Genomic DNA, 72089 nt, shown 5'->3' with positions numbered 1-72089 from the left:
GGCTCAACGTAAAATATGTAAGAAGCAATATTTACTGATATGTATATGACAATTTGAGCTTGAGGTCTTTCACTTAATGAGATATAAAGCATCGGTAAAAGTTTTCAGTTAATGTTCCTTAAAACTTAAAACTCGAAGTTGATCTGGGGCCCCTCAAATAGGAATCTTGCCCTGGGTGTAGCGATACTATTAAACACCCCTGCTGGTCACTTTATGACAATGACGAACTGTCCTTGGAAAAAGGCTGGTAATTAAACGGGGAACTAAATAAACTGTAAGCTAAAAATACAACTTGTTACTGTATTTAACGTCACATTGACGTCTGCACATGTAAACGTTTCCATGGAGTTTTATAAAAATATATATGTGTTCCAAAACACCTGGCTCCTTTTACTTCTTATGCACAGTGAGGGTAGATATTTTCCATAATCAGCTACAATAAAGAAATAATATGCTGAGACAATAGACTGCATTTGACTAACATGTGTATCCATACTGTTTAATTGTACCAACTGCCCCTTTTTAGCCAGAGTTGCCCCAAACTGAGGCATTAAAAGTGTTGTGCTGATGGAAAGTGGGTGGAGCTCGGGGCAGTTGAGGGCTAACATGGGATGGGAACAGGGCATTTACTTAGCAGGTAAAGGCGTGGCCTAAAATGACCAAAGTTTTAAATCAGAGACATTGGGCAATATACATCTGATTGGATGTGAAGCACCTGGCGTCACTGACTCACACTTTGCAGTATTAATATTAAAGACACATTGATTCCACATGAGGAAAGAATCAATTGTGTCAGAGAATAGCTTTGTGAAAAATGGCTCACCATTGCATAAAATATATATATATATATATATATATATATATATATATATATATATATATATATATATATATATATATATATATATATATATACACTGTATATGTATAATATATATATATATATATATATATATATATATATATATATATATATATATATATATATATATATATATATATATATAGCAAAACTTTCCAGACCAGCACTCCCTTTTGGTGAAAAATCAACAATCTTTTATTGTGACATGGTATCTTATTCCAACGTTTCGATCCCAATAGGGATCTTTTTCAAGGAAGATCCACAGTGCTAACAAACAAAATCTTAAATACCCAAGTGCTACACAACAGACCAATCCATATCCTGGTGTCTCTTAATTGGTTAATTGATTAAAATTTAAATCTGTGATAACATTTAAAATCATTTGTATATGTGCAAAAAATCATCTTTTAAAACATATATGCGTAATTTACACTTTAATCGTGTGTTTCATATAAATATATAAAAATATAAATATATAAAATCTTACTGTTTAAATCTTTTCGTGTCAGTGTGAATTTTTTATCAACATATAAAACTGTAAAACCTTAGTGTCTCCACAAGGTGTCATCAGTGCATTCTATTAGAGTTCGTGTTACAGTGTCCAAAAGTGTCCATTAGTCATAAATCCTAAAAAGAGAAAAATAAATTTGTAACAATTAAAAACATTACTGTAACTACCACATCGGAATCTAGGCATCATTTTTGTATCCACTGAAAAGGTTTCCAACTGCAATAATGTTATTTTGTAAAGTTTCCATTTGCATTACAACAAACAACTAGGAAAAAACTGCTACCTGATCAAGTCAAAAAACAACTCAAATTCACTTGCCCATTCATGCCATTCGGGGACATACAATTTAATTCATGAATCCAAAATGCTTCCCGTTTTAGAAGCATTTTTTCAGTGTCACCACCCCTAGGGTGTGCTTTAACGTGCTCTATTGGCATGCACCTAAAGGAGGAGGCATCATGTCTGGCTTCAGCCCAATGCTTCGCAACTGGCTGTTGGGCAATATCTTGTTTTCCCTCTCTTGCTATCCTTTCTGGATTCAAAGCTGCCCTAATGCTAGATCGGTGCATGCCAATTCTCTCTTTTAATTGCCTCACCGTTTTTCCACAGTACAACAACCCACAGGGGCATTTTATAATATATACCACCATTGTGGTTTCACAACTCATCCGCTGTCTAATGCTATACTTTTTGCCAGTGTGTGGGTGTGTGAAACCTGTGCCTAGGATCAATGTCCCACACATAACGCACCCTTTGCATTTGAACACACCTGGCTGAATTGGGATCATAGAGATATTACTTTTCTTGCTATACTTGTCCCTAGGGTCAGACGGACTAAGTTGTTCTTTTAAATTCATAGCACGTGAATAGCTGAATTTAGGCCTTCTGCATAGCTTTCCCTTTAATTGCTCGTCAGTGTGCACAAAATCCCAATGTTTGAGTATTATGTCCTTCACTTCTCTGCTTTTTGTGCCAAATTGGCTTACATAGTAGATCTCACCCTTATGCTGACTTCTACTCGATCCTACAACCTTATCCATCTCTTTTAACAATTGCCCTCTATCTAAGCCTTCTGCCCATTTCAATGTTGTATCGACCAATTGTCTCGGGTAGCCACGTGAAACAAATTTTTCACCCATAATTTGCAGATCCTGTCTCCTCTTGGAGATCTCGCTGTCTATTCGGGCTACTCGTAACATTTGTGATTTGGGCATTGAGTTTAGAAGGTGTCTAGGGTGATGGCTGTTGTAGTGCAAGATGGTGTTTCTATCCGTAGGTTTCGTATAAATACAGGTTTGAAATTTGCCTTCATTTTTATACACAGTCACATCCAAGAAATTTTCCTTTTCTTTACTGTAGCTCATCTTGAATTTAACCGGACTCTCCAATTGGTTCAAATTATCAACGAACTCCACTAACTCACCAATGGGCCCCAACCACATAAAGAAGATATCGTCGATATAGCGCCTATAAAAGGCGCCATATCTTCGAAATTTATCATTTGTAAAAATGTGTTGGGTTTCATACTCCCACATATATGCGTTAGCATATGCGGGAGCGACTCGTGAGCCCATGGCGGTACCTGTGCGTTGGAGATAATATTGATTTTCAAATTTAAAATAATTTTTATACAAGATGAACTCCAATAACAACAATGTGAATTCGATTGGGGGACCCACATAATCTGCATTTTCCGTAATCAAATGTCTCACAGCATTCAAACCCTCTTGATGCGGTATACACGTGTACAAGCTTTGTACGTCTAGCGTCACAAGTACTACATCAGCTGAACTCAATTCTACACTCTGTATTATCTTTAAGAACTCATTGGTATCACGCAAATAGCTCCCAATTTTTGTAACACAAGGCTGTAAAAAATAATCAACAAAGTGGGCAATATTTTCATTGAGGGAACCCCTGGATGCAATAATCGGTCGTCCAGGTGGATTTGTGTTATCCTTATGCACCTTAGGCAACGTATAAATCACAGGTATAATCGGATGCTCTGGCACTAAATACTCATGAGTACTGTTGGTTATCCACCCTTGCAACACCGCCATCTGTAATATATTATTCAATTCTCTTTTAAATTTATCAGTGGGGTTAAAGAGTAATTTGCCGTAATTTGCAGTATCTGATAACTGTGACAATAATTCGTTGCGATAATATGCATAGTCCATTATCACTATCCCACCCCCCTTGTCTGCATTCCGAATAATGATATCCTTGTTGCCCTGTAATGATTTCACAGCCTGCTTTTCCACTGGGGTCAAATTGCCTCGCTTTTTACTTCTATCCAAATGTAATTTCATCATATCATTATTAAGCAGTCGATGAAAGGTTTTAATAGAGGCATTATTACTGGTAGGGTCAAACTCACTCTTCTTTTTAAACCGTTTATCTATATCAACTTTATATGGGTCTCCCACAACCGTACTCCTCCGCGTGGCACCCCTTAATTGTCCAGTTGAACCCTCTCCCAGTTCTATGTCCTCAGTCCCTTTGCCAAAATGTTCTCGCAATTTTATCTGCCTGGTCAGCTTAAAATTGTCTATTACATGCGTGAATTTGGAGGTACTCACCGCCGATGGAACAAAACCCAATCCCTTGGTGAGTAAAGCCTCCTCCGCTTCGCTGAGTTGATATGATGATAGGTTGAAGATTACATCCTGCGGAACCGCTTCTGCTGCTGCCTCTGCGGTCGATGCTGTATGGACGTGCCGCTTTCCCCCACGGCGGGGGGCCTTCCTGGATCGCTCTCCTCCCTGGTGCCGACCTCTAAAAAAGGCTTTGCTGGCGCTGCTGCTTGAGACGTGCTGGCTTCCACTTCGCTGTCCGTCCCCACGCTGCTGGACGCATAGCCGGCTGGACGTTGTGCGCGTCGTGCAGGGAACCTCCTCTTAAAGTGATCGCCGCCTCCTGATAGCCACCGGTAAACCCGATTATCTTTGTAATCTTGCGCCACTCTAAGACGCTTAGAATTCTTGAAGGCCAGGATCTCAGCTCTGTACTTGCCGACCTGGTCCTGCAGCTTGCGCTCCCAATCTACTTCTCTGCTTGACGCCAATGCAGTGCAATGTGTGCTTTCAAATGCCTCTAGATCGCTCCGGACCAACTTCAACTCTCTGCCTACTTCCTCCACGACTAAGAGAATCAAATCCAAGGAGCACCTGTCCAGGATTTGGCACCACCTTCGGCAGAAATCAGTATTCGGTCTCCCAATGGTAGGAACATTATTGATCCTAAATCCCTTAGGGATCTTCTTCTCTCTATAGTACTCAGAGAGGGACACTCCATGCAAATGTAATTCTGTTTCTTTCTTTTTCAACCTCAATAGCTCGTGGTAGATTTCTTTTGCTCCGAGCTTACCAAAGGTTTCCTCATATGTTTCAGCAAACAAAATGTTGCCAATTTCCTCTGTGGTAAAGAACTCCTTTCTTTCCAGGTTTAAAAGATGATGTTTTGCACATATACAAATGATTTTAAATGTTATCACAGATTTAAATTTTAATCAATTAACCAATTAAGAGACACCAGGATATGGATTGGTCTGTTGTGTAGCACTTGGGTATTTAAGATTTTGTTTGTTAGCACTGTGGATCTTCCTTGAAAAAGATCCCTATTGGGATCGAAACGTTGGAATAAGATACCATGTCACAATAAAAGATTGTTGATTTTTCACCAAAAGGGAGTGCTGGTCTGGAAAGTTTTGCTGTATGTTAATATTACCGTGCACCCCTATTTATCCATTGCCTTGGAGTGCGGATACTCATCAAAGAAGTATATTGTTGCAGTTATAAACTGCTATATTTAGTATCCAGCACCGGCGGAGTTTGCGAAAAGCAAGAGCTACAATGGAACAAGCTAACCTGGAAAGAAAGGAGTTCTTTACCACAGAGGAAATTGGCAACATTTTGTTTGCTGAAACATATGAGGAAACCTTTGGTAAGCTCGGAGCAAAAGAAATCTACCACGAGCTATTGAGGTTGAAAAAGAAAGAAACAGAATTACATTTGCATGGAGTGTCCCTCTCTGAGTACTATAGAGAGAAGAAGATCCCTAAGGGATTTAGGATCAATAATGTTCCTACCATTGGGAGACCGAATACTGATTTCTGCCGAAGGTGGTGCCAAATCCTGGACAGGTGCTCCTTGGATTTGATTCTCTTAGTCGTGGAGGAAGTAGGCAGAGAGTTGAAGTTGGTCCGGAGCGATCTAGAGGCATTTGAAAGCACACATTGCACTGCATTGGCGTCAAGCAGAGAAGTAGATTGGGAGCGCAAGCTGCAGGACCAGGTCGGCAAGTACAGAGCTGAGATCCTGGCCTTCAAGAATTCTAAGCGTCTTAGAGTGGCGCAAGATTACAAAGATAATCGGGTTTACCGGTGGCTATCAGGAGGCGGCGATCACTTTAAGAGGAGGTTCCCTGCACGACGCGCACAACGTCCAGCCGGCTATGCGTCCAGCAGCGTGGGGACGGACAGCGAAGTGGAAGCCAGCACGTCTCAAGCAGCAGCGCCAGCAAAGCCTTTTTTAGAGGTCGGCACCAGGGAGGAGAGCGATCCAGGAAGGCCCCCCGCCGTGGGGGAAAGCGGCACGTCCATACAGCATCGACCGCAGAGGCAGCAGCAGAAGCGGTTCCGCAGGATGTAATCTTCAACCTATCATCATATCAACTCAGCGAAGCGGAGGAGGCTTTACTCACCAAGGGATTGGGTTTTGTTCCATCGGCGGTGAGTACCTCCAAATTCACGCATGTAATAGACAATTTTAAGCTGACCAGGCAGATAAAATTGCGAGAACATTTTGGCAAAGGGACTGAGGACATAGAACTGGGAGAGGGTTCAACTGGACAATTAAGGGGTGCCACGCGGAGGAGTACGGTTGTGGGAGACCCATATAAAGTTGATATAGATAAACGGTTTAAAAAGAAGAGTGAGTTTGACCCTACCAGTAATAATGCCTCTATTAAAACCTTTCATCGACTGCTTAATAATGATATGATGAAATTACATTTGGATAGAAGTAAAAAGCGAGGCAATTTGACCCCAGTGGAAAAGCAGGCTGTGAAATCATTACAGGGCAACAAGGATATCATTATTCGGAATGCAGACAAGGGGGGTGGGATAGTGATAATGGACTATGCATATTATCGCAACGAATTATTGTCACAGTTATCAGATACTGCAAATTACGGCAAATTACTCTTTAACCCCACTGATAAATTTAAAAGAGAATTGAATAATATATTACAGATGGCGGTGTTGCAAGGGTGGATAACCAACAGTACTCATGAGTATTTAGTGCCAGAGCATCCGATTATACCTGTGATTTATACGTTGCCTAAGGTGCATAAGGATAACACAAATCCACCTGGACGACCGATTATTGCATCCAGGGGTTCCCTCAATGAAAATATTGCCCACTTTGTTGATTATTTTTTACAGCCTTGTGTTACAAAAATTGGGAGCTATTTGCGTGATACCAATGAGTTCTTAAAGATAATACAGAGTGTAGAATTGAGTTCAGCTGATGTAGTACTTGTGACGCTAGACGTACAAAGCTTGTACACGTGTATACCGCATCAAGAGGGTTTGAATGCTGTGAGACATTTGATTACGGAAAATGCAGATTATGTGGGTCCCCCAATCGAATTCACATTGTTGTTATTGGAGTTCATCTTGTATAAAAATTATTTTAAATTTGAAAATCAATATTATCTCCAACGCACAGGTACCGCCATGGGCTCACGAGTCGCTCCCGCATATGCTAACGCATATATGTGGGAGTATGAAACCCAACACATTTTTACAAATGATAAATTTCGAAGATATGGCGCCTTTTATAGGCGCTATATCGACGATATCTTCTTTATGTGGTTGGGGCCCATTGGTGAGTTAGTGGAGTTCGTTGATAATTTGAACCAATTGGAGAGTCCGGTTAAATTCAAGATGAGCTACAGTAAAGAAAAGGAAAATTTCTTGGATGTGACTGTGTATAAAAATGAAGGCAAATTTCAAACCTGTATTTATACGAAACCTACGGATAGAAACACCATCTTGCACTACAACAGCCATCACCCTAGACACCTTCTAAACTCAATGCCCAAATCACAAATGTTACGAGTAGCCCGAATAGACAGCGAGATCTCCAAGAGGAGACAGGATCTGCAAATTATGGGTGAAAAATTTGTTTCACGTGGCTACCCGAGACAATTGGTCGATACAACATTGAAATGGGCAGAAGGCTTAGATAGAGGGCAATTGTTAAAAGAGATGGATAAGGTTGTAGGATCGAGTAGAAGTCAGCATAAGGGTGAGATCTACTATGTAAGCCAATTTGGCACAAAAAGCAGAGAAGTGAAGGACATAATACTCAAACATTGGGATTTTGTGCACACTGACGAGCAATTAAAGGGAAAGCTATGCAGAAGGCCTAAATTCAGCTATTCACGTGCTATGAATTTAAAAGAACAACTTAGTCCGTCTGACCCTAGGGACAAGTATAGCAAGAAAAGTAATATCTCTATGATCCCAATTCAGCCAGGTGTGTTCAAATGCAAAGGGTGCGTTATGTGTGGGACATTGATCCTAGGCACAGGTTTCACACACCCACACACTGGCAAAAAGTATAGCATTAGACAGCGGATGAGTTGTGAAACCACAATGGTGGTATATATTATAAAATGCCCCTGTGGGTTGTTGTACTGTGGAAAAACGGTGAGGCAATTAAAAGAGAGAATTGGCATGCACCGATCTAGCATTAGGGCAGCTTTGAATCCAGAAAGGATAGCAAGAGAGGGAAAACAAGATATTGCCCAACAGCCAGTTGCGAAGCATTGGGCTGAAGCCAGACATGATGCCTCCTCCTTTAGGTGCATGCCAATAGAGCACGTTAAAGCACACCCTAGGGGTGGTGACACTGAAAAAATGCTTCTAAAACGGGAAGCATTTTGGATTCATGAATTAAATTGTATGTCCCCGAATGGCATGAATGGGCAAGTGAATTTGAGTTGTTTTTTGACTTGATCAGGTAGCAGTTTTTTCCTAGTTGTTTGTTGTAATGCAAATGGAAACTTTACAAAATAACATTATTGCAGTTGGAAACCTTTTCAGTGGATACAAAAATGATGCCTAGATTCCGATGTGGTAGTTACAGTAATGTTTTTAATTGTTACAAATTTATTTTTCTCTTTTTAGGATTTATGACTAATGGACACTTTTGGACACTGTAACACGAACTCTAATAGAATGCACTGATGACACCTTGTGGAGACACTAAGGTTTTACAGTTTTATATGTTGATAAAAAATTCACACTGACACGAAAAGATTTAAACAGTAAGATTTTATATATTTATATTTTTATATATTTATATGAAACACACGATTAAAGTGTAAATTACGCATATATGTTTTAAAAGATGATGTTTTGCACATATACAAATGATTTTAAATGTTATCACAGATTTAAATTTTAATCAATTAACCAATTAAGAGACACCAGGATATGGATTGGTCTGTTGTGTAGCACTTGGGTATTTAAGATTTTGTTTGTTAGCACTGTGGATCTTCCTTGAAAAAGATCCCTATTGGGATCGAAACGTTGGAATAAGATACCATGTCACAATAAAAGATTGTTGATTTTTCACCAAAAGGGAGTGCTGGTCTGGAAAGTTTTGCTGTATGTTAATATTACCGTGCACCCCTATTTATCCATTGCCTTGGAGTGCGGATACTCATCAAAGAAGTATATATATATATATATATATATATATATAAATAAAGCAAACAAAAAACCGCACACACAGGACTTATGAAGTGCAAAAAAAAATAAAAAAATTTTATTGCAACATTTCGGCTCCTGTACTCGAGCCTTCTTCAGGTGGTGTGAAGAAGAAGGCTCGAGTACAGGAGCCGAAACGTTGCAATAAATTTTTTTATGTTTTTTGCACTTCATAAGTCCTGTGTGTGCGGTTTTTTGTTTGCTTTATGTATGATTGATTATAACCTGCACCCGGGCATTTGCCTAATGGATTAAGAGTGCTCCAGCTGCAAGAATGAGTATATATATATAAATATATATATATATATATATATATATATATATATATATATATATATCCAAAAATAGGCAAGCACTCACAGGTCTTATGTGGAAAAAGATATCGTGTTTATTCAGCAAAAATCTGCTAACGTTTTGGCTAGCACTCTAGCCTTTCTCAAAGTGCATAACACAACTAGCAATCAAACATTTAAACACAATATGCTGGGAAGGGGAAGGTTATACTATGTATACATCTTTTATCAGTTAGATAAGAAAAGTTACATGTTTGTTCATACACGTTTGTGCTTTTCAGGCACATTGTATACATTTGTAAATATAACTACTACAATAGAGTGCTAGCCGAAACGTTAGCAGATTTTTGCTGAATAAACTCTGATATCTCCTAGGCACGCTGCCTAGGAGTTAAGGGCTATTCCACACGGGGAGATAGCCTTGCGTTTGCGGTCGCGGCGACAAAGCGCCGCGCCAGTCGCCGCGACCGGCGCAGGCGACAGTTTTGTATGGGCGCCTATGTAAAAACGCCTGTGCTAACCACACGAGGCGATGCGCTTTTCAACAGTCGCCTGAAAATGCCTCGCCAGGCTTTTTCAGGCGACTGTTGAAAAGCGCATCGCCTCGTGTGGTTAGCACAGGCGTTTTTACATAGGCGCCCATACAAAACTGTCGCCTGCGCCGGTCGCGGCGACTGGCGCGGCGCTTTGTCGCCGCGACCGCAAACGCAGGGTTATCTCCCCGTGTGGACTAGCCCTAACCTAGACTCGCATCTGTCTTTTACACCACACATCTAAACACTTGCAAAATCTTGTCGTATTCAACTGCGCAACATTGCCCGAATAAGACCGTATATCAGTTCGGAATAAACCAAAACACTTATTCATTCTCTTATCATCTCCCACCTTGATTACTGCAACCTACTCCTCACTGGTATTCCAACAAGTCTCCTTTCACAACTCCAATCTGTTCTAAATGCGGCTCCTAGAGTCATTCATTTATCTCACCGCTCAGCATCAGCTGCTCCCATATGTATGTCCCTGGCTCCCAATCTTCATCACTCCTTCAGGCAACCTTTGCTCTGCTTCTGACCTTCGCCTCGCTTTTTCTCTCATCACTTCTGCCCATTCTCCTCAACAATACATCTCTCTGGCTTCTGCTTTTCTCTGGCACTCTCGAGCTGTCAGACTTTCTCCTTCTTTTCAAACTTTAAAATGCTCCTTAAAGATCCACCTGTTTACAGAAGCTCAATCATTGCTGTATCATAAATCACATAATTGTTTATATAATCCTAATGTCTCAATTGTACCCTAACCTTTAGTTTGTAAGATCTAATTTGCAGGACCCTCTAATCCTACTGTACTCTTGTAAACCCTTGTTTGTTATTCACCATTTATTCCCCGTTTGTTATAACTACGGTAAAACACTCCGTAACTAGTCAGTGATATATAAATACATGATGATGATGATCAGGGTCGGACTGGGCTGGCCCAGACCCGCTCCCTGCACTACCTCCTTACCTCCCGGCAGGTCTGGACTGAGAATTAAAATAGGCCCTGGCATTTCAGGTTCACAGAGGCCCAATCAGCCCACACAGAGGCCCAAACAGCCCCCACCAGCCCACTAAATACTTACTTTCTATAGAACTTTATAGCAGCCCCTTTATAGCAGCCCCACAGATTGCCAGTTCGGGCCTGCATCCCGGATGTGCTGGCAAAAGGTAATCGTGCGCGCATACGCGCAAACCCAATCCCTGCACTTCTTCCTTAGCTCCCGGACCCCGGTCGCGCCGGCAAAATGTATGCGCAGGGAAGGTGGTTTACTGGCAGATTGGACTTTGCGGCTAGGGGGGGGCTGAGGCTGGTGAGGTTTCAGCCCGGTGGGCCCTGGGCCCCCCAGTTTGACGCTGATGATAATACTTATGCTTTAGGGTAGGGACACACTGGGCGATTTGGGGAGATTTAGTCACCTGGCGACTAATCGCAGCGACTTTTCTCCCCGAATGCCTCCCCTCACTCTGCGCCTGGATAAAATGAAAAGTCGCCGGCGCTAATCACACACGGCGATTCGTTTTCCGAAGTTGCCTCACGAGGAAACTTCGGGCGACTTCGGAAAACAAATCGCCGCGTGTGATTAGCGCAGGCGATTTTTCATTTTATTCAGGCGCAGAGTGAGGGGAGGCATTCGGGGAAGATTGGTTGTGGAAAGTCGCGGCGATTAGTCGCCAGGCGACTAAATCTCCCCAAATCGCCCAGTGTGTCCCTACCCTAACTGTCTAGATTTTTTTTAACTTACTTTTGATTTATTTCTGAGTTTTATTTTCAGGTCCAAGGTGCCAGTATGGCAGTATTTTGGTATAGTATTACTATAGTAGTAGTATTATTATTATCTGGATGCACAGATCTCTCTCAATAACATCGCATTTATCACTGATCTGTACACAAAACCCATGGATAGAAATAATGTGTCAAGACAGGTCAGTTTTGATCCACTAGGTGTCACTAAGGGACTACTCAAAAATCACTTTCTAAGGGTTAGAAGATCACATCAGATAAGGTGCATGGAAAGCTACTGACAAGTTTCTGTAACAAGGATATAAAAAAACAACTTGGAAATGTCAATAATGATCAAGAGACTTAACCAATAAGATGTTTGCTTTTAAACAGGTGACCAGCAAATGCTGCCTGTTGATTGGTTGCTATGGGTTACTGCTCCTAGACAAACTTTGTGCCTTTTATTACATAACCCCTTGTAGTACTAACCAAAGAAAAGGTCCCACGTGTCACTAGTTTTGGTCCCTGTGCAGACTTTTTGCAGGGAATATTAAAAGGGTGGTTCCCCTTTAACCTTTAACTTTTAGTATGACTAAATATAGAATGACGAATTCTAAGCAACTTTTCAGTGGGTCTCTCCCATTCCCATCATTTTTTTAATCTTCTGCTGACTCTTTCCAGCTTTCAAATACAGGTCACTGACCCCACCTAAAAAGCAAATGCTCCGTAAAGCTATTGTTATTGTTACTTATTATCATTCATCTTTCTATTCAGACTCTCTCCTATTCATGCTCCATGTGTTATTCAAATCAACACTTGTTTGTTCAGGTTTTTTGGACCCTAGCAACCAGATTGCTGAAATTGCAAACTGAAGAGCTGCTGAATGAAAACCTAAATTACTAGGGCCCACGATTGGATCAGCACGATATCGTCCACTTCAATGTGGGCATTTCGGGGAGAGATCCGCTCGTTTGGCGACATCGCGAAATGAGCAGATCTCTGCGTCTATGGCCACCTTCAGGCTAACCAATGTGGTCCTCAATCTGATGGGAATTTTAAGCCTGGCCGATCAAGATCTGGCCGATATCAATTGAAGAAGCAGTCCGTATGAGGGCCCCATACACTGCCCAATAAGCTGCTAACTTAATCTGAAGCTTATATCTGCTGTGTATGGGGCCTTAAGATGTGAAGGCTATTGGAGTTGGAAGCTACAATCTTTATATTTGAAACAAGGTCTGAATAAAAGATGGAGCTTTCTTATTCTTGTAATATTTTTTTTATTATCAAGTATTAATTTTTCTTCTCTTAGATAATCCTTGCTTGCTGGGGTTAAAAAGAGTATTAAAGTAAAGCTACCGGTAAGTATTATCTCATTATCTAACTTTGTTCTGCTAACTGACCATATATGCACCGTATTAATGTATCAGATCAATAAAAGGAAAAACGTGCAGTTCCTTTATTTGGTCTCATAGCTCTCCCACATGCCATGCATCTCTGTGTCTGTGACACCCAATGTTTGGTGATATGTGTGACATTTCTACTAGCTGTTCTGGATTCAGGCATGATAAATTACTTCCGAGAATTTGCAGAAAGCAGGTTAACCATAGGACAGGGTACCTCACTTGTTGCCAAGGAAATGGTTAAATTCACAAAAACAGAAAAACAGGGAAGGGTGTTGGCATATGTATATAATAGGTCTGGACATAAGGTGGAACTCACTAAAGCTTCCATGATGGAATTACGATCTGCAAACAAATTACAAACTCATTTTCCTTTAGTTGAGGAGTCCAGACTGAAATTCTACTTAAAAGGCAAGTTTAATGGTCTGACTAAATATAGAAGATTCCAACAATATTTTACTTAGAATGGTATAACTATCCAGCGCTAATAATGCAAGGGGGATGCTGCCACTGATTCTGTCCTTCTACAATTCAACATATATACCTTACATGGTGCTTTCATTCAGTAGCAACAGTGGTAAAACTGTGTATATTGCAATGCAATTTATTTTTAGCCAATTGATAAATATAAGGAGCTTTATGCAGGTATAGGATCTATCACCTGGAAACCTGTTATCCAGAAATCTCTGAATTATGAAAAGGCCATCTCCCATTATAATCAAATAATTGTTGTTTTTTAAAAAAATATTTCCTTTTTCTCTGTAGTAATAAAACAGTTCTTTGTACCTGATCCCAACAAGATGTAATACATCCTAATTGGATGCAAAACAATCCTATTAGGTTTAATTCATGTTTAAATTATTTTTTAGAAGACTTAAGTATTATGTAAATTACGTAAAGATCCCTTATCTGGAAAACCACAGGTCCCGAGCATTCTGAATAACAGGTCTCATACCTGTACAGCTAAACAGGGCCAATGGCTCAGCTTCTCTCTCTCTGGGCTGCTGAACTTATGATCTCAGACTTAAAGTGACAGTAACACACAAAACTGAAAGTGTCTTAAAGTAATGAAAACATAATGTACTGTTGTGCTGCACTGGTAAAACTGGCATGTTTGTTCAGAAATACAACCAGGGGTGCAGCGCCGATTCAGACCTAAGCGCCGCCTGAGGCGGCTCCTGCAATGCCGCCCCCCCTCGCTGACTTACTTGTCGGGAGGGGAGGCAGGAACACTAATGCGGAGAGCGCAATTGCGCTCTCTCGCATTAGTAAAGCCGAATTTCCGGTTTAAAAACCGGAAATTCGGTTCTTAAAGGTGCAGGAGCGGCTTTTTGCCGCCCCTGGAAACCGCTTCGGCGTTGCCGCCTGAGGCGAGCGTCTCAGCTCGCCTCATTGGCGGCGCGCCCCTGCAGGGGTGTAACTACAGAGGAAGTAGACCATGCAGCTGCAGGGGGGCCCAGGAGGTATAGGGGCCCCATGAGGCCCTAATTCATATACCATTGCAATGAATATTGGAGAAACAAGTCAACTCTAAACATTTTGGGGGCCTGAAAAATAATTTGCTGTGGGGCCCAGTAATATCTAGTTATTCCACTGCAAACAACTATAGTTTATATAAACAAGCTGCTATGTAGCCATGGGGGCAGCCATTCAAAGCTGAAAAAGGAGAAAAGGCACAGGATACACAGCAGATAACAGAGAAGCTCTGTAGTATACGACAGGGTTCTTCAGTCATTATATGTTATCTACTGTATATCCTGTGCTTGAATGGCTGATGTGGTTACAGTATCTTAATTACATAAACTGTAGTCGTGTTTCTGAAGCAAACATACCATTTTTAACATTGCAGCTCAACAGTACATTATATTTTAATAATTTTTAGACACTTTCATTTTTTGGTGTTACTGTTCCCTTAACTGAATATACAGGTGGTAACTCCAATGAGACGCCACTCTACATGTCTTTCTTTAAAGCTGTTCTGACATCTGGGGGAAAGAAGCCACTTCCGTTGAGCCAACACAGTGTTCTAGCTCCTCTACCAAACTATTATTTGGTTCCAGATGGAACTGGAAATTGCTTTTTCCTGGGCTAAGGACATGACATGCCCATCATATTATACGGAACCCTACAAAGAACTACAGGGGTACAGGAGGCTTGCAGCATCTTTCCTCCCAAGGGACAAAAAAAAAGAGCAGCACGTAGAGTGCATAGTCAGCTGCAGTTGTGGAGCCAGAAACACTGCGATTGCTGCTGAGCTGCCAGTGCCATTTACTGTAGCAGTATAAGGGTGGTGGCACACGTAGCGTTCCAGGGAGATTAGTCGCCCAGTAAAAAATCTCCTCTTCTTCGGGCAACTAATCTCCCTGAAATATCTCCCCGCTGGCAGGATTGGCACTCGGATGGCAACTCGTGAGGCCACTTCGGGCGACTTCGGAAACCAAATCGCATACCTCCCAACATTTTGGAAGTAAAAAGAGGGACAAAAAATTTTTTCCCGCACGTAGCACAGCAATTTTTTGACCACACCCCTTTCTGTGGCCGCACCCCCTAATTACCATGTTTGTTTTACAAAATTTGGCAGGTTATGAAAGTTTGAAAATATTTCTCCTTATCTAAACTGTGTTTTTGTGTCTCAAAATTGTTACAAAGTATCTTATTTGCACCTGTTAGCTGTTCTGGGCTCTCTGCTAAAAGCCAATTAAGTGAGAAACTTTGTTTCTTTTTCTGGCTGTTCAGTACAGAGAAAAGAGGGACTTTCCAGTACAAATGAGGGACTGCGGGTTGAGCTGTCAAAAGAGGGACTGTCCTTCCGAAAAAGGGACAGTTAGGTATGAAATCGATCCGAGTGCCATCCCACCGGCGAATCCCATTCTAGCTGGCGGGAAATCATTTTGGGGAGATTAGCCGTCCGAAGAAGAGGAAATTTGTTGCTGGGCGACTAATCTCCCCAGAACGCTATGTGTGCCACCACCCTAAAACTGTTAATATCTCTTAAATGACTACAAACAGAAAACAAAAGTAGATTGCAAAGGTGTTCACATCTTCCACCCATCCCTTTATTTTTTTTTATAAAAACAAAACTTTAATTTTTGTTTGCTCCCGCTGTTCTTTCTTATCATCACTAGAAAGCAGCAGAACATTTGTTTGCACTTGTATCACTGTACAGTAATTTTTCCAGTTTTCTCTCTAAATGCCTCATGTATAATCTCTGTAAAAGATATTTAAGCATCAGGGGGCATTGTTAATCACAAAGACAAAAGGAATACTTTTAATAATTCACATTGTTTCATAAGAACTGCACAATATCCTCAGTTTTATCCTAATACAAGTTCAGCTGCACTTCATTTTGTTTTCCCTGCATTGAAAGAGTTAGATAAGTGAGATAAGTCACTTCTTGCTCAAAAAAATTGAATGTGTAGGTATGGGACCTGATAACTGGAATGCCCCGGGGTCCCTCTGTACTTTGGAAGACCCGGGGGTCTTTCTGTAATTTGGATCTCCATATTTTGTCTACTTAAAAATCAATTTAATCATTTAAAAAATCATTTAAACACTTAGTAAACCCAATAGCATTGTTTTGCCTCCAAGATCTTAGTTTGGGCACTGTTTTATTATTACAGAGAAAAAGGAAATGTTTTTTTAAATTTTTAATTATTCTATGGGAGATGGCCTTCCTATAATTCTGAGCTTTCTGGATAACAGGTTTCCCGGATAATGTATCCCATACCTATAAGTCAGTCTAGCCAGAGATTGTAACCAATAAAGCAGTGGTGCTGACACGAGTCCTCTTTTAGTTGTGGCTGCCAGGCTAGAGGAGCCACCAGAGCACCTTTGTCTGCTTTCAGCACAGATTGTATGGTGTGCTCAGAAATGTGCATATGCACATAACATTAATAATTTACATTGCCATATGTGATATAAGTACACATTATGGCCTTATTTATTCTGACATACTTTATGCCTAAAAGTATCTGAACACTTCTTCTAGTGATTGTTCCTACCTCGCCTAGGTTTAAGCCGTCATCAGGCCCAGAAGTGCCCATTCAAGCACCTAGAAAGAAAGAAATAATTTAAGGAAGAGAGAGAACAATGTTGCTTTGCTCAGAGTGTGGGCAAAATGTACATTTCAATATACTTGTCCTAATAAACACTTTACAACTATTTTGCTACTGCATTTACTATTAGTAGGCCTTTTCATCTTTATGACTTTACATTTTTGACTAAATTGAATTGAGCGTAATAAACAGAGCTTGTATTGATCATATATTTTTTTACTTGTTTTAATCTAAATCTAATTTTAATTGTTTTAAATTTAAAAATCAGTTTTTTGTTAACTCAAAAGTCTTACACGTGGGGGTGCCAAATGTTAGGCACCCCCAAGTGATTGTATTGACCTACCTGAAACCCTGGGCCGGTGCTCCTATCAGCAGAAAACGGCACCGGCCCGGGGTTGTTCCAGCGAGCACCACGGAGCGATCCTCTTCTTGCTTCTTCTTTCTTCAGATTTCCTGGGGCAGACGCATGCGCAGTAGAACAAAATAGCCGGCTTTTTAGTTAAAGCTCGGCTTTTCACTCTACTGTGTATGTGCAGCCACGAGAACCAGGGTTTCAGGTAAGTATATACACAATCACTTGGGATGCCTAACATTTTGCACCCCCAAGTGGAAGAAGACTTTCCTTCTCCTTTAAGATAAATAGGCAGTACTGATCCAAGCCAGCTGGGCACCCTAGTGCACACTTATGAGTTTACTACAGCACTACTACAGCACCTACAGCATTTAATACCCCTCCGAATTGTTTCTGTAAGTTACCCTCCCATTTAGACTGTAAGCCCTACGGGCAGTGTCCTCCATCCTTTTGTCTCCTTGACACTGAGCACTTAATCTGTATTGTAATTAGGGTTGCCACCTTTTCTTGAATAAAATACCCGCCTATATTTTTACACATTTCCCCTATTAATAACATTGGGCTCAAGCTTAATTTTTACCGGCCAGGCGGGTAAAATACCGGGCAGGTGGCAACCCTAATTGTAATTATATTTTATATTTATGTAATTGTATTTCTTATAATACACTTATTGTTACTTATTATTGCAGTGACTCCTTGTTTGTTACTACTAATTTATTGTTTTGCTGTACAGTTCTTTGCCCTCAAGGAGCATTATACATATAAAAATATACATACAAACAGACTACCAGGGAGAGATAATGTAAATTATAATGATAATTGTAAATTAATGTAAATTACTAGAGGTCAGTGGGAGAACAAAGGATACTGGGGTGAGGTGACAGAAGAGGTACGTGTCTTGCACCAGCCCAATGTTGTGCCCTCGGCATGTGCCTCTTCTGCCTGCCCTTAGTTCCAGCCCTGTAAAAGGCAAACGGGAAAACTAAGGCTACTCCATGTTTGATCCTTGCAAGTCAGATACTACCAGTCACCTTTCACCCTTTGCTGTAAATACTTTATTAGCAGAAGAGCATGACGCAGGGGGATTATCTGTGCACTGGTAATATAATTATAATTATCAACTATCTAAAACCAATATAAAGGGCACAAGGACAATTGGTTTCCTATTGCAAAATCCTACCATTGCTTTGATGTGTTAAAAGAGATAACTGGGCCTATGCTATGTGTGGGCGCTACTAGGTACAAATACAGGCACTATGTTGCATTTGTATGAATGTTTTTCCGACACTGCCTGTTGTATTTAGAATCTATATTGTAGCACATATGACTCTGCATCTTTTAACTGTGACTAAGGAGGAACGTGTAGGGCTCAAAGGGGAACTCCACCCAAAATGCACAATAAAACAATATGTAGTTCTAAGCAACTTCCAATATCAATTGTTTCAAAGTTATTTGTAAATGTTTGATTGCTTGTGTTTTCTGCGCTTTTGGTTCTGACTCCTGAAACAATGTAGGAGAAACAAGAACATTAACAGATCTGTAGGACAAAAACATCTACTTTCTTTCATTAGGCAAAACTAGCAGCTATAGAACTGTTTGCTAAGAGCACAATTACCCTGGGATTCTTTGTGTGTGGTGGTGGATTTAAAAATGCTGCATTGTGGGTACATTTCTTACTTTTCGATATTTCTAATCCTTACAATATACTGTAGGGTACATTAGATACAGATATATTTTGAGCCTGTTTTAGGTTAGGTCAGAGAAGGCATTTGCCCTGGATCCTCATCACCAAATGTCCCCTTAGGGATATATTATATTGTAAAACCACTGGTATTGATATTTGCACTAATAATAGTCCAACTTGCAGCCCTGCAGCTGTTGTTGCAGCTTCCAACATCCCACCAACAGCTAAAAATACAAATTATTAAAGCATGGGGGCTGAATACCTATGCACACAGAATATTTCATATAACTATATTTTGATTTTCTGTTTAAAATAGAAGCCTATCTCTCAGGGCATCAGTTCTAAATGCATTGTCTCCACAGTGTTAATCATGTTCTTCTTTGCTATGTAGTCCACACATGCTGTTGTACAGAATTACACTTAAAAACCTTGAGGGGGTTTCCAGGGAGGATGCCTGTTTTGTATAGGTTTTCAATGTCATGGTCAGTTAGGGCAGCCTGTGCTTCTGTGTTACTTTATCCCTTTACCCTTGGTTTCCTAGACCTGCAGAAATAGAGTTTGGAATGGAATTCTTCATGATCTCCATGTTAGAATGTCTGAAGGTAGTTTGCTTTCATACTACTGTTTTGGACTTGTGCAATTTACTTTCGTGGGTTATATAATAAAAGACACTAAGGGGGTCATTTACTAGACTCTGAATGCAAAAATCACTAAAAATTTGTGATTTTTTAAATTAAATCGGACTTTTAAAAAAATCACGAACTTTTCGGAATTTATTAAACCCCGAGGATGGAAAAGTCAGAATCCGAAAATCCGGCATCTCGACAGACCTGTCGAGGTTGCATATAAGTCAATGGGAGAAGTCCCAATGATTTTGTGATGTGCGCTGGTTTTCGGGCAATACCCCGACGTTTTCTGAGTTTTTGGGTGAAAAATCACACAAAAACCCATGAAAAACTGTTTTTTTCCCGCAAAGCAAATTTTCAGGAAAATTTAATAATAAATAAGCGTTAAAATATCAAGATAAAAATATTGAGATAAATTCGGACTTTTGATAAATAACCCCCTAAATTTGTCCTGGAGTAGTAATCTATGGCAACCAATCAGCAGGTAGCATTTACTAGTCATCTTATTGATTGCTATGGGTTACTGCTCCTGGGTAAACTTTTATTACATATGGGGGAAAGTTTTACTGAGCTGTTTTTGTGGAGCAAAAAAAAGAGGCTTAAGGGTCAGGGCACACGCTCAGTCTCACAAGAAAACTTCGGGCGACTTCGGAAAATGAAACGCTCCGAGTGCCACCCCACCGGTGATTTACATTGTAGCTGGTGGGAGGCAGTTCAGGGAGATGTCCCCCCGAAGAAGAGATTTGTCGCCTGTGGCTAATCTCCCCGAATCTGAGCATGTGCCCTGATCCAAAATCACATGGCTTTTTTCGTCACACAAACAAGAAAGTCAAAACATTTTTATCCACACACTGCATGGGCCGTTCTCTTTCCCACTCATTTCCTTAATTTACATATGCTAATTAGGGTTTCAGATTCGCCAAATCTTTCACAAAGGGGATTTGGGATTCGGCCAAATCATAAAATAGTCGATTCAAGGCATCCCTACTTATAAGATGTAAGGTATGTATTTACTATGGCAGGGTAAGGTGCAAAGTGTAAAAACAGGTGAAAAGCTTTATGTTTTTTCCATTTTGCACCCTGCCCTGTGCTTTGTGCCCATATGGTGCAAAGACCTGTCCCTTTTGATGGCTACAGTACTCCCGGCACTCAGCTGTATTGTATCTATAATGGGTGTGCATGCCATTGGGTGCAAGATGCTAGGAAGCACAGTAAGCAGGCTCATTTATAAACACTGGGCATATTTGCACACGGGAGTAACCTGGCTTTTAAAATGTAGACATCACCATCAAAGGATATGTTTAAAAATATTTGCTTCAATAGTAGAACAATCCGAGAAGCACTCGCACACCCTGGCCCTCCCGAAAGGTAGAGACCCCTGGTGCACAGCAAAATGGAGGAAACGGCAACCTCACTATCCAATGGCAACAAGAATTCACCGGCACACAGGTAATGCAAGCAGGTTATACCTTGCTAAGTGTTTATTGCAGCATGCAACGTTTCGGGGTTACCCCCTTTATCAAGCATCAATGCTTGATAAAGGGGGTAACCCCGAAACATAGCATGCTGCAATAAACACTTAGCAAGGTATAACCTGCTTGCATTACCTGTGTGCCGGTGAATTCTTGTCGCTAAAAATATTTGCTTCTCATGGCTTTATGGTCTGGACAGATACAATGTTTCAAGCCAATATGTGTCCCTTTATCAAGCTTGACGTGCACCAGGATTATTTCTGCAAGTTAACTTGGTGAGTGCTGTTTGTCTAGTAACCTGGCTTGTAACAGGCACCTGCAGGTTGAATAATGAAAACCAACAGTTGATTGTTGTCATGGTCAACTGCCTAGGTGCAAATTTGCCCAGTGTTTATAAATGAGCCATGTTTGTTTATTGAAAGTGTTAAGTACAGGGATCCCCTGCATCTGTGCAAGGTGCAAAGCACAACAGGACTACAGACACAAATGCTCAGTGGATGGTTCTAAGTGTTGCAGTTAGGAATGAACTGACCTTTTCACCAGTGGCGTAACTAGATATCACTGGGCCCCACATCAAATTTAATTTAGGGTCCCAGAAACATTGGTAAGTTGACCTATTCTATCAAGATAGATTTAAATTGCTCACTTTTTAAGTCCTCACTGGGCCCTCTACACTCTTGGGCCCCCTCTGTAGTTACGCCCCTGTTTTTCACCCAGTACAGCTTTGTGACGAAATTGATAGTTATGCCTGCAGTAAATATTTTTAGTGAATCTGCACTAGAATTTTGCCATATAATCTGGCTCTATTGCACCAGAAAGTAAAACACAAATGTCATTATCATCTGCCCCTTACCATCCTTATCGACCAATTCGATCGAAGACCTTCCCAGCCCACCCCTAAGGAGCTGTCAGGGTGCCATAAGAAATTGGCATCATGAGAGCCTTTTTTCTTTGAAGAACAGTTTCGACATCCCTAGGTGCAAATAGGGATCTGGGTCTTGCACTCATGTGATCAGTAAAAGAGCCCAAAAGTCTTCATTGTCCCCAGCCACCTCTGCCTGCCCCATCTGTGATCCTCTTGATATCCAAGTAGTTGGCAGCTGTGTTGCCCGCTCTTTGTAATGGGACCAATTGGAAATGAGCATACATTGCGCCTTGTAAAGACTGCACTCTTATACTAGTGGCGACCCACTTTTCCAACCCTTATTCTCTCTCAAAAAGAAATAAAACACTTTTTAAAGCTTTGCTGTTTATACTCGTGTGCAAATCGAATGTATTTATATATTGTATTTTTGTACAGAGGTATAGAAACAAAACAAGAGTGGCATAAATATAATTGCTTTAATAGCTAGCTATTTAGATGTTTTTTTATTTCTTGTTACATTTTCTCAGCTACATGTGTTTACGGTTTGATGTTTTTTCTGGATTGTAAGGAATCCTATGTATATGTGTACTTGTGATATAATGTTTGTAGGGAATCATATGTGTATGTTAGTGTACAGTATCTGTGAGCGAATGTTAATAAGGAATCTTGTGTGTATATGTTTGTGTATGTGTGAGAGTGTGTGTATGTGGCAGATACAAATCCTCTAACCCACTGACACTGGAAAAAGATTTAGCAAGAGGAGATAGAGCAGGGGGTGATGTTTAGGAGGGAGGGATGGGGCAGCGGCTGTCCCATTCTGATAACCTAATCAGCCAAATAACATAGACCTTTGGGGCTTGTGCAGGGATATGAGACTCAGAGCAGGCTGAGAGCAGCACAGAGCACACAGTTGGCACTAGGAGGTGCAGTTGCCATGGGCAGTATCAGCAAGGAGCACAGTATTGGCACAGATGGATGCCAGATGCATGAACGCCGCTTAAGCCTTAAGGATACAACTTCTAATGACTTCAGAGCAGTGAAGCGGGATTATGACCATAGGTGAGACATTTGCATGAATAATGATTGATGGATAGGGCTGGGATTCAGTAAATTGCCATTGGGTTTATACCTAACGCTCCAGAATGATTTTACTGTATCTCCTCCCTAGTACTTAGCTGGGCTAGAACCCAATGCTCCTACTCTGCTCAGAACCATCCACTGATGTACACGACTCTGCCTCTGATTTACCCTTTTGTTAGGGGTAATGTGGGCAAGTAAAGTAGTGCACATTGAGTGAGTATTTTACACTTGAAAAGGTGGATAGTTTTGATAATTGCATTAAGCCATTAATTAATTGTTTACTATTTACACTAGAAAGAGGTAATTGTGTACAGTGAGACATGGATGAGGTGTACAGTATTGGTGTACTGCATTTGTCTCGAGTGTATGAACTGTGATTTGTCTGCAGTAGTAACATTTATTACATGTCCTATCCCATCAAGCCAAAAATTATTTTCAGTTTATAGAAGGGGGTCACCAACCTTTTTTACCTTTTAGCCCCATTCAAATGTAAAAAGAGTTGGGGAGCAACACAAGCACGAAAAACTTCCTGGGGATGCTAAACAAGGGCTCTGATTGGCTATTTGATATCCCTTATGTTAACTGTCAGCCTACATGAGACTCTGTTTGGCAGTTTATACAACCAAAACTTGTCTCCAAACCTGGAATTGAAAAATAAGCTCCTGCTTTGAGGCCACTAGGAGCAACATCCAAGGGGTTCCTGAGCAAAATGTTAGTCCGGAGCCACTGGTTGTGATTCACTGATTTATAATTACCTGTATCTGTATTTTACCAATAAAACCATCAATCTATTATTACTCATCCTAAATCTTAAGACCAATGCTCACTCATTTTTTTTGTTCCCACCCCTCCAATCCATCTACCTACCAACCACTTGTAGTCTTTACAACAGTCCTGATTTCAGTCCAGCATAAGTACCAATTATGTGTGAGAATGAAGTAGGGTGGGGGTATTGGCACAAACTTACTGGGTGGAGGGAATGAGAGATTTGGAAGACTTCACTAAATCCCAGTCATTTTGTATCTCTGTGGGCAGAAGGACAATACATTCCAAATTGCCCCTCCCATTGACTTGTGATTGAAGGTGATTACCATTAATAATGTATGAGGGTGATCATTTTGAATTCCAGGGTGGAACGCACCATTAGTAACATCAGGTTTCTCCTTACAGGGTATTCGTGAACCGCAGTCTGGCCTTGGAGAAAATCAAATGTTATGGCTTCGATATGGACTATACACTGGCAAGTGAGTTTATAAAAGCTAAGCCTGTCCTTTATCACTAGCACCAAACCAACAGTGTTTTTTCACTTAATACCAAAGTCATGTACAAAATCATGTCTAGTAATTTGTTTCATTGTATCTTATTGCACTCCTACTGCCACTCCATGTTGTGCGATGCAGTAAATCTGATATTACAGTGTGAGTGGCCTCTCAATTGCATTGCATCCAGCCTAAGTAAAAGAAGAAACCAATGGGTGGATGACATGCTGTACCATTGTTTTATATAAGCTGTTGGTTGGGTGAAACTCCAACAGAAAGTAGAAAAGGGCACAAGGCCTTATGGTTCAGCTTTAATAAATGCACGTTGCATAGCTAATCCTCCACATGCATCATTTTATAATGGGAGAGTTCTGTTACACTGGCCCAGCGGGATACCAGGAAAATGGTCAGTGAGTCCTTTTCACCCAATCATTTGGCTATGGCCATTCTCTATTTCTGAGAACAGAGGGAAGAATGGAATGGAAGGATAGATGAGAGTGTGAGTATAGATGAAAAGGTGAGTAAAGAGAATGTGGCTGGCCTGTGGTTTTCTAGAGGACTCCTGGCACCAAAGCCCAACTGGTTATGCCATAAATTTTTCTTTTGTTTTTGTCTGTCTGTCTCCCTCCAGGAACTGAAATATAAATTTCTATTTCTCTTTGCCTTGGGTAAATTTCCTCCTCACTTGCAGTGTACTCTTCCCCTGACCATGAAGAACTGGGGTTTGAGCTCTTGCTGGATCGACTTGTCTGCATTGGATATCCACATGAGATCCTAGAGTATAAATATGACCCTTCCTACCCCACCAGGTAAGTGATTATATTGGGACAGGTGTTGTTGGGTCCTCCCTTTCTTGGACCTGAAAAGTGGACAGTGAAGCCATTAGAACTAACATACAGGTTAGATATCATAGCAGGAGCAAAGATTAATCATGGAAAATGTATGAAAGTTCTTATGTATAACCTTATTCACTCATAAAATGTTTATGAATTGGAATTTATTGAATTAACAATTACTTCTATAACAGAGGGGAACTATAAGCTGCAAAATCCAGAAAATCCAGTGTCCCTTATAGGGCAACTGAAACCTTGTAAAAATATTGGTTACAGGTTTAAAACTTATTACTGTCAGCTGTATGCTCCCAAAGATGCATGGGTAAAAAGCTATGATTGGTTCTCATGCATGTGGTATGGGCATCTACATGGCCCCATGTATAGCCAGGGTATAGATGAGGCGCTGGCCTAGAATAGATGTATATTAACCCTTCTTAAAAGGGATATAAATCCTTCATAACACTATCCCCCTGCAGTCCTACCTACAATTATGCCCATAGATTAGACAGAACAGTGCTTGTGTCATGAGGTGCTAGTTGCCAGGAGAAGCCAAACTGGTGCCAATGCCTTTCTCTGCCCTGTGGAGCCATCTCTACATACAGAGAGAAGTTCTAGTGGGTTAGTGGTGATGCAAGGTAAAAAAATAAACGGAACTTTGCACCTGTTTTTCTTAATTTGCGCCCTGCCCCTCTATTTGTAAATGACGCATCAGTTGCAATGGGTTTATTGTTATTTATTTGTGGATTTAGCAGGTAAATATACTGTATTGCTTTTATATAAAGGATAAGGGCTATTCTGTGCAAATGATTGTGTAACCTGTGTATAGACAATACCTACGTTGCTCTGTTTGCTATAGATACCATGTTATTTTGGGCAGTGTAGACAGGTGCACGTTTTATAGTTCTACTATTCTGTAATTAGTTATACCAATCCAGAGGATAATTAATCCCAAAAAATCCCAATGAGGCATTAGCCAATGTAGCATACAGGTGCCAAAAGAAATCCAAGAAGATTCATCCCTGCACATTAATATTGCATGTTTATAAATAGATCCCACCTCCCGAACATTCTTTGTGATTTTATTTTTAGAATAAAAATGCACTGGTAAAATGTCATTATACAGTGTTCCATACAATGTGTGCAGAGACTTGCATTGTACCTCAATTTTACATACCCTGATTTTAAGTTTTAAGCACTGTGGTCCCACCAGTGTATAATGCATTTCAGTGGGTGCATTTCCCTGATTTTACATAATGTTTTCTCAGATTTTATGCCAAAATGTGGTCCTAATATTTCCAAAAATAGCTGTTTGTCCTCTGTGAGTGTTATTGAAATTAAGAGTTTACTAACCAGATGCGTATTTTCCCATTATTCTGTCTGTAAATAGTCAATTCCAATTAGTGCACATGATACAGTCATGCACCAATCACGTATTGCTTTAGATTGTGCATGTGAGAGATCCCTTACATATGCCCTTCCCATAAGATAACTTTAAAGGACCAGTAACACCAAAAAAATCATCATGTTTTAAAGTAATTAAAATATAGTGTACTGTTGCCTTGCATTGGTAAAAGTTATGTGTTTGCTATAGAAAGACTACTATAGTTTATATAAATAAGATACTGTGTAGCCATGGGAGCAGCCATTCAAGCTGTAAAAGGAGAAAAGGCACAGGATACTCAGCAGATAACAGCTAGACTCTTTATAATAAAATACAATAGTATCCTACAGAGTGCATCTGTTATCTGCTATGGGCCTCAAATGGCTACTCAGCAGCATGTTTAATATAAACTATCGTAATCTTTCTAAAGCAAACATGGAACTTTTACCAATGCAAGGAAACAGTACTATCAATTGACTTCACTATCAATTTTTACTTTATTCTGTACTGTGTGCTCAGGCACCTGTACAACCCTGGGTCCCCCATCCTAGTCACAACCCCGCATCACTTCTCCGTGCATACCTTATTCAAGACCATATGGGGTGGTTAGGGGGCAGCACACAAGGTTTTCTGCACAGGGAGTAGGTCTGGGTCTGTGGGGCCCACCGTATTCTTCCCTGTGTTCTGCCGGCCCAGTCTGACCCTGTAAGACACTATATTAGTTGCTTTGTGCGCCTAGGACACATCACTCTATATTCTGTGTCCATAGGATATACTTTTACTCTGTTCTGAGTACACAGGGTTACAGTGAAAGTCTGTTTTCTGTCCATAGGGTATAGTGTAGTCCAGGGATCCTCAACTTTTGAACCTGTGAGCAACATTCAGAAGTAAAAGGAGTTGGGGAGCAATGCTAGCATGAAAAATGTTTTTGGGGTGCCAAATAAGTGCTGTGATTGGCCATTTGGTTGCCCCTATGTGGATTGTCAACCTACATTGAGACTCTGTTTGGCAGTGCACCTAGTTTTTATGCAGCCAAACCTGGAATTCAAAAGTAATCAATTGTTTGGCCAATGGGAGCAACAACCAAGGGGTTGGACAGCAACATGTTGCTCGCGAGCTACTGGTTGGGGATCACCAGTGTAGTCCAAATACAGTACCATGCTGGTCTGTGCACCTATAGTAAGTTTTATTCTGTTCTCTGGCCTTATTTAATCACTCGAAGAACATTATCAATGAAAACCCTACCTGCTGGGCTGATGTTGACCCTAGATATACATATATATATAAGCACTTAATTATTTTGCCATCTTGTATCTTGTATTGTATCTGTCTTTGCAGATGATATAGTGCTGTTTTGTACTGTGTCTCTACCAGGGGTCTGGTGTTTGACAACTTATTTGGAAACCTGCTGAAAGTTGACTCTAATGGGAATATTCTTGTCTGCACTCATGGCTTTCACTTCTTAAAAGGGTAAGTGGTGCGGGGTTCTCGGCTGATTGACTAAATGACAGTTCTCTTTTAAATTCAGCCTTAATGCTTAGCTAAATAGCTATGGGGTGCTGTCATTTTTTTAAACTCTACACTCTTTGCCCTCACATCTCTGAAGGTTTGAAAATATCTATCTATAGAAATAAAACCATTGTCCAGTGGCCAGAATTCCTTCCAGTCAATTCTGTGCCGTCTCTGTTTTCCTTTCTCTGATGTCTGCTATGGTGTAAATAGCTTTCTCCCTTACCATAATGTCTCATGTGTCTTTCCTAGGAAATTAACCCTACTTTCAGAACATTGCCGTTAGAATAACACCTAATCATAGGCCTTTAATTAAAGAAGCAATGTAATGCTCGCTAGCTCTAGCAGTGATCTCAGATATTAGATCTCAGTCTCCACTGGTGAGGTCAGGCATGCTATAATTATCTTTATAACAAAGACACACTCTTACCATGTACACAGATATCAGTCTGATTATGTTCTTGATCCCACATTCACCTAGAGATGGGGGCAAAGGAGAAACAATGGAGAATACCGGAACATTATTTACTTGCTTAGAATTGTATGATGAGTATCATGGAGCATCTAGTCCAGCCCAAGAGCTAGCCATTGAATCAACTTGCTCTGACTGGGGTAACTCTGTTGACTCTATGGCTTGTTCTGGAATTGATTTTAGTCTCTTACTTTGTCCCCCATAAATGCACTTCCTTTTGTAGGTGGCAACCCTATTCCTTTTAACTCCCTCCTTTACTAAACCAGTTCAGTTCTATAATGTTGCATGTTTGGGTGGGTTCGACTAAAGATATCCTTAGTGACACCATTACATTTTATCATATACAGGTATGGGACCTATTATCCAGAATGCTTGGGACCTAGGGTTTTCCAGGTAGAGGGATCTTTCCATAATTTGTATCTTCATAACTAAACTTTTACTAAAAAATATTTTAATCATTAATTAAATCTTAGTTGGGATCAAGTACAAAGTCGCTTTTTATTAAAACAGGGATAAGGGAAATATTTTTTAAAATTTGAATTATTTGATTAAAATGGAGTCTATTGTGATGGCTTTCCCATACTTTTGAGCTTTCTGGATAATGGGTTTCCAGATAACGGATCCTATACCTGTACATATAAATCCATGTGCATTTGTTAGCAATGGCATTTCCTGTGTATAGCTTCCACAGCAGCTGCCTGACATTGTGCACTATTGCTCACTGTATTATCTATGAATATACGTCAGACTGACTAACCTGTTGAGCAGTTCCAAATCTTTTTTCTAACCTGTCTTCTGGATTTCATTTCTCTCTAAGGCCAGAAATCTGGAAATATTATCCTAATAAAATTATCCAAAGGGATGACACCAGGAGATTCCATGTTCTCAACACACTCTTTAATCTTTCGGGTAAGTATTGTCTGTTTACAACTTGGCCTCTGATACCATGACCAGCTTTGTATTCTGAGATCCTAAAAGCTATAGTTGAGTGGAGAGGAGGGTCCGGCATTAACATCAGTTGCAGTTAGATTTGGAATAAAGGCAATGGTTTTATATAGCTATGACCTTGTTATAAACTACTGGGGGCCTTGATTAAATGTAAGACCATCCAGCAGGAGCTAAAGACTAGACAATAAGAATTATACAAAATAAAAGAACCCCATGGACTACCCTATCACTATCACCTCACTCCACCATTCCTATGTTTATGTGTTATATGGTAATAGAGCATTAAACACTTGAAATCTAATCTTAGTGCATATTAGATATTTTCATCTCAGTGCATTAAAAAATGTATTTGACTGTCTATCTTGTCACTCACATTACATTATCATTATCCCACACTTGCAGTTCCTTCTTGAGGACTATACAGATACCAATGCTACTAAACTGCTTTCATTATATATAGGAACATTTCCAGTGTGGTAATGAGACAGTTCCGTCATTCCTACAACCACTGTTCCTGTCTGGTACCCCACAATGCACACTTACCCCATAAAAGTGCTCCACACTATAGAACATCAGTTATAAGTAGGAAGAATGTGGTATAGCAGATATTTTGGGCAAGATGTTGACAGTTGTGTCACCACACTTGAGGTACACTTGAGGTACACATGGTGTTTTCTCTCTACAGAAACTTATCTTTATGCCTGCCTAGTGGATTTTTTCACCAACTGCACACGATACCTAAAGTAAGTGCACTCTGGAACAGAGGTCAGGAAATAGAAACTTTTATATTTATCCTTATAGTCATTGAAGAATGGTATACAGTACAAAAATATCAATTTATCTTAATCAATTTTTTAGGGTGATGGATAGCGATGAGCGGATTTGTCTGGTTTCACTTTGCTGGACAATTTGCCAAACTGCTAAAAAAATTTGCGAAATCGCAAAAAATTCGCAAAAAGCATTGAAGTCAATTGTTTGTTTTTTTTTACACACAACAGTTTTTCTCCCTCCTAATGCATTATAGTCAATTCGATACGGCATTTCACCACAAATCCATGGCTGGTGAAAAAATTTACTCATCACTAGTGATGGAATATGAGGTATCAAATGGTACTACTAAATTATTGATCGAAGATATATAAATCAGTAGGGGGAATTAGAGTGAGTGTTATATGAAGTAGGAGGTAAAATAAGATATTATATTGAGTAAAAGAAGGCATTATACAGAGGGATTATATGGATCAACAGAATGCATAAAAGCATAGAAAACTATAGCAGCACTGCAATAAGTAACAATAACTTTATATGTGCAAAATAGAAAACATTTAGTTGAAAATAACCCTAGTGCTAATATATCTGCTTTATTCTGGCCAAGAGATTTTGGGGAGGGTGATTAAAATGTACATTTTCAGTTCAGTATTACCAACCCACTGTCTCTTTTTTTCTCCACAGCTGTGACACTGGCTATGGACATGGCAACTTATTTATGTCTTTTAAGAGTATTCACCAAGATGTGAGGGATGCAATGGACTACATGCATGACTCGGTAATGGCACAAAGACTGTGGGGGGGGGCCCTCATATTATCTCACTGTCCTGTCTGCTAAAATTACGTCAGAAGAGCAGAATATGGGGCAGATAAGCTCAGACACTTAAGCATTCAACACGTGAGATAAACAGGTTGTGAAGAGCCTCGTTCCTGCACAGTGATAGCATGACAGTGCGTGTTGGGCTTGGAAGCTGCTGCATTTGGTGCTGCACAGCGTCACTCCGTGTGGCAGTGCTGATAAGCTGCAATTGTTGCTCTCAAGCTCCCCATCCTTATCTGATGAAAGCACCAGTCCTAGCTTATTTCTGTTATTTGTTTCTTTATGGCAACAACAGTTATCTCTTTTGGAATGGGAGAAGTACAATGAAGTGTTTTTCACCGTGCACTGTGATTAGGGTTGCCACCTTTTCTGGAAAAAAATACCGGCCTTCCTATATATTTATCTTTTTTCCCTAATAATAACATTGGGATCAACCATTATTTTTATCGACCAGGCCGGTAAAATACTGGCCAGGTGGCAACTCTAACTGTGATTGAACTGTACTACTAACCTGATAGCATGTATATTGCCACCCATTTGTGGTTTAAGGGGGGAATTTGTCCATAAAGGGTTGGTTCACCTTTAAGTTAGCTTTTAGTATGGTATACTATTATTCATTATTTAGAGTTTTTTTCCTTCTTCCTCTGACTCTTTCCAGCTTTTAAATGGGGTGAAAAGCGAGATTTGTTTTGTACACCCTAATTAAATTACGTCACTTTAACGAAAGAGAGAGGTATAATTACCTGATTATGTATTTACTGAAGTTAAAAAGAGTAAAACCCCTCTCTGTCTAGTTGCCGACCAATTGTTAATACCACGTTAATTGCCAATATCTATATTGTTCAGTTCTTAAGTTTCTGATAATTAAGAATAATTTCAATGAATATTTAAAGAAAACCCTTGTGATTCGTTATTTCGTGATTAGTGTCTGAATCCAGGAAGTGATTGCCCTATTAGGTGCTTAGTGCCTTTAAATTTTTTCTAATTTTGAACTAGTTTATTACCCGGACTTGTGCAGGCACAATTATTAAATTAATTCATTGTTTTAATTTAACTATGAATTTAGAATAATATTGCACTAGCACTTTAATCAATCAATTTGAATTGCTTGAGTAATTTATATTCACTTAATTTAGTATACCATAAGTAACTTGTAACCATTACTTAAAGGCACTAAGCACCTAATAGGGCAATCACTTCCTGGATTCAGACACTAATCACGAAATAACGAATCACAAGGGTTTTCTTTAAATATTTATTGAAATTATTCTTAATTATCAGAAACTTAAGAACTGAACAATATAGATATTGGCAATTAACGTGGTATTAACAATTGGTCGGCAACTAGACAGAGAGGGGTTTTACTCTTTTTTAACTTCAGTAAAAGCTTTTAAATGGGGGTCACTGACCCATCTAAAAAACAATTACTCTGTAAGGCTACAAACATATTATTATTGCTACTTTTTAATATTATTTTTTTTCTTTTCAGACCCGCTCCTATTTATATTCCAGTCTCTTATTCAAACCAATGCATGGGCTGGGTATTTTTGACCCTAGCAACCAGATTGCGGAATGCAAACTGGAGAGCTGCTGAATAAAAAGCTTAATAATTCAAAAACCACAAATAATAAAAAATGAAAACCACTTGCAAATTGTCTTGGAAGATCACTCTCTACATCATGTTAAGGGGGTAACTCAAAGGTGAACAATTCCTTTAAAATTAACTTTTCCCCCCTTTTGTAATACAAGGCACTAAGTTTGCCAAGGTGATGCCCAGGTGGTGCCTATTATTAGATCAGCCTGATATCTCTCACCTCAAGGTGGGCATATCAGGGAGAGATCTGCTCATTTGGCCACATTGCCAACGAGCAGATCTCCCCAAGTATGGCCAGCTTTATGTTTTATTTCATAACCCCCATTAGTGTATTAAAGATAAACCTTTTGTAAATCAGGTGCATTCAAAGTGCAGCCATTCTTTTAGCATTGACATACACCCTCTGCATCCCTAGACATGCCTGCAGTAGTATAACTATGGTGGGAGCAGGGGGTATCTGATTGGTTGCTGGGTGCATAGCAAAAAAGATGAGATTGCATCAAAGGTTGAATTTTACAATTATGTGAGCTTTTTAAAATCTCAAATGAACTTGAATGAACTCACAACTCAAATGTTTTCTCATTTGAGAAAACACTCAAATGGAAAAAACTCAAATCAGTGAGTTGAGGGTTAACATTAAGTTAATTAGTATTTTGCGGAAAAAAAACGTTTTTGGCACAACCCTTCGAAAAAAACTCGAACATCATGATGAAGGCCAATGGAGTGGGTAATTAGATATTACTGGGCCCCACAGCAAATTATTTTTCAGGCCCCCAGAATATATAGAGGTTGACTAGTTTTACAAATATTTATTGAAAATGTATATTAATTAGGGCCTCATGGGGCCCCTATACCTTCTGGGCCCCCAGCAGCCGCAGGGTCTGCTTCCTCTATAGTTACGCCCCTGATGAAGGATAATAACATATTCAAATGGTTCAAGGAACCTCTGCCACTGACTTCTAGATGACCTCGACAGGTTATAGATGGTGTGTTTTCGGATTCGGGGGTACAATAAATCTTGAAGAATTTGTTTTTTTAACCTGAAAAATCTATTTTTTACTCCAAAGTAACCTCAAAAACTTGAATTTTTCATGGAAAAACAACTCAAAACTTAATAAATCTGCCTCCTAGTGTAATTGGGGTTTTTTTTCTTCTAATCAGACTTCACAACAATGTTTATATATAATGAGTTGCTCCTGTAAATTAAATGTTATATAAGTCTTATTTACACACTTTATTTTCTGCATTCTCAGGGCTGCTTAAAGGAGAAAACCCTTGAAGATCTGAAGAAATATGTCATTAAAGATGTAAGTTCTTGCTCTGTTATGTCAATCAGCTTAACATTCCATTTATCCATCTCTGGTTTTAGAAACGAAAATTTGCTTTTATTCCCACAATCCTCTTTGTTCTACAGCCACGCACCCCAATACTTCTGAGCCGAATGAGGGAAGTGGGAAAAGTCTTTCTGGCCACAAACAGTGATTACAACTACACAGATGTAAGTATATATTCACCCCAGTACTGACAAAATTCACTCTGGCCGGTGTATGAATGATTTTTGGTCTTCTTCTGATAGGCTATTATGACTTACCTGTTTGATGATGGCCAGGATCCAGATAAGGTCAGTGAACATATATCTACCCATCTGTCTTAAGAGTTTTAATGAAACAAAAATATAAAAGAAACCAGGAATATGATTAAAGGGGAACTCTGGCTTCCAAACCAAAATTTGATAAAAAGGCCCACATAACACAGAAACCCCTAATATACCCATCACAGTTACCTGTTTCTTCAATAAGTATGAATAAATTGCATTCTTTATGCTGCAATCCAGACGTTTAACAGTTCTCTTTCTGCATCATTTGAAATCCTGGCAGGGAAGGAGGGGCTAAACACTGATGTTACAAATTGTAACAATGTCTCCACAGCTTACAGACAGCATGCAGGAACTACATAACCCACAATGCATTGCTCTGGGATGTTCTGTTCTTTATTGACATCACGTGTGCAGGGAATTATGGGGTTTGGAGGATGCAGGCTGAGGACAGATGGCTGTTGAAACAAAGTAACAGTAGTCAGCCAGCTCAACAAAGTAGTCAGAAAGATCAGCAGGAGAGCAGGGGGCTAGGCTTAAGGAACTGTCAGAAACCATTAAAAATCATGAAAAGTCTGCATATTTTTTAATTGATGTATTTTGCAAAGTTGCTTGAAATTATGTTTACTTTTCAAAAAAAGCTCAAGTTATGTTTTTGTGGAGTTCCCCTTCAAGAAAATAAAGTAACAGAGAGAATAGTGAAAGGAAGGGGAAAAGAGGTGCAATGCAAATGCATAAACTTTAAAGGGATACTGTCATGGGAAAACATGTCTTTTTCAAAACACATCAGTTAATAGTGCTGCTCCAGCAGAATTTTGCACTGAAATCCATTTTTCAAAAGAGCAAACAGATTTTGTTATATTCAATTTTGAAATCTGACATGGGGCTAGACATATTGTCAATTTCCCAGCTGTCCCAGTCATGTGACTTGTGCTCTGATAAACTTCAATCACTCTTTACTGCTGTACTGCAAGTTGGAGTGATATCACCCCCCCCCCCCAACAGCCTAACAACAGAACAATGGGAAGGTAACAAGATAGCAGCTCCCTAACACAAGATAACAGCTCCCTGGAAGATTTAAGAACAGCATTTAATAGTAAAAGCCAAGTCCCACTGAGACTGATTCAGTCACATTAAGAAGGCAAAATAACAGCCTGCCAGAAAGTAGTTCCATCCTAAAGTGCAGGCTCAAGTCACATGACTGGGGCAGCTGGGAAACTGACAAAATGTCTAGCCCCATGTCAGATTTCAAAATTGAATATAACAAAATCTGTTTGCTCTTTTGCGAAATGAATTTCAGTGCAGAATTCTGCTGGAGCTGCACTATTAACTGATGTGTTTTGGAAAAAAACATGTTTTTTTCATGACAGTATCCCTTTAAAGGAACAGTAACACCAAAACATGAAAGTGGTTTAGAGCAATTCCAAAAATTTTTTTACTGTTGCTCTATGCTGGTGAAACTGGTGTGACAGCTTCAGAAAATCTACTATAGTTGATATAAACAAGTTGCATTTACAAGCTGCTGTGTAACCATGGAGGAAGCCATCCCAAGTTGAAAATGGGGAAAAGGCAAAGGTTACACCACAGATAGCAGATAAGCTCTGTTATATACAATGGGATCTACAGAGCTTATTTGTTATCTAAGTTATATCCTGTGCTTGAATGGCTACCCCCATGGCTAAACAGCAGCTTGTTTATATAAAACTATAGTAGTCTTTCTGAAAGCAAACACACCCGTTTTACCAGTGCAGGGCAACACTACATTATATTTTCATTTCTTTATTGATGTTACTGTTCCTTTAAAGTTGAGATGCCTGAGAGCAATGTATATGGACCCATATTTTATCTAAAGTATTTACCAAACCAGTGGAGAGTCCATTTGAGTCATATGCAAGGTATGTTACCAGGGTATGACTGGAGGAAGCCTATTAAAAACTATTGACCATATGACAGCACAAGAAATATGTCTTACCAGCTGCGCATATCATTTTCCAAGACACTTGAGAGAGATGAAGCAATAGTTCCCAGGGGTTTTTGAGGAGCAGAAGTATTTTCTGCCAAAGATCATGAAGTTGTTCCCAGAAGGTTGTGCAGAAGATTTTGTGTTGTTGTTACCTCTATACCACCAAATGTGCACCAGCAATCCCATAGGTCTGTACCCTCTAAACTAAGCAAAGGGGATTATGGTTTAGATGGTTTATTTATTTCCTTGAAGGAGGCGTGTACCAGTGAGTTTATAGGAAAGATCTTGAATAAACATGTTTGCAGAAAAGCTAATAATTGTGGTCTATATCCTATATCAGTTCCTGCTCCCAGCTAGCACAGTTTGGTCACTTATTTACTGAGATTTTGATTGAAATGGTCACATTATGAAAAAAGAATATCCCTCTCTGAGTAAACTTTATTCTTTTTGTGGCCAAGGTCGTGGGCCATGTGGGGAGGTCAGGGGCAGTGCCCAGGGTTCCCAGTGTGGGAGCAGGTCTGGGTTGGCAGCAGGCCCGGACTGGCAATCTGTGGTTTCTGGCAAATGCCAGAGGGGCTGCTATAAAGTACCATAGAAAGTCAGTATTTAGTGGGCTGGTGGGGGCTGTTAATGGGCCTCTGTGTACCTGAAATGGCAGGGCCTATTTTAATTCTCAGTCCGGACCTGGTTGGCAGGGCCCACAAGGGCTGGGGCCCACCATTTCTTTTGCTGGTCTCCCAGTACAACCCTAAATAAGAGTGAAAAGGATTTGATTGTGAGAGACACTGACAAGGATCAGTTAGGGTGCACATTTTTCATTTGGTGAATAATCATATTGAAGTTTAAAATACATATAAAGAGTAACTAAAGATTGTCTTAGGATAGTATTTTCTACATCATGCACAATAATAATATAATAATATATATATTTCACGGTGATCAGTAACTTCAGATTCCTAGTGGTTGTTTTTGACTCCCAGTGCCTTTCTGCTAGACACACTTGCTTTATTACAGCCACATAAAATACCATAGTATTATACTCTCAGTGCCCTGCAGTGGCGCAGGGCTTTTGTTGTTACATCATGGGTAAAGTAATAGCTCAGGGATAAACTAAATCCACATGAGTATCACAACAACAACAACAACAGGTGGATCCGACTTCAGACTCTATTTATGTTCAGTAACAGCCTTTTCTCCCCCTTTTTGCAAAGGCAGGAAATCCCCCCCTGTGGTTTACCCTAATTAAAGTCCTAGGACCTCTGGGCTTGTAAAGACAAAGCATGAGATGTGTTAGTACAGTCATCTCTGAATGGGTGCAGAATGCTAAGGAACTACTCTAAAATGTTCCAAAATGCCATTAACCTAATTAAACACAGGTGCATTCGGTGGGTCTTCTAGGAAAGTAGTGCCTGATGCTGTCACACAATGTCCAAGTGACTCCTCATGCAAGCAGAACAATAGGACCTTAAAATGTGCATATCAATGAAGCTTAGGTGTAAATGGATGAAGAGCTGAGTGAGCTGAATCTTTTCTTCCTAAACTGTTTGATCACATCTTGTTGTGCCATAATCATCTACTAGAATGTCCCTGTTAGAATGTAACAGGGACAGATATTTCCAGCTAATAATTGAATTCATAGTTATAGAATTTGACGCTGTGGTGCAGGCAGAGCACTTGGTTTTGTTTTTTGACCCCTGCTGGCTGACTGTACCATACCCAGGGTGTGCTGGGAAAAACAGCTGCTCTGTTTTAAATTTCATTCCTTCTGAATCCTTTAAATCACTATCCAAGCTTGGGTATTACACATAACAAGAAAAGCATCAAGGTCAGTCATTAAGAATTCTAGAAAGACTCCTGCCATAACCCTCTCTGTAATGTGATCTTGTTATCTGTGATTAAAGGGATAGTTGATTTGTTTTTCATTTGTAGCAGGCTCGAAATTTGGTTGAGCCCCCACTGAGCTCAAAATAAGGTTAAAGGTGCATAAAAACATTGTATCAGACATAAAACTAAATATCCAAGAATGTCTAGGCAGCATTAGCTCCCCCCAGATCAGGGGTCCCCAACCTTTTTTACCCATGAGCCATGTCCAAATATTAAAAGAGTTGGGGAGCAACACAAGCAGGGGCACTGCATCAATGTTCAATGAGATGAGTTGAGAACCTTGCTACTTACCTGAACCTTGTTTTTGCCTGACTTGTTATTGGATATGTCTTCTGGTCAACCCTCTGGCACCTCTCCTGGAATTCTTACCTCTAGGCCCTGTCTCAGAAAGTTACAGCAGGCCCGGACTGGCAATCTGTGGGTTCTGGCAAATGCCAGAGGGGCTGCTGTAAGTTGCCATAGACAGTCACTATTTATTAGACTGGTTGGGGCAGTGTCGGACTTGCCCGGCAGGAAACCAGGAAAAAAGCCGATGGGCCGCGACCCTCATGGGCCCCCGCTGGGCCAGACCCCACATTCCGATATAGGAATACCACACGTTTTTTTTCTGCAGCGCCGTCTACGCATGCGCGAAAGGCCCGAGTGGCGCCTCACAGTAGGGGGCCCAGAGGGGGCCCTGGACAGTGGTCCCAGTGGCTCCCCAGTCTGACCCTGGGTTGGTGGCCTTTTTGTGCTGCTGTGTGGGCTGATTGGGCCTCTATGTACCAGAAATTCCAGGGCACATTTTGAATCTCATTCAGACCTGAGTTACAGTTGGTGTAAGCAGTAGAAGAGGGTGCCCCTTGTCAAGCCCAAATTGGTAACCAGCTAACCAGGGGTATGGATCCAGCAAAACTTCATAAAATGTTATGAAGCTCCAGAAATCAGAGGTTTTGTGATTATCATAGATATCATCAAGATAGTATAATATCATTATCACATTATCTTCTTACTTGACATAGATCACACATGATCCACATTGCTGACAGCGCCATGGATTAAACAACAATACAAAATTTCCTTGTTCTGTTGCAGGACATTGACACCATCAAGAAATCCTGGCGCTCTTATTTTGACTTAATTGTTGTGGATACCAGAAAGCCCCTCTTTTTTGCAGAAGGAACTGTACTACGGCAAGTGAACACAGTAAGTGTCTAGCCTGATCCTCAGGAAGGAGGATCCGCAGGTGGATCTTCTACGTACAAAATGGAATATTCCACTAACCGCTGAAATGTTTAATGACTATATATTAAAATGTATGTTATTGAATTAGAGTAGATTTACATTAATTGGGAAGAGTTCTGATTTAACAACAATCCTCCTGGAAAATGTGGATGTTCAGTGGGCCTTTAAGGTGCCATAGCACATTATATCAATCACTGCTATTCATTTAAGCTCATTTAAGCTTACTGCTTGCTTTCCTTTGACATATGTCAGCCCAAAAGGTGCAGGTGGGTTATTCCAGTGTATCAGCTGCCACCTGGCTATGATGAAACTTATTGCTAGGTGGAAGACAGCTGAAGCCAAGGGCATATTTAAAGTATTTCTAAGCAACTTTAATTAAGCTGGATGTTTAGCAATTTAGACATTTTAGATGACCTCCAATTATGTCCCTTTAAATATCTGGCAAAACCTCTTCTTAAAGGGATTTTGTCATGGTGCAGTTTTTATTCCTAAATTACACGGTTTACACTGCAAATAATTCACTCTGCAATATGAAATCTCATTCCTAATCCAACAAGTTTGTTTTTTTAGTGCTGCACTATGGAACTACTTTCTGACAGGCTGTTGTTTCTCCTACTCAATGTAACTGAATGTGTCTCAGTGGGACCTGGATTTTACTATTGAGTGCTGTTCTTAGATCTACCAGGCAGCTGTTATCTTGTATCAGGGAGCTGGTATCTGGTTACCTTCCCATTGTTCTGACAATGGGCTGTTGGGGGGGGGTGATATCACTCTAACTTGCAGTACAGCAGTAAAGAGTGACTGAAGTTTATCAGAGCACCAAGCGGCATTAAGTCACATGACTGGGGGCAGCTGCGAAAAAAAACAAACATGTTTTCCCGTGACAGTATCCCTTTAAGGTTGTCTTATCAAATTCTACTACTTACTACATCCTGATTGTATTGCAGGACAATGGGAAGCTGAGGATTGGAACATATACTGGCCCCCACCAGCACTGTGCAGTCTACTCAGGAGGTACTAGTGCCCCCACTAGCTGTTCTCAACAACAAATGAAAATGTTTTCAAAGTTTTCAGTTAGATAAGCCCTCAATTTTTCCTTCTCTTGATGAACAAAGCTGTCTTCTTATCACAATCATATTACTTATAAGGAAGGAGGAAGGTCCTAATGATCAAGTGAGATGGAGATGTTTAATCATCAGGGAAAGACCCTCCCACTGTGGTCAGTAGCCCTCTATAGAGCCATAGTCTTCCACTGCCTGGGAGGTCCATTGTGACTTTGAAAGACAGATCCCATTACAGATCCCATTACAGATCCCATTATCTCCCACCAAGTTCTATTTTTAATCCTTGAATGTAAAATGTTGTGTTCATGCATCTCAGATACACGTTTGTCCTATATTGGACTACTTTTAAAAATTTGTGGTGCTTGAAGGATACTTCTTATCTATTTCATTGCTTTAGGCTCCTCTGACATTGTGTGCGATCTGCTTGGGGTGAAAGGCAAAGAAATCCTGTATGTGGGGGATCACATATTTGGGGACATCCTGAAGTCTAAGAAAAAGCAGGGGTGGAGGACCTTTCTGGTGGTACCTGAACTTGCCAAGGAACTCACAGTCTGGGGTCACAAAAGTGGTGAGTAAATATCCCCTTTTATATAACATCATGTGATAATACAAGTTATGCAAAATGATGTCCTTCTTCATCTACGTCTCTGCAAAAATATTAACCCGTAAGTTGCTAAACGGCTCCTACTGAGCATGCTCACTGACCTACCTGATACAATTGATACAAGTCGCTGGTTCATTTCTGATGCATCTCAGAATTTAAACAACCAATGTATCTGCCCTGTGCAATAGATTTCAGATGATTCTTATGTCTGAAACAGGTTTTTGTGTGTTATGCAAATAAATGGTTTTTAACCTTTCATTATTTTTTTTTTTTAAATTAACAGAACTTTTTGATGAACTGAAAAACCTGGATGTCGTTTTGGCTCAGTCATACCAGTAAGTTTCTATACACAATGATAGCACATGCCACCTGTAGGGGTCCAGATAGTACAGCTCCCACAATCACATAAGCTATTAAGGTTCGAAGTTTTGCAACCAAAATCTATTCCTGCAAGGAAAAATCTCGTAATGATTTCCAGTATAATTTATGCCCCAGCGATATGGAATTGCACATGGCAGTTATGTGGGTTGTTGCTAGTTTGCATCCTTCTCTTCTCAGCCTGCACAGCCCTTTGAGCAAAATCTGAAATCTATTGGTTGAGGCACAGTACATCTCCAAGCACTTCCCAATGGTTTTTGTCTGGAATATTACAAGTTGTAACATCTGTAGGACCACAGGTCTTCCATCCTTGGTTTCTTTATAAAGTCACCAATGTGACCAGAGCCTATCATGTTTTTTCCACCCAGACACATGGACAGCAGCAGCACCAAGCACCCTGATATTAGCTCCATTCAGAAGCAGATCCAGGTGAGTTCCATCAGATTCTGTCACCATTACTGAGACTGGATACAGAACCAGGCAAAGCCTTCTAACATAGTATGAGAGAAGATCATGCTGGTCCCTTTTGTCATATAACAGGTGCTTAGTCAAATGCATGCACTCATGTAGTTGGTGTTGCCCAAAGTCAAAATGAAGCAAGACATACAAATAGTGCAGCTCCTGTGCTGTGTACACTGCTTTTTGGAAACAGAAGTAAATTCAGTCAGAGTAGCTTAACCATAGCTCTCTAAAACGAAACTAAAAGAAGTTAATTTGGGCTGTAAAAGGATTTCCTTTAAGTTTCTTTGTGCCCTAAACAGATAACAGCTTTGGTTTCTCCCAATGAGTATTCCCTATATATGCACCGAATACGATGAATTCAACCACTTCCTAAACCAACCCTTGGTACTAAACCAAACCAAATCTGATCCACTATGGTCACAAGTAGAATTTGTACTTGGCCGTATCCAAAAGGATGGTGATAGTTGGAAACAATTGCTTTAGGGAAATTAGTTAGAAATTCCAGAATCAGGTGGTCCATGTATTGAGGTAAGCGACCCCCAGATCAATAATGGGGCCCAAGCTGTTAACTTGATGGTATATAATCAAGGCTTTCCATGTGCTCAGAGAGTCACGCATGAAATGGACATGTGCCATGGGAAGATGGGTAGCCTGTTTCGCTGTGGCTCACGGCAGACGCTCTTCTCCAGTCAACTGATCCGATATGCTGATATCTACGCCGCCTCTTTTGTGAACCTGATGTACTACCCATTTAGCTACTTGTTCCAGGCTCAACCTGTACTGGTATGTTCTCTCTGTACCTTCTGCTTAGAGAAAACTTCATATGTAAATATTATATTTTTCTTGCAAATGTTTTCATGTGGTAATGCTGAGACCACCCGTGTCTTTCTGGAAGGCATTTGGTCTCTCAACGTAGAGTTATTTTCTGCTAGAGGAACACTTACCGATGCCTATAGACCCTATTGACCACATCAGGCAATCCCAACTCCAATGTCAATCTATCTTTTTCCTCTCTGCAATGGCAGCCAATTTGAAAACCACATATCAACTGAGTGTAAGCAAATGACTTTCACTGCAGGGAGAAGACAGTTTAGCAGAATTCCGGTCTTGGGCTGCCTTAACAATCCCTTTAATGATTTTGAATTCTTGTTTCTTGACTTTCCTGCTCAATGAACCATTAGTGAATAACTTCAAGAAAGGTTTGGATGCCATTTTTGCAAATACATGAAGTTTTTTCCTGTGGGAGGTTAAGCAAGAGACTCTAGGCAAACAGAGCAATGCTATAGGCAGATTTATTCTTGTCTTCTGATCATTTATAATTTAACAGATGTGTGTGATAACTTGAATTTTATATTTCCTTTTATATTTTCTATCCCAAGATGCCACATGAGTCCACAGTGGAGCACGTAAGCGCAGATGGACCAGATGAAAGCAAAGAACAGCTCTACTTCTATGGGAAACAGGTGAGCGGATCTTTAGCAGCCATTAATAAAAATATTTCACCTAGTAACACACACACAAAAAAATAAAAAAGTAAAACCACTGATCTTGCTTTGCAATAAAAATAAGGAAATATTTTTGTTTTTCAATTAAAAGAACAGGCACATCACATTTTTAGCACAAGTTCTATTTATCTGGCCAAGTTGAACAAAGGTGTAGACTGACTCTTAGGGCTAGTCCACACGGGGAGATAGCGACGCGTTTGCGGTCGCGGCGACAAAGCGCTGCGACAGTCGCCGCGACCGGCGCAGGCGACAGCTTTGTATGGGCGCCTATGTAAAAACGCCTGTGCTAACCACACGAGGCGATGCGCTTTTCAACAGTCGCCTGAAAAAGCCTGGAGAGGCATTTTCAGGCGACTGTTGAAAAGCGCATCGCCTCGTGTGGTTAGCACAGGCGTTTTTACATAGGCGCCCATACAAAACTGTCGCCTGCGCCGGTCGCGGCGACTGTCGCGGCGCTTTGTCGCCGCGACCGCAAACGCGTCGCTATCTCCCCGTGTGGAATAGCCCTTAAAATGTATTATATTTTTACTGAATGTGGTACAACAGACGTCCTCCGAGTCATGTGTTTGAAAGCAATAATGACTAGACTGTGTGTCCTTATTTTAATAGAAAACTTTGTAGAGCGCTCAGAATAAAGGCATTCTTCCACCAGGCGAATAAAAGCAAGTATGAAAAGTTTATGATGTCCAAATATATAGCCTTAGGCGTTTCGTGTTACAAACACTTAGTCATAGGCTATAGCTTTTAGAATACCTTTATTTTGAGTGTCTGTTCTACAAATTTTTCGGTTTGATCTCCACCTTTTGCTGAAGGCTCAGGGCGGTGCACCTGATCGTCTTCCTCTATGTGGTGAGATATTACTCTTTTGGGACCTTTGATCGATTTATCCCTACTTATTGTAAAGGAGAAGGAAAGGTTAAAATGAAGTAAGCTTTATCAGAAAGGTCTATATAAATGTACCAGTAAACCCTCAAAGTAATGCTGCTCTGAGTCAGTGTCAGACTGCAATGGGGCCCACCAGAAAGTCTTAGACCTTGGGCCCACCAGAAAACCTAAAACCGTGAGCCCACCAGAAAACCTTTAGACAGTGGACCTTTCCAAACTTTATTCTCCTAGTCTTTTATATATACTTACAATATTCTCCCATTATTAAGCATTTTCCCCCATAAAGAAATAGGGGAATGACCATGAAATAGGCCAAATGTTTAGAAACAAGAGGCCCACTGACACCTGGGCCCACCGGGAGTTTTCCTGTTATCCTGGTGGGCCAGTCCTCTGTCAAAGGAAACACAGCTTTTCTTTCCTTCTGTTGTGTACACATGGGCTTCTGTATCAGACTTCCTGTTTTCAGCTTAAACCTCCAGGGCTAGGGCTTGAGCATGCGCAGTTTGCTATTCTCTCCCCCTCCCTCCTCCCTCCCTGCTGTAATCTGAGCCCAGACCTATGAGTGAGCAGAGACAGACTCAGACAGGAAGTGATGTCACACCATGCTAATATGGCAACTGCTATCCTAAACAAACAGAGAGTTTCTAGAGCTGTTTACTCAGTATTGTAAAGCATTCTGCAGAATAAATATAGTGTTATAGATTGCACTATTGTGGCTAATTATTGGCAATAAACTCCTTTAATAGAGTCTAATACAACTTTGATCTATTTATCCCTACTTATTTTAATAGAGGCTAACACAACTGACACATGACTCCAGTGAAGAGGACAACTGAAGCCACATATTCCTCCAAGATGCCAGAAGTCAGTACCCTGGGTTAAAGCCTACAAGATGGGCCAAACCATGCAGACTACCTGTCTATGAACCTATTCCGTTTCTATTTTAATAGGAAGAAAAAAGGTTATACACTGTCATCTCCTACTGTCTATGACGTCTCTGGCATTTATAGAATTGTGTATTGTATAGTATAGTTTGGTTTTGGAGCTCCCACTGGGTATATGGTCATTAAGGACATGAAACTTCTCAGGTGCAGGTGCTTGCATAACGCTATGATTCTGTCAGGTGTCCAAAATCCATCTACATTTTCTACGTATAAATTATTAGGTTAATATTATAAAGTGATCCAGTGGCACACACACAGCTCCACCAATAGACCGTTTAATATATGTCAAACTACATGTGCTGGTTTTTGACAGGTGGGTAGAGAAAAATATTTTTCTGTTGAAACCATCATGCATTCCAGATATCCAGCCAAAATAATGTAAATAGGACTGTGCAAATCCTTCTAGCTGGGATGTAGAGTAGCTGCAGTGTGTTATCTGGTGGCAGATTAACTTGTGTCACAGTCAAAGTGCAAAATCACTGATCATGTAGCCACTGTGAGCACAAAGAACCCTGAACTTAGGGGCCGATTCACTAAATTCGAGTGAAGGATTCGAAGTAAAAAAACTTTGAATTTTGAAGTATTTTTGGGCTACTTCGACCATCGAATGGGCCACTTCGACCTTCGACTACGACTTCGAAACGAAGGATGTGAAGTAAAAATCGTTCGACTATTCGACCATTCGATAGTCGAAGTACTGTCTCTTTAAAAAAAACTTTGACCCCCTAGTTCGGCAGATAAAAGCTACCGAAGTCAATGTTAGCCTATGGGGAAGGTCCCCATAGGCTTTCCTAAGTTTTTTTGATCGAAGGATATTCCTTCGATCGTTGGATTAAAATCCTTCGAATCGTTCGATTCGAAGGATTTAATCGTTCGATCGCAGGAATAATCCTTCGATGGTTCGATCGAATTTTCTGCGCTAAATCCTACGACTTCGATATTCGAAGTCGAAGGATTTCAATTCCTAGTCGAATATCGAGGGTTAATTAACCCTCGATATTCGACCCATAGTGAATCAGCCCCATAATGTCTGATTCAAGGGATGGTGGCTAATGTTTGCGCGCCAGCTTGTTAGCTGCAGCTACGTCCCAATAGAGTCATATGAAACAAAGTACAGGTATGGAATCTGTTATCCAGAAACCTGTTATCTAGAAACCTCCAAATTACGGAAAGGCCGTCTCCCATAGACTAAATTTTATCCCAATTTTAAAAAATGATTTCTTTTTTCTCTGTAATAATAAAACATTACCTTGTACTTGATCCCAACTAATATATAATTAAGCAAAACCAGCCTATTGGGTTTATTTAATGTTTACATGATTTTCTAGTAGATTTAAATCATGAAGATCCAAATTACAGAAAGATCCATTATCTGGAAAACCACAGGTCCCAAGCATTCTGGATAACAGGTCTCATACCTGTATTCCAAATACAGGTATGGGATCCGTTATCCAGAAACCCATTATCCAGAGATCTCTGAATTATGGAAACCCCGTCTCCCATAGACTGCATTTAATCCATATTTTTAAAAATGATTTCCTTTTTCTCTGTAATAATAAAACCGTAGCTTGTACTTGATCCCAACTAAGATACAATTAATACTTATTGGAAGAAAAAACAACCTATTGGGTTTTCTAGTAGACCTAAGGTATGAAGATCCAAATTACAGAAAGATCCGTTAACCGGAGAGCCCCAGGTCCCGAGCATTCTGGGTAACAGGTCCCATACCTGTACCCCGACTGAATATCGGTATGGGACCTATTAGTACAAATTACCGTAGCAACCATGCATTGTTTTGAATAAGAGACTAGAATGTGAATAAAGATGAGTAATAAAAAGTAGCAATAACAATACATTTGTAGGTTTAGAGTATATGTTTTTAGATGGGGGTCAGTGACCCCATTTGAAAACTGGAAAGAGAGAGAGAGGCGGAAATAATTAAAAAACTAATATAATAATTAATGACCAATTAAAAAATAAATAAAGACCAATTGAAAAGTTGCTTAGAATTGGGCATTCTATAACATACTATAACATAAAGGTGAACCACCCTTAAATAGGCCCATGTACGACCTGCTAAAGGATATATAAAGTGAACTTCCTAGCAGGCCCTTTGTCAGCCAACCCAAGCATACTCCCTGCATTTTAAGAAATGTAACCCCAGCAGCTGTTCACAGTCGATACCTGGTTTACTTGAAAAGGACCCAAAGTTTTTGTCCATTATTCATACTCTTCATGTATTGAAATTATGTGGTATTTTCTTTTTTCAAGCTTGTGTAGCTTTATATTCTTACAGCTTGTGATAAACACTGTTGTCATTTTAAGGAAAAATAAACCATTTTAAGCAAGGAGTATTTTATGCTAATATTTTATTCACACGTATGAAAATTTTTTAGAACTCTGTAATGTATATAGTGAAGCATCGAATGGCCTCTAAATAAAGTATGGGCCTACAAGCAAAGCAAGAGAATAACGACGGGGGAAAAGATTTACTAACAAGGGAAAAAGGAGCATTTGACTTGTTTCTCTTAAGTAAATCTGCCCATAGTTCTTCAATAATCTTCTCCAGAAACAACGTGAAGATTAGCTAGTGTGGAAGTCTCTTTCCACTGCCACCAAGATTATTTTTAGGGAAATAGAAACCTTTGCAAAAGGCCAAGTTGGAACAGAAATATCTGGCAGGGTCACTTCCAGTCAGAGCGTGGAAGTTCTACATGACAGCCGACACTCTTTCTATCCAACTCTGCATTTTGGCCATAGGTACAAGGGACAGGGCTGGAACTAGGAGTAGGCAGAAGAGGCACGTGCCTAGGGGACAAAGGCAGAGGGGCACCAGGCACGTACCTCTTTTGATGCTTTCCCCTAGTTCGGACCCATCTGTGGCTGCAGTTCCTTCTGATTGGCGATCATGCGATCTTCTGCGCATGCGCATTTGCATAGCACCGGCGCTTCCGCGCATGCGCACCCACACAGGCTCGGCACTTCCGCGCAGTCACTAGTCCTCTTCTGCGCATGTGCGAAAAATTGGGAGTACCGTAGTTGGCCTGGTTGCCTAGGGCACCTGGCCGACTTGGCCCGGCACTGACAAGGGACCATTTTGGGAACACGATGGGCTAATTTTGTCCTGTACATGAAGGGTCCCCGGACTCCCCAACCACCGGGCTGCGGGCTGTGCCAAAATGGGCAGCCTATAATAGCTGCAAAAACAATGAGATAGGTCCTAATTACCTGCAATCCCAGCTTCCTAATGCACCCTTGCCATGACAATAGCTGTGCGATGCCCAGGAAGTTTTCTACTGATCGTGATAAGGACCAAAATACTGTTTGGACAGTTTTTTTGTAAGCTTATACATATAAATCCACGCGCCCCTCGTAAAGATTATCTTGCTTGAAACTGGTCCGTGGTGTAAAAAATGTTGGGAACCGCTTCTGTTCATATTTACAATTCATGAATTCTAAATGATTCCACCTTTTACACTGTAAAGTTAACACAGCTTTAAATGTGCACAACACCTTAAGAAATAACAATTAACCTCTAGAAGAAAGGGAACAGCCGGATATGAATCAGCCCTCCCTTGGGCTTTCCAGTGAGCCATTGGGACACTTACATACTCTAACAGAGACTAATAAATAGTCAAGCAGGGATAGACCAATAGATGTGAGTAAGACTCTCATCCAAAGATCTATTGCAAAGTTCCTTCAAGTGGATATGGGAATAGAATGATTCCAAAGATTTTCTTCAATATTAAAAAAATATGCACAATAACACTGCTCCATGACATACAGACCTGCTGCATTTCACATACTTTGCATTAAGTATGTAGGCAGATCACAAAAGGATATGTCACCTTGAAAGGACACTAATAAAATGTGACCTTTCTCTGAGCCAAACACTTATATTAAAGGAGAACTAAACCTTAAAAATGAATATAGTTAAAAATGCCATATTTTACATTCTGAACTTATTGCACCAGCCTAAAGTTTCAGCTTGTCAATAGCAGCAATGATCCAGGACTTCAAACTTGTCACAGGGGGTCACCATCTTGGAAAGTGTCTGTGACACTCACATGCTCGGTGGGCTCTGAGCAGCTGTTGAGAAGCTAAACTTAGGGGTCGTCACTAATTATCCAGCAGAAAATGAGGTTGGTCTGTAATATAAGCTGATGCTACAGGGCTGATTATTACATTCTGATGCTAATTGCACTGGTTTCTGTGCTGCCATGTAGTAATTATCTGTATTAATTACTAATCAGCCTTATATTGTGACATTTCTATTCTATGTGTACTGTATATTGTGAGTGGCCCCTAAGCTCAGTAAGTGACAGTAGCACAGAGCATGTGCAGTGAATCAGCAGAAAAGAAGATGGGGAGCTACTGGGGCATCTTTGGAGACACAGATCTTTACTGCTAAAATGCTGTGGTTGCCTTCGGCTGGTTCAGAAGTCCAAAACATAATGTAAAAAATTTCTAGCCTATTTCTTTAGTTAAGCATTAGTTCTCCTTTAATACCACACAACCCTATATTTGTAGTGAAACACAACACAGATGCAAATCAGGCTCTCACTGCATTAATGTGCTGGGTACCATTACTGAGACTATAACAAATTTTCTACATGAAATCAAAAGGGCTAATGCTGGCTAGCTGGTACTCTGTTTTATCATGTCCAGGATGTCCAAGTGTGTCTCTTTTGGGAAGGTCTCATTTCCTGTATAGAGAAGACAGTCTGTGTCTGCCATTTCCAAAAGTTCTTCTAATGATGCCACCACTGTATTGTGCTCCTGCGGGACATCAGAGCAGAAAGATATAGCCGGGTTGATCCTCAACGATCTTCTTCCTGGAGTCAAGGTTTTTCACTCTGGTCCTCCTCTCTTTTTGCTGTGTAGACAAACGAAAAGTCACGCTCAATAAAAAGTTGGAGGTTTTCCAGATCATAATATAAAGCTTTTAAAATGCAGATGGTTTGTTCCTACAAAGTGTAAAGTGTAAAGCCTTGGGAAATCCTTAACAAGCATCCCATCTTAAATAAGGTATGGGATCAGTTATCTGGAAACCCATTATCCAGAATGCTCCGAATTACTGAAAGGCTGTCTCTCATAGACTCCATTTTATTCAAAATGTTAAATATGATTTCCTTTTTCTCTATAATAATAAAACAGTAGCTTGTACTTCATCCATGTACTACATGATTTTCTAGTAGTCTTCAGGTATGAAGATCCAAATTACAGAATGATCCATTATCCGGAAAACCCCAGGTCCCAAACATTCTGGATAACAGGTCCCATACCTGTTTAAAGAATGTGATGATTAACATTTCCTGGACAGAGTTGCAACCTGGAACTTGACAGCAGAACCTTGGTGACTTATGCGGAGCTCTGCATAGGATGTCCTCACAGATGTCATTGCATTCCATACTGGACTGGCTGGGCTCAGGGCCGCCATCAGAAATCACGGGGCCCCGCACAATAAAATTTTCTGGGCCCCCCCCTCACCACGCCTCCCATCTCCTTGTCATGTCTACCTTGCCACGCCCCCCCAACAGTACAAATGTCACATGAATACAAGCATGTGAACAGTGAATGAAATCATTTGGCCAAGGGTTATTAAGCCTGCCACCACTTCAAGGTAGGCTCTTTAAGCAGGTACCTGCCCTAACCTAAAATACAATTATTCTGCATTTAAATTGTACAAATAAGAGCCATTTGGTTTAACCCCTCGGTCAAAAAATAACCAGTCCTTATACTTTTGTATACGTTTAAAAAAAAAGTGCAAAAGTTACCAAGTTATTACACTAGGGACCAAAATCCTAGCAAAAGTACTCAAATCCACAGCAAAATGAAAATAAAGTGCAAATTTGCAAAAATAAAGTTCCACTGCAAAGTGCAAAAAGTGTTCACCCTACTAAAGTGCAAGTTAAAATTTAAAAAAAACCTTCAGCTAAGCACAAGGCACCACAAAGCAGCCAGGCATATAAATGAAAACTATACCAAAAAATAAAGAAATAAAAAACCTGAATGGCCAGGGCCCCCTACAAGTTAAAGAAAAAAAACCTGAGCGGCCAGGGCCCCCTACAAGTTTAAGAAAAAAACCCCAAGTGGCCAGGGCTCGCTACAAGTTAAAGAAAAAAAAACCCAAGTGGCCAGGGCCCCCTACAAGTTTAAGAAAAAAAACCCAGAGTGGCCAGGGCCCCCTACAAGTTAACGAAAAATAAAAATGAGCGGCCAGGGCCCCCCCTTAAAATTTTTCCAAAAAAATATGTTACCATAGTTATAAAAAATAATTGGTGGCCAGGGAACTCTACTTAAATTATAAAAACACATTAATTGGTGACCAGGGGTTAAAAAAAAAACAAGTCACCTGGGCCCGCTACAAGTTCTTCAAACCAGGGCCCCCTTTAAAGAGTTACAAAAAAAACCCTTGCCCAAGTTGTAAAAAATAATTGATGGCCAGTGGACTCCTACTAAAATTATGAAAACACATTGGTGGACAGGGGCTACATTGCCTTCAGTACAACTTACCTGCAACGGGGGTCTCTCTTGTGCCTCCTTAACGATGTCTTCTTCCACGGCAGTCTCCTTCTCAGATGGCTTCTTCTCCTGCGGCGTCTTCGTCTCCAGGAAGAAGCACCGCCGTCTCCAAGGAAGAAGCACCTCCTCCGGTCGCGTCTTTAATCCTCTGAGTGCAGCCGGCAGGCTACACACTTCTCTATTACAACTGCGCCCGTGCGTACTCACATCAAGTGTACGCACGGGTTGCAAGCCAACTGGAACTCCCGTTGACCACCAATGAAATTTAGGGAGGGCGGGCCCGCGGGCCCATCAGCATTAGATTAGGTAAAAGGTGGCGCGCGGGCCCATTAGATTAGGTAAAGGGTGGCGCGGCCGGGCCCCCCTTAGATCTGAAAACCCACCGGGCCCGGGAGGACTGTCCCCTCTGTGACCGCCTGATGGCGGCCCTGGCTGGGCTACCCAGGTAACAAGATGCTGGGTTCTGGTTCTGCAAGGACTCATCTATACATGAAAAATAAATACCTCAAGTACAGTGCTGAATGAATAAATAACAAGATTCAAGGTCGGACTGGGGGGTCCGGGCCCACCGGGACTGGTGTCCAGGGCCCCCCTCTGGCCCCCGCTACCTACTTGTTAGACGAATCCCTGCTCGGCGCCCAGGCGGATTGGTTTAAGGGGAACTAAACTTCCCAAAGCACTACCTGTATTGGGCTGGTACAATCCATTGGGTCCTGGCTGAGCTGTTCTGCCTGTGCAGTGTGACTGAAGAGAAACAAGTTACTTCCAGTTAAAGGAGAGGGAAAGTCATCTTGCACTTGGGGGTGCCAAATGTTAGGCACCCCCAAGTGATTGTATTGACCTACCCGAAACCCCCGGTCGGTGCTTCTATCAGCAGAAAACTGCATCGGCCTGGGGTTATACCAGTGATCCTCTTCCAGCTTCTTCTTTCTTCAAATTTTCGGGGGCAGACGCATGCGCAGTTTAACGAAATAGCCGACTTTTTAGTTAAAGTTCACCTTTTCATTCTACTGCGCATGCACAGCTGCTCGAAGAAAGAGCAAGAAAGAAGAAGATCACTTAGTGGTGCTCACTGGTATAACCCCGGGCCGCAGTTTTCTGCTGATAGGATTCAATGTGTTCCTCGTAACTTTAAATATAACCTCTCTCAGCTCTGCAATCGGCTTCAAAACAAGTTACTATATTAATGCATTTTATGTTGATTACTTGTCATGTGTAAGAAAGTACATGAAAATATATTGTTCTCCACCTGACAAGGACCCAACTTGTGCATCCAATGTTTCAGCCCACATTGGGGCCTTTATCAAAGATAAAAGTGCTAATGAAAGTGTAACATTTTTTTACCCTCATTTCCCCCACAAAAAGGCTCCAAAATGACATCCGCATTTACATTTATATTATAATACAAACTCTCAAGTAATAGTATATGTGAGAACTTTCTTCTTTCTCACCACTAGGTGTCACTGTAAAACAGTGTTGCTTCAGTAGTCAATCCATTTCAATGAAAATCGAAAAGTTCATATATGGCTTACTCTGTTTTTTTCAAAACCGGCAGATGCATAGTAATGTTCCTAAAAAGAAGAAAAAAATCTATTTACATTGCTCTAACTTTTGTTTCCATTTATAGCAAAACTGGTATATAGAATTGTTGCAGTAGTGGCCCATTTAACTGGATACATTCACTTTTAAAAGGGAAGTAAAGTTTAAAATAGAATAAGGCTAGAAATGCTGTATTTTCTATACTTAACATGAACTTACTGCACCACAAACCTAATCAAACAAATGATTTATGCTTTCAAAGTTGGCCACAGGGGGTCACCATCTTTGTTAAACATCTTTGCAAGACCAAGACTGTGCACATGCTCAGTGTGGCCTGGGCTGCTGCTTAGGGATCGTCATAAATTATCAAAACAGCACAAGTCAAATAATATCTGCCAGAAGCTGATACAGCAAAACTGATTAATAATCAGAATATACAGACTGCACTGGGTCCTGTGTTGTCATGTAATCTAATGTGGATTTTATAGTTTTTGTATTGTTTAATTCAAACTTTCTCCAACTCTGCAGAATCGGTGGCTGCGGCAAAATAAGCCTCCAAATAGAATCCCAGATTATCTGTTTAAATCTGGCTCCATGATCTTTGTCCCTGCAGTTGGAGTTGGAAATAGTAAAGGGGATGTAAAGGCAAAAATAAAATTCAAAACAAATCTCTACACAGTCACCGACTGCTCTACAGGGAAACAAACAAAGCTGCTTGAGTTCTGCATGGCTGGGAAGTAAGGCGGGGGCTCCCCCTGCTGTTCATAAGTATGATTGTTTCCCTGCTCAGCAGTTAGGGACCATCTGACAATTCCTATCCACAGCAGTAAATGAAGGGAGAATTTCACTGCATACAGTCAGGTTTCTTATAAAAACAGTACACATTTTTTAATTAAAGTATATTGGACATAGGTTTATTTTTCATAAAAGGGCATGTAAAGGATGAAAAACAAACCTATCTTCAATATACTTTAATTAAAAAATGTGTACCGTTATTTTGTTTTCTTACAAAATAAAGCACGGCAAAGCAAGTGTAAATAAATCTAATAGAATTTCAGTGTATATAAAAATGAACACTTGTGTGAATGGCTAAGACTCTATAGGTTACCCAATTCAATCATTATCAAACATCTTGCCCCATGAGTTTAAGAATAAAGTTCTTTTCATTAGCATCTTAAGATGAAATATAAAGGGACCACCTACATTTAATTTTACTTCTTTGAAGGATGTTATCTATAACATACTAAAAGTTCACTTAAAGGTGGACCACGCCCCAGAGAATGTAATCAACCAATAACAGGGCTGCCATCAGGGTGGAATGGAAGGGCAGCCATGTTGGGCTCAGTAGACTTCAAGTATAAAGGGGGCCCAACTGTGCTGCAGCCAAATCCGCCAAAAGGGATCTGAAGCCACCAAATGGATTGAATCTGCTGGCGAAAGCTGAAGAAACTGCCATTGCCAGGGAGATCGAAGAAGACCACCTGCTGAGGGGGGAGGAGACCTCAAACCAAACTGTAACGGTAAAGTTCCACTGAACACCAATGTGTTTTTTATTTAAACCCCTGGCCACCAATGTTTCTTTTAACTTTTAGGGAGGCCCTGGCCACTAATGTTTCTTTGTAACTTATAGGGGGAACCTGGCCACCAATGTTTTTTTTTACTTGTAGGGGGGACCTGGCCACCAATGGGTTTTTTTTTTTAACTTTTAGGGAGGCCCTGGCCACCAATGTTTCTTTGTAACTTGTAGGGGGACCCTGGCCACCAATGTTTTGTTTTTACTTGTAGGGGGGGCCTGGCCACCAATGCTTTTTTTTTTAACTTTTATAGAGGCCCTGGCCAACAATGTTTCTTTTTAACTTGTAGGGGGGGCCTGGCCACCAATGTTTTTTTTTTACTTGTAGGGGGGGCCTGGCCACAATGTTTTTGTTTTTTTAACTTTTAGGGAGGCCCTGGCCACCAATGTTTCTTTTTAACTTGTAGGGGGACCCTGGCCACCAATGTTTTGTTTTTACTTTTATGGAGGCCCTGGCCACCAATGTTTCTTTTTAACTTGTAGGGGGACCCTGGCCACCAATGTTTTGTTTTTACTTTTATGGAGGCCCTGGCCACCAATTGTTTTTTAACTTGTAGGGGGGGGGGGTGGCCACCAATGGTTATTTTTTAACCAAAGGATTAAATCAAATGCAAATGATAAAAGTGCAATTTAGATTAGAGGAACCTGCTGAAAGAGTCTACTTGATGTGGTGGCAGGTTTAATAATCCTGTGGCCAAAAGTGTTTTTAACATTTTAGTGTTCATGTCTATGTGGCCTTTTTACTGTGCGGTGAAGGGGGACCACAGGCGGATGGACAGGGCCCCAGAATTTTTTGTCTGATGGTGTCAGTAATACACAATCTGGTTTCAAACTTGCCTGATAGAAAATAGAAACATATAACCTCCAAAGTGATTGGGTTAGTGTTTCTATTGGTTGGAATATAGTGAGAGAGATAGGGGGGGCCCCAATATATTGTTAGAATCTGTCTTAGTGTCCCATATGACAAGCAGAACCCTAGAGTGTATATGTTTATATCATCACATTTTATTCAATCATTAAATCAGACACTACATCCATCCAAGCTTGTTCAGTATGACATCAATACAAATACCAGATATAATAAATAAAATATAATAAATATTAAAAAAAAACAAGCATAAATACAAGCAAATAAATAATATATACTACAGTATAATTGTACATATCTAGGGGGGTTATTTATCAAAGTCCAAATTTATCTCAATATTTTCTGCTACAAACTATGATCAAATCCGCTCGGGTTACATCTTCCCAAAAATTTGCTTTGCGGGAAAAAATCATATTTTCACGATTTTTTTCGGATTTTTCCATCTGATTTTCACGGAGAATGGATCTTTGTGTAATTTGGATCTTCATTCCTTAAGACTACTAAAAAATCATGTAAACATAAAATAAACCCAATAGGCTGTTTTTGCTTCCAATAAGGATTAATTATATCTCAGTTGGGATCTGTTTTATTATTACAGAGAAAAAGGAAATCATTTTTAAACATTTTTGATTATTTGTATAAAATGGAGTCTATGGGAAAAGGCCTTTCCGTAATTTGGAGCTTTTTGGATAATGGGTTTCCAGATAACTGATCCCATACCTGTAACTAGCTTGCTACTAGGTTCTACAAAGTTGCAAATAAAACACAGTACATCCCTACATATATATATATATATATGTGTGTGTCTATGTAAATATAAATTGTTTATAAATAATATAAATGTTATATAAATAAAAAATGATAAATAAATACATTATATAAATAATTATGTATATACAAAAGTTTCATTCACCATGAGGTGAAAATGTAAAATGAACCAATATATTGCTTTAACCTGTGCTATTTGCATATTGTGATTCAGAATATGCTGATACAAAGCAATGAATATTCTAAAATACAATAGTTTTATTGGTATCTATCTGGACAGGCTATGGGAGCCATTCTTGCTACATCTATACATGTAGAATGTGCTTTTCAGCTGCTTCTCCCTGGCCCCACCATAATCTGAACTATACTATGTGACTGTGGCCTCTAGGCTTTGCCCCCACTGTCTGTTTATTAAAGGCCACATAGCCAGAGGAGAATTGTTTTCAGCATGGAAAATAGATTGTTAAATGTGAAAGCATGTGTATTATTTGTTACAATAAGGTCACCGTTGGTATCGTTGAACTAAAACATCTAGCATCGTATAGCAACCTCTGTTGATGATTGTAGCAATACAAGGGTTGGCAAACATGAACTAGAATTTGAAGAGTTTGAAATTCCTTGTTCTTGATTGACTTTCAGACAGCTTGACCTCCTCCTCCCTAGTCGAGGTGCTGATGTAATACCCAGGAGCCTTAGCAGATTCAAAAGTCACTGAGGACTCTGCAAAATTTTTGTTCGTCAGGAAAATGAAAGGTTTTAAATCCTTCTGGTCAAGGTCTTTGATGCTGCCGACTTCCTAGGAGCAGAAAAACCCAAGAAGAGTATGTGTGAGTACATGTATGGGACCTGTTATGCAGAATGCTTGGGACCTGGGCTTTTCCCGATAAGGGTTCTGTCCTTAATTTGGATCTCCATCTCAATCATTTAAACATTAATTAAACCCAATCACTTTTCATCCAGTTAGGATTTATTATATCTTGGTAGGGATCAAGTACAAGGGACTGTTTCATTACTATAGAGAATAAGGAACTTTTTTTAAAAAAAATGTGAATAATTTGATTAAAATGGAGTCTATGGGAGACAGCCTACCATAATTCGGAGCTTTTTGCATAACAGATTTCCGGATAACGGATCCATCAAAAAATGTATAGCAGAACATGGTGCTGTGTATATCTACAGTATTAATATGTGAAAGTCAGTTTGGGGTGAATTGATACAAACCTTCAAACGCAGTTCTTTATCTACACAGCACAGGTACGAGTTCTTCCCCAACAGGCTCAGTGTGACAGGACTCTTAATATTTGTATTATTATTGCCTGGAACTGGTCTTGAAGTGAAGTAATTCATTATTATGACCTCTGAAAAAAAAATGGCCAATTTTATTATTATTGTTTCTTTTTATTACTGATTGTTCTATTCAGTCCCTCTTCTATTCATATTCCAGTCTCTCATTCAAACCACTGCCTGGTTTCTATGGTAATTTTGACCCTAGCAACCAGACAGCTACTGAAATTCCAAATTGATCCAAAAGCTAAATAATTCAAAAACCCCACATTTCGCTCTCTGCTTTGTACTAAAAGTTCATTTTAAAGGTGAACAACCACTTTCAGTGTTAATCTGTGGGAAAGAAGCTGCTAAACACATAGGGCCCGTTGTGGATAAAAAGTGTATAACAAGGTATTTACCTGCTAACTTAATGTTATCCCCCTGTAAATGCTTAGCTGTGAGTTGGACGTTGTCACCAGATCTTCGCAACACGAAATGCTTGTCGTCTGTGTCCGTAATGTTGTATTGTGTAACTATATCTGTATGTTGAAATGTTGGATCAGCAGTAAGAGAGGCTTCTGCATTGAGTAAAGCGGAGTTCTCTATAGCAGGAAAAAATGTTTTATTATAGAAAGGAATATATTTATATAAATAAATATATAGTGAATAAAGTACCCCCTCTTGTAAAATATAAGGATATTATAAGTTACCGAGGAGTTTCATGACCATATAAAAACACGAAGTGGAAGTCGAAGGATTTACCGCAATTCCTTCGATCGGACGATTAAATCCCTCTAATCTAACGATTCGAAGGATTTTAATCCATCGATCGAACGATTCGAAGGATTTTAATCCATCGATCGAACGATTTTCCTTCGATCATAAAAAGCTAGGAAAGCCTATGGGGATCTTCCCCAAAGGCTAACATTGAGGTTCGGTAGGTTTTAGGCGGTGAAGTAGGTGGTCGAAGTTTTTTTTAAAGAGACAGTACTTCGGCTATCGAATGGTCGAATAGTCGAACGATTTTTAGTTCGAATCGTTCGATTCAAAGTCGTAGTCGAAGGTCGAAGTAGCCAATTCGATGGTCGAAGTAGCCAAAAAAATTCGAAGTATTTTTTATTCTAATCCTTCACTCGAGCTAAGTAAATGTGCCCCTTAATGTATGGAGACCAAAATTATGGAAAGACCCGTATCCGGAAATCCCCTGGTCCCAATCATGGTGGATAACAGGTCCCATTCCTGTATCTAATAATACTCATACTTTCCAACATTTTAGAAAGAAGGACACATATTCTGATCATGCCCCTACATATCACACCCATTTTGAGTGCCCCATGGCAGTATAGTCACTCAATAAAATTGATAAGGATATATTAAGAAATGCCATTATAATCACTAAATAAAACAAACGAAAAATCAACCCCAGACATGCTAGTATAATCCCGAAATAAAATGAATAATCAGCAAATTAACCCCAGACATGCCAGTATAACCGCCACAGGTAAACATCATCAGCAAGATCATGGTAAAAATGGCCAATGAGCTCTCCATTAATTCAAGATATGACAGTAAGATTAATGCAGAGAAGGATAGATGCAACGCATGGCCATCTTGAGTTTTTCCTCAGATACAGGAAGCAGAGGGCTGGCCAGGAAAAACCAAAGAGAAGCCAAGTATCAACAATAATGATTAGATCTATCTCAGGAGATAAGGGTTCTTTACCTGGCTTAATGATATCCCTCTCCACATTGTCCTCTGCATCATTCACAGTTCTGAATTCAGATGATCTGTTTGCTGTGTGTGCTGTTGTAGCAGTGAAGCATACTTCTGATGTGCTGAAGGTAAGGTCACCTGAGACTAGAATGAGAATCACAATTAGAATATATTGACAAAGGGCAGAAAGAGATAATCTATATAATATTATGCCCCAACCACCATACCTTCTCCAGCAGATAGTAACGTTGCCCCCCAACCACTCTACCTTCTCCAGCAGGTAACAACACTGCCCTCCAACCAACCCACCTTCTCCAGCTGGTAGCAACACTGCCCTCCAACCACCCTACCTTCTCCAGCAGATAGTAACGTTGCCCCCCAACCACTCTACCTTCTCCAGCAGGTAACAACACTGCCCTCCAACCAACCCACCTTCTCCAGCTGGTAGCAACACTGCCCTCCAACCACCCTACCTTCTCCAGCAGATAGTAACGTTGCCCCCCAACCACTCTACCTTCTCCAGCAGGTAACAACACTGCCCTCCAACCAACCCACCTTCTCCAGCTGGTAGCAACACTGCCCTCCAACCACCCTACCTTCTCCAGCAGATAGTAACGTTGCCCCCAACCACTCTACCTTAACCAGCAGGTAACAACACTGCCCTACAACCACTCTAACTTCTCCAGCAGATAGTAACTTTGCCCCCAACCACTCTACCTTCTCCAACAGGTAACAACACTGCCCTCCAACCACCCTACCTTCTCCAACAGATAGTAACTTTGCCCCCAACCACTCTAATTTCTCCAACAGGTAACAACACTGCCCCCCAACCACCCTACCTTCTCCAGGAGATAGTAACTTTGCCCCCAACCACTCTACCTTCTCCAACAGGTAACAACACTGCCCTCCAACCACCCTACCTTCTCCAGCAGATAGTAACTTTGCCCCCAACCACTCTACCTTCTCCAACAGGTAACAACACTGCCCCCCAACCACCCTACCTTCTCCAGCAGATAGTAACTTTGCCCCCAACCACTCTACCTTCTGCAACAGGTAACAACACTGCCCTCCACCCACCCTACTTCTCCAGCAGGTAACAACACTGCCCTCCAACCACTCCACCTTCTCCAGCAGGTAAAAACACTGCCCTCCAACCAACCCACCTTCTCCAGCTGGTAGCAACACTGCCCTCCAACCACCCTACCTTCTCCAGCAGATAGTAACGTTGCCCCCAACCACTCGACCTTAACCAGCAGGTAACAACACTGCCCTCCAACCACCCTACCTTCTCCAGCAGATAGTAACTTTGCCCCCAACCACTCTACCTTCTCCAACAGGTAACAACACTGCCCCCCAACCACCCTACCTTCTCCAGCAGATAGTAACTTTTATATCTAGTAGAAGTAAATCTAAAGTAACTGGACTTGCCGAGTAGTCATTGAAGACGTCTCACTACTCATCTGAGCAGCTTCTTCAGTTGGCGGAAACTGTGACAACTGATACAGAGACCAAAGACAGGGATAACTCGGCAAGTCCAGTTGCTTTAGATTTACTTCTACTAGATATACCATGACCTGGATGAATGAAAACCTTTATAGACATAATTTTTTTTTAAAAAATTGTAAAATACAAATATATGAATGATATTGTATATACAAAAGATATTTGATATTTCATTAATCTTCACACCATCATGGTCTCTTAACATTCAGCTGTGACTTAATATTGCTAATGACTTCATTTTTCCTAACCTTTTGCCATTGATTATTCTTATTCCCTTGGCATCTAATACATAATAACACAATAGATCAGGTTGAAAAAAAAGACAAGTTTCCATCAAACTCAATCTGCCTTAGTGCTAATTGTTTTTAGTGATAAAATGATCTTACTCTTTATGTCTTTCCCCAGCAGGTCAAGAATCAGTTGATTCCTGATGGATTTCTTCCACAGAGTTCTATTCCTGCTTGAAGTTGCAGTGTGGAGATCCTGGTGTGTATAAAAAATAAATACATAAATAAATAAATACATAAATAAAATTCATGCCCCCAATGTTGTGCCAGAGACATGTGCCTCTTCTGCCCACCCATAGTTCTGGCCCTGCTTTTATCAAATTTGCTATTGTTCTTGCAACATGGAACGCCAGGTTAGATTCCCTTGACACTAATATATAATAGCAAAACAACACTCACCTTCATACTGTATGAGCAGCTTGTGTAACAGCCTTCCATGTGTTGCCTAAAAGTACAATAGGGACCATATAAATACATAATATGATCATGAGGGTCATTAATTGTATGTAACAATTTAATAAGCAGCTTTACCTGTAGACACCTTTGAAAACATCACTGCTCGTGGGGATGGCTTCCATTGTTCTTGCTGTTTAAAGGGAAACTAATCAGTATCAACCCAGAGGATCAGTTTGAATCTAATGTGATAATAAACTGTAGATACCGTACCTGTTATATTCTAAGCCTGCTTCAGAGAATTTCCCTTTGCACCTATTTCTGAGAGTGAGAGTAGTCGGTCCAGTTTAGCAGGTTTTATACTCTGAAGAACAAAGGCTTTCCTCCTGCTTGCACAATTTGGTATCTTCCGCCGCTTTTCTTGTTGGACTTCCTGTACCTTGAGAGCTGACTGGAACTAAGGGAGGAACTGGAAAAAGAAGAATGGATTTCATAATGTAGTGTCATAACATTTTAACTTAATTAAATGAAAACAAATTAGCCATTTTTTTTACCAGCCAGCCCCTATTTTTACTCATTGACTAATACAATCAAATTTCCAACTTTCAAGACTAGATTCTGGAGATTTAGTCACCCGGGCAAAAATCGCTTCTTCTTCGGGCGACTAATGTCCCTGATTAGCACTTGGCACTTGGGGGCAAATTCACTAAGATTCGTAGTTGCGCCAGGCGTAACTTCGCCGCACTTCGCCACACTTCGCCAGGCGTAGTTTCACCAGCGCTTCGCAAATTCACTAAAATCTGAAGTTGCGCTCAGGGGTAGCGTAAGGTTGCGAAGTTGCGCTAGCGTTGATTCGCTAAGTAAAGAGAAGTTACGCTAGCGAAGGCTAATTTGCATACGGCGCCAAATTCAAATTTCAATGGAGGAATAAGTATCAGCACTACAAATGCCTAGAAAACCTTCAAAACATCAAATAAAAATTTTATTTTGCCCTACACATGGCCCAATGTATAGGTAAGTTGCCATGAGTCAGGAAATGTAGGGGGGAAGGAGGGGAGCCCCAAAAATTTTTTCGATCCTATCACCCATAATGTAGAAAACACACCAGCGTTTTTTGGGACTTAGAAAAAATTTGGACTTTTTTTGAAGCAATCCCTATCTACTCTATTGCGCTTCGCCAGGTCTGAGGTGGCGAAGGAAGTCTAGCGTAAAAGGTAGCGTTCAGTACACTGCGCGCGTTAGTGAATTTGCGTAGTTACGTCGCTAGCGAAACTTCGCCAGGCTTAATGGTGCGAAGTAACACTAGGGAAACTACGCCAGCGTTCGTTAGTGAATTTGCACAGTAACGAAAATGCCAAACGCTAGCGAAGTAACGCTAGCGTTCGGCGCTTCGGCGCTTAGTGAATTTGCCCCTAGGAGTGCTTCATTTTCTGAAGTCGCCCAAAGTTTTCTCGTGAGGCAACTTTGGACGACTTCGGAAAACGAAGCTAGAATCTAAATCGCCATCCCACTAGCGATTTCGATTCTAGCTGGCGGGAGGCAGTTCAGGAAGATTAGTTGCCCGAAGAAGAGACGATTTGTCACTGGGCGCCTAAATCTCCCCGAATCGTCGTGTTTGTCTCTGCCCTTAGTTGTATTAGAGCTTTTTGAAACCACAGTTTAACTCCATTCCTCTAAAATACCTAACAAAAAAAACACCTAATTAGACTAATCCCTTACTCTTGTGATGAATATCCAGAGAAGGACTTACAAAATTGGGTGTGCATCCGTCCATACCGGGCTCAGACTGTGACACCATTAAAAAAAATGTAATAGCACACCTTTTCAAAAAGTAAAACCACTGTTTTTTTGATACATTAAAAGCACAAGTGGCTACTGTGAAATAACGCATTTTGGGAACACCCCTTAATCTTAGGCTAAGTCTTGTCATGAAGTGTCCTAAAACGTATTTAAAAGATCCAATTATTAAAGTATGAATGGAAAACAGTGATGAACGATCCTAAAAATACAAATATCCCTAAAATCAAGTGAAAAAATGTCCGAAAACCTCTAAGAGTCTGAATGGGTCTAAAAAAAAAAGTTCCAATAAATTCAGCGCAGCCCCTATTGAATCCATGTGACTTTGATGGCTTTTATTTCGAGTTTTTCGTAGTTTTTCCACTTCTTAAATCTCGAATTTCTTGGAGAAAAAAATATGATTTGCGAAAAAAGGAAATCCAAATGGTAGTAAATAGACTCCTTAAAAGCATCACAAGCAAAATGTCTACAAATATTTTCTTGGCAAAGACACAAATCTAGGAATGGAATTGTTAATAGACTTGAAAGACTATTGGTCAGCTAACAATTTAAATAGCCTGATGGTGAATAAAAATGTGGTGCAGAGGAAACAATATGAGTCATAACTCTGAGCCAATGTGGCCATCTTTATCCACTTTACAAGCAAATCATGCCTTGGGCACACACATATTAGCAGGTGAGTCAGTAACTGTAGTTTTTCCGACTTACACACTTGCATTGACTCACACAATTGCATTGACTCACACACTTGTATGTACAGTCTCAGACTAGTGAGAAATAGCTGATCTGCTGGCAGGCCCGGATTTGCGGCAAGGCCGCATAGGCACGGGCCTAGGGCGGAAAAAAAATAGGGGCGGCATGCCGCCCAGCCGCATTATGGGGACGTGTGCGTCCCCATGCAATTACAGCAGCTGCGCCGGAGTTTTTTCGCCGGCGCGCTGGGAAGGGGAGGTGAGGTGGGCGCTAGGACCGCACGGCCGCCTGGTCGGACCGCGCGGCCTAGGGGCGCCCGACATTGCCCGACTGTCTGCTGGAACCAACTCACTTTTGCCTCTTCATTGACAGGCACAGTGTTAGCCTGGGTGCACACACACAGAGCAGATTTTGGATTGAAAACATGCATTTGTGCTGAAACCCATTCTGTGTAAATTTACCCAGGCTGAAACACTGCCCTCTCATTGCAGAGACAAAGGTAAGTGGGTTGAAGCCAATAAACATCACGTGTGGCACTAGCCTGAGATGGACACACGTGTGGAAGAGAAAACCTGCATTATTCGGAGAAGACATTCATTTGATCCTTTACACACTAGTGGTGCTGGGAGCTCTAGTACTGGCGCAGGCAGAGGCAAAGGGTGATGTTTTGGTTTGGGAAGGTTAATTACAGCTATAAAACCAATTACCGTATATACTCGAGTATAAGCCGTCCCAAGTATAAGCCGAGGTACCTAATTTTACCTCCAAAAACTGGGAAAGCTTATTGACTCGAGTATAAGCCTAGGGTGAGAAATGCAGCAGCTTCTGGTAAGTTTCAATCAAAAAATTGAGGGTTTCTGCTCCCATTGGAGGTGCCGACGTCTCGTTTTTTGGATGCCGGCGACCATTCTTGGACGCCGGCGAATATTCTTGGAGACTATTCTTGGACGCCGGCGACTATTCTTAGGCGCCGGCGACCGTTTTTGCGCTTGACCCGAGTATAAGCCGAGGTGGAGTTTTTTAGCATATTTTGGGGGCTGAAAAACTCGGCTTATACTCGAGTATATACGGTAGTTGTTTCATAGTGAACTGTCACTTCATGCAGCACATACAGTGCAGTGTCAATCAATGCCCCAGAATAGAGTTTCTGTGCCAATGTCATGTAAATTGTCTCCATGTGGTAATAGGGCCAGCTGTATGTATAATAGACCTAAATACCTCACGGTATAAACATGGTCTCAATTCAATAAAGAATCCCCCAGAACACAGTGCAGAATAATTTTTATTACAAACCAGCACCAAAAGATAGAGGGTATGAGGGGCAGGTACTTTAGTCCAACGGCACCTCCCCCATACTAAAACCCACTTGCAAACCAGTTCAGGCTAAAGTGTCAAATTTTGTATAATAAAACACAATGAAGAACACCATTAAAACTTCACCTTTAATATAAAGTATTAAAACGCACTACAAATCACTGGGCCAAGCCCACACTGCAAACAACACACTCCCAGGACCAGGCTCACTGCATCACATAAATTGTGATCAGTGCAGGACTTTTGCCTTAAAAAGAACACTTAGAAATAAAAACCATTAGCATAGTGGACGGTGAGAATGGGAAATCACCACTAGAAAAGAGAATGCTGTTTCAAATGAAAAGTCACCATTAAAGGGTAGTATCTAGTAAAGGTATTGCCCTTGGGCCCAATTCTGCCTGTCTACGTGGGGAGCGGATGGGAGCTAGATCTCCCACGCTGCCCTACGCGTTTCGCTTCCTCAGGGGCATAGGTGTTGTTTGCAGTGTGGGCTTGGCCCAGTGATTTGTAGTGCGTTTTAATACTTTATATTAAAGGTGAAGTTTTAATGGTGTTCTTCATTGTGTTTTATTATACAAAATTTGACACTTTAGCCTGAACTGGTTTGCAAGTGGGTTTTAGTACGGGGGAGGTGCCGTTGGACTAAAGTACCTGCCCCTCATACCCTCTATCTTTTGGTGTTGTTTAGAATTATTTCAAACCTGCGGGCTGATTTCTATTTACCTTTATGGTTTTTCACTTCGCTCCACTTCCTTAATATCTTATTACAAACCAGAAAACACCCAGAATTAATATAGTGCCAATAACAATGGTGCCAGTTCCATTAAGAATGCCCCTAGAAGACAAAGCTGGGTAGATTCACAGTGCTAGTTGGAAAGCTGATAATTCAGGGGACATAAAATAGTGTGCGGGTTCTGCCAGCAGTGTACATGGGCTTTACTCAGCCAGTGGCTTCCTTCTGGGCATGCGGGGGCGCCCGCCACATGCGTCTGTTCCCTTCCGTGTCTGGTTCCTCTATGGCACGCGCGCCGGCGCACTTCCGTGTTTATGCGCCGTCGTGATGATGTCACGCGCAATGGGGCGAAATTTAAAAGGTACAAAAGGGGAATTCAGTGTAATAGACATTGCCCATTGTTAGGTTCTATTTGTATAATTCCTTGGTGCCTTGCCTTTGTGTATTCAATCTGTTATTTCTGGTTTGACCCTTGCTTTGCCTGTGACTACTCTGACCTCTCCAATCTGACCTTTGCCTGTCCACTGACTATTCTACATTCTCCTATCCTGATTCCGGCCTGTCTGACGATTCTCTGCTTGTGCTGGCCCGGCCTGCCTGTTCCTGGTGGTGTTCTTCTTTCCAGTTTCCCTTTGTGCCCCTTTGCTCGTCCAGAACCGTTGGCTTTGCTCCTCTCTCAAATAAGGCCTGGTGGCATCCAATTAGCCAAGGGCTCCTACCGAGGTGAAAGCAGAGGCGGGCCAAGCAGGCTAAGCGCCCTAGGCAGCCCAGCCAGCCTGCTCGCCCCTTCCTTTATCCCGTCACTCGCGCATGCTCAGTAACAACATTTCCGGCGCACATGCGCAGTAAAGATGTTCCCGGCGCGCATGCGCAGTATAGACGTTCACGTGAACCGAAACGCCACTCGAGCGTGCAGCGCTTATTGTAAACAGATTTACAGGTGGCTTCGGTCTAGGGGTAGGCAGAAGAGGCAGCTGCCTAGGGCGCAATGATTGGGGGGCGCTGGGCAGCTGCCTCTTCTGCCTACCCCTAGTTCCGGCCCTGGGTGAAAGGCAGCTATTGGAGGCAGAAGTGGGAGCCGAGACCAGGGTGCTTAGCGTGGGTTCTGGATATAGGGTGCCGAATGTGACACTCAGGCAGGTGCACAAATACACTCATACACAAACATATATTCACTTTAGGATACTTTGGTAACACATGGATTTTAACTAAGCACTGTAACACGAGCTAATGAAACACACCGGTGACATCTAGTGGACAAAATTAATTTTACAAGTACACATAATTTTTACACTGCTCTTATCTCGAAATGGTTTGAAATGGTTTTCTCTGTCGTCTCAGGGGGACACAGGGACTCTTGGGGTTAAGCTCCACCCGCTAGGAGGCAGGACACTTAGAACAATTTGCAGGGGGCGTGTCCGGGACTCCGTCTTAACCCCACACTGCCAAAATCCCTTAGTTTTTAAGTGTCCTGCTTACTAGGAGGAGGGACAACCCTAGTCCCCTGAGACAAGGTTCTACATTATTTTTTTTTTTTTTTTACATCACAAGATGGGGTATACCAGGGCCAGTGATACCTGCACCCTTCAGGTCACTACCTTCCTCGAGGGACAGCACCGGGGTCTCAACCTAGCCTCTTGGGCTCTACTGACCAACGGACATTTCCTGCCCCCTGCCCATAAGGGGGACAGAGGGTCCCACCAGTAGAGATGTCGCGAACTGTTCGCCGGCGAACTTGTTCGCGCGAACATCGGGTGTTCGCGCTCGCCGGAAGTTCGCGAACGTCGCGCGACGTTCGCCATTTTGGGTTCGCCATTGTTGGCGCTTTTTTTTGCCCTCTCACCCCAGACCAGCAGGTACATGGCAGCCAATCAGGAAGCTCTCCCCTGGACCACTCCCCTTCCCTATAAAAACCGAAGCCCTGCAGCGTTTTTTCACTCTGCCTGTGTGTGCTGAAGAGATAGTGTAGGGAGAGAGCTGCTGCCTGTTAGTGATTTCAGGGACAGTTGAAAGTTTGCTGGCTAGTAATCGTTTTGATACTGCTCTGTTATTGGAGGGACAGAAGTCTGCAGGGGTTTGAGGGACATTTAAGCTTAGGTAGCTTTGCTGGCTAGTAATCTACCTTCTACTGCAGTGCTCTGTATGTAGCTGCAGTGGGCAGCTGTCCTGCTTCTGATCTCATCTGCTGACTGCTGCAATAACAGTAGTCCTTGTAAGGACTGCTTTTATTTATTTTTTTGTTGTTTTACTACTACTACTACTACTACTATAAGAGCCCAGTGCTATTAGTCTAGCAGTGTTGGGGAGTGGGACTGGTGTGCTAATCTGCTGCTCCTAGTAGTTCAGCAGCACCAACTTTAATTTTTTTTTTTAATATTCATTTTTTTTTTATTTTACTTTTTTTTATTTTACTACCGCTGTAGTAGTGTATAAGTTGACCTTTTAGGCATTATTTGCCCTGTAGGCATTATTTGCACAGTGTTTTCTTCAACCCGCCATCTAGCTGTGTGACCTTGTTCACATTCTGTCTAAATATCCATAATATTACCGTCTCCAGAAAAAACACCGGAGTGACTTTTTTCAAGCAGCCATAATATATTTTACGTAATCCGTATCCACCGCTGTAGTAGTGTATACGTTGACCTTGTAGGCATTATTTGCACACTGTTTTCTTCAACCTGCCATCTAGCTGTGTGACCTTGTTCACATTCTGTCTAAATATCCATAATATTACCGTCTCCAGAAAAAACACCGGAGTGACTTTTTTCAAGCAGCCATAATATATTTTACGTAATCCGTATCCACCGCTGTAGTAGTGTATACGTTGACCTTGTAGGCATTGTTTGCCCAGTTTTTTTGGCCGCAGCCACTGAAGCACAGAGGCCAGAAAAATATGCCATATAAATGCTGAAAATAGTCATTTTTTGCCATACGTTGACTCAACGTATATGGCAAAAAATGACTATTTTCAGCATTTATATGGCATATTTTTTCTGGCAACTGTGCTTCAGTGGCTGCGACCAAAAAAATGACTATTTTCAGCATTTATATGGCATATTTTTTCTGGCCTCTGTGCTTCAGTGGCTGCAGCCAAAAAAACTGGGCAAACAATGCCTACAAGGTCAACGACGTTGACCTTGTAGGCATTGTTTGCCCAGTTTTTTTGGCCGCAGCCACTGAAGCACAGAGGCCAGAAAAAATATGCCATATAAATGCTGAAAATAGTCATTTTTTGCCATACGTTGACTCAACGTATATGGCAAAAAATGACTATTTTCAGCATTTATATGGCATATTTTTTCTGGCAACTGTGCTTCAGTGGCTGCGACCAAAAAAACTGGGCAAACAATGCCTACAAGGTCAACGTATGGCAAAAAATGACTATTTTCAGCATTTATATGGCATATTTTTTCTGGCAACTGTGCTTCAGTGGCTGCAACCAAAAAAACTGGGCAAACAATGTCTACAAGGTCAACGTATGGCGAAAAATTACTATTTTCAGCATTTATATGGCATATTTTTTCTGGCAACTGTGCTTCAGTGGCTGCGTCCAAAAAAACTGGGCAAACAATGCCTACAAGGTCAACGTATGGCAGTTGTTTAAAGAGAACAGTAGATTACTAGCCAGCAAAGCTACCTAAGCTAAAATGTCCCTCAAATCCCTGCAGACTTCTGTCCCTCCAATACAGAGCAGTATCAAGCAGATTACTAGCCAGCAAACTTACTATCATCTGTCCCTGAAATCACTAACAGCTCTCCCCCTACACTATCTCTTCCAAGCACACACAGGCAGATTTTTCAGATACATTTTTGCCCTTGATCCCCCTCTGGCATGCCACTGTCCAGGTCGTTGCACCCTTTAAACAACTTTAAAATCATTTTTCTGGCCAGAAATGTCTTTTCTAGATGTTAAAGTTCGCCTTCCCATTGAAGTCTATGGGGTTCGCGAACCGTTCGCGAACCGCTCGCGTTTTTGCGCAAGTTCGCGAATATGTTCGCGAACTTTTTTTCCGACGTTCGCTACATCCCTACCCACCAGTGCTCAGGACATGTGAGTATAGCCTTTGCGCGCTCACAGTCAGCTCTGCTCCCCCCTCCCTTCTCACTGAGAACAAGCAGCGCAGAGCAGAGGACGGCTGCAGCATAGGGACACATAGTTCATCCGGCTGCCTTTCCTTACCCCTCAGAGTTCCCCGCTGCCTCTGTTACAGGAAGCCTCGGGGAGCTCTTCTATAGCTCTTCTATGCGCTCCTGCACTCGCGCCTCCGTTGGAACGCACGTGATGCGTTCCAGGCGCCATTTTGGACGGCGCGCCTCTTCTAATTAGGAGGAGGCGCCTTAGTTCCGGGCGCCATTTTCTTTCATGCGCTCTCTGGAACGCAGGACCTGCAGGTGTAATTAGCAAGTTCTGCCAGCATTAGCTGTTGCTGAACTAACAGTCCCGCTCGCTTCTTCCAGCAGGGGGGGCCGCAATTAAACAATAACAAGTGCATACAGGTCAAGAAGGGGCACTTGACAGAATAACTCTTTCCAATTTCCACTCCACCATTCTCCCTCAGCAGGTGCTTCAGACACTGCATGGCAGAAGGTAAGACAGGGGAACTTTTCTCCAGGGCTGGAGGGAGAGCAGCCCCAGCAGCAGCGCAGGTCACCTATTTTTCTTGCAAATGCTGCCACACAAAAATTCCTGGGGGCCAGGGAGAGCCTATCTGCAAGTCTTGCTCCAAGGGGCAGGGGATTTCACCCTCTCTAGGGTTCCATTCTCCCATGTCTATCCCTCCGGTGAATCCTCCACAAGACATTCCTCATGACGCAGTAGCTGGCACTTCTACAGACCCCCCAGCTCCATTATGGGCTGTCCAACTGTCTCAGTCAATTGCCTCCGTACAAAGTCTTCCCATCATTGCAGACAACCTAGGCAGAGCCAAGTTAGGCCAAAAGTCTAGCGGCAAACACAAGAGACCTTCCAGTCCCAAGGGAGATTCTGGCGGGCACGCTTCCTCCGATGCTTCCTCAGTGGGAGGGGACAATTCTCATTCTGAGGGCGAACTCCCCCCTTCCGAAGTATCCTCTGGAGCAGAGGACGAAAATGAGGACGAGTCCAAAATCAGGGATGTCCCACACGACATCGACAACATAATCATGGGAGTAATTGAAGTACTAAAGATCATGCAAACTGCGGATCAACAGTCTTCTTCTGCGAGCCTTTTTAAAAGACAACAAAAATCCACAGTCTTCTTCCCTTCACATGAACAATTGCTCAATATCATACAAGAAGAGTGGAATTCTCCAGAACGAAAATTTCAGGCCACTCGAAAATTTTCTAAGTCCTATCCTTTCTCCAAAGACTTGGTGGACAAATGGTTGATGTCTCACACAGTCGAAGCTCCTGTGTCCAGACTGTCTAAATCCACAACCCTTCCGGTCACAGATGCCGCAGCCTTTAAGGATCCTAGTGGCCAACGGCTCGAGAGTTTTCTGAGAGCAACATACTCATCAGCCGGATCTACTTTACGACCAGCATTAGCTTCGGCCTGGGTGACCAGAGCCATACAAGCATGGTCTGAATCCCTGGTCAACGATATACAAGAAGGAGTGCCCAGAGCGGATCTGATGCCAACGGTACACTCCATAACGGATGCATCAGCATACTTGTGTGACACCACTCTAGATATGGCTCAAATTACTGTCCATACATCGGCTCTATCGGTTGCAGCCCGCAGGACCCTATGGCTAAAGAACTGGACAGCCGACATCAGTTCCAAAAAGTCTCTCACTTCACTACCTTTC

The 72089-nt window shown here is 41.1% G+C and overlaps 2 protein-coding genes across 5 annotated transcripts; one reads left to right on the top strand and one right to left on the bottom strand.

Moving 5' to 3' along the window:
- Nucleotides 1-12969: 12969 nt before the first annotated feature.
- Nucleotides 12970-47679, top strand: nt5dc4.L (5'-nucleotidase domain containing 4). 4 transcript variants are annotated; one of them, XM_041585184.1, is made up of 18 exons: nt 12970-13060; nt 24407-24480; nt 25187-25304; nt 28084-28179; nt 29508-29599; nt 30324-30381; nt 31091-31184; nt 34074-34127; nt 34235-34318; nt 34397-34441; nt 39336-39446; nt 40433-40499; nt 40947-41117; nt 41437-41488; nt 41900-41960; nt 42600-42776; nt 43373-43456; nt 45175-45963. In XM_041585184.1, exons 2-18 carry the CDS (start codon nt 24462-24464, stop codon nt 45217-45219), a joined length of 1428 nt encoding a protein of 475 aa, XP_041441118.1. In that variant the 5' UTR covers nt 12970-13060; nt 24407-24461; the 3' UTR covers nt 45220-45963.
- Nucleotides 47680-56446: 8767 nt separating this feature from the next.
- LOC108711579 lies at nt 56447-62166 on the bottom strand. Its single transcript, XM_018253456.2, has 8 exons — nt 62036-62166; nt 61901-61955; nt 61769-61814; nt 61469-61565; nt 59589-59723; nt 58286-58468; nt 57822-57958; nt 56447-57396 (listed from the first exon to the last, which is right to left on the bottom strand). Exons 2-8 carry the CDS (start codon nt 61945-61947, stop codon nt 57193-57195), a joined length of 849 nt encoding a protein of 282 aa, XP_018108945.1. The 5' UTR covers nt 61948-61955; nt 62036-62166; the 3' UTR covers nt 56447-57192.
- Nucleotides 62167-72089: the final 9923 nt, after the last annotated feature.

The sequence above is a fragment of the Xenopus laevis genome, chromosome 3L (assembly GCF_017654675.1).
Source record: "Xenopus laevis strain J_2021 chromosome 3L, Xenopus_laevis_v10.1, whole genome shotgun sequence".
In the NCBI taxonomy this organism is placed as follows: Eukaryota; Metazoa; Chordata; class Amphibia; order Anura; family Pipidae; genus Xenopus; species Xenopus laevis.
The sequence above is the reverse complement of the archived record's forward strand: the minus strand, read 5'-3'. Positions and strand labels throughout refer to the sequence as shown.

Excerpts from the sequence above, each read along its gene's own strand:
- LOC108711579 (XM_018253456.2), bottom strand. The coding sequence starts at position 61,947 with ATGGAAGCCATCCCCACGAGCAGTGATGTTTTCAAAGGTGTCTACAG. Across the intron at positions 58,469-59,588 it reads GAGGGATATCATTAAGCCAG|AGAACTCCGCTTTACTCAAT; the intron begins GTAAAGAACCCT and ends TTCCTGCTATAG. Across the intron at positions 57,959-58,285 it reads GGATAACATTAAGTTAGCAG|AGGTCATAATAATGAATTAC; the intron begins GTAAATACCTTG and ends TTTTTTTTTCAG.
- nt5dc4.L (XM_041585182.1), top strand. The coding sequence starts at position 23,091 with ATGGGCAGTATCAGCAAGGAGCACAGTATTGGCACAGATGGATGCCAG. Across the intron at positions 24,481-25,186 it reads TATGGACTATACACTGGCAA|TGTACTCTTCCCCTGACCAT; the intron begins GTGAGTTTATAA and ends CCTCACTTGCAG. Across the intron at positions 25,305-28,083 it reads GACCCTTCCTACCCCACCAG|GGGTCTGGTGTTTGACAACT; the intron begins GTAAGTGATTAT and ends TGTCTCTACCAG.